Source organism: Caloenas nicobarica, chromosome 1 (genome assembly GCF_036013445.1).
Source record: "Caloenas nicobarica isolate bCalNic1 chromosome 1, bCalNic1.hap1, whole genome shotgun sequence".
NCBI lineage: Eukaryota > Metazoa > Chordata > Aves > Columbiformes > Columbidae > Caloenas > Caloenas nicobarica.
Window position 1 is genome coordinate 120,383,942 of NC_088245.1, and position 71,339 is coordinate 120,455,280.

At 41.0% G+C, this 71,339-nt stretch overlaps 3 protein-coding genes across 3 annotated transcripts in view; 1 reads left to right on the forward strand and 2 right to left on the reverse strand.

The window, feature by feature from the left end:
• Positions 1 to 6,790: 6,790 nt before the first annotated feature.
• On the forward strand, positions 6,791 to 19,030 carry TMPRSS2 (transmembrane serine protease 2). The gene is made up of 13 exons (XM_065640670.1): positions 6,791 to 6,805; positions 7,663 to 7,858; positions 8,170 to 8,253; positions 9,891 to 10,010; positions 11,332 to 11,461; positions 12,297 to 12,407; positions 13,269 to 13,312; positions 14,011 to 14,185; positions 15,812 to 15,987; positions 17,078 to 17,173; positions 18,011 to 18,153; positions 18,690 to 18,842; positions 19,019 to 19,030. Exons 1-13 carry the CDS (start codon positions 6,791 to 6,793, stop codon positions 19,028 to 19,030), a joined length of 1,455 nt encoding a protein of 484 aa, XP_065496742.1.
• A 2,807-nt stretch (positions 19,031 to 21,837) lies between these two features.
• Positions 21,838 to 42,777, reverse strand: LOC135996991 (interferon-induced GTP-binding protein Mx-like). The gene is made up of 14 exons (XM_065649391.1): positions 42,701 to 42,777; positions 39,778 to 40,100; positions 38,066 to 38,258; positions 36,980 to 37,117; positions 35,640 to 35,794; positions 33,897 to 34,035; positions 33,186 to 33,384; positions 32,326 to 32,404; positions 31,245 to 31,367; positions 30,323 to 30,464; positions 27,692 to 27,850; positions 26,683 to 26,759; positions 24,980 to 25,222; positions 21,838 to 22,299 (listed from the first exon to the last, which is right to left on the reverse strand). The coding sequence occupies exons 2-14, from the start codon at positions 40,042 to 40,044 to the stop codon at positions 22,066 to 22,068; spliced, it is 2,148 nt and encodes a 715-aa protein (XP_065505463.1). The 5' UTR covers positions 40,045 to 40,100; positions 42,701 to 42,777; the 3' UTR covers positions 21,838 to 22,065.
• An 18,400-nt stretch (positions 42,778 to 61,177) lies between these two features.
• The window catches only part of FAM3B (FAM3 metabolism regulating signaling molecule B), an 11,188-nt gene continuing 1,026 nt past the window's right edge, over positions 61,178 to 71,339 (reverse strand). Inside the window, exons 2-8 of the mRNA XM_065658395.1 lie at positions 68,548 to 68,691; positions 67,664 to 67,787; positions 66,869 to 66,927; positions 64,554 to 64,604; positions 63,209 to 63,296; positions 62,365 to 62,497; positions 61,178 to 61,264 (exon numbers count right to left, since the gene is read on the reverse strand). Coding sequence (XP_065514467.1) covers positions 61,178 to 61,264; positions 62,365 to 62,497; positions 63,209 to 63,296; positions 64,554 to 64,604; positions 66,869 to 66,927; positions 67,664 to 67,787; positions 68,548 to 68,691 — 686 coding nt within the window. The remainder of the gene's footprint in view (positions 61,265 to 62,364; positions 62,498 to 63,208; positions 63,297 to 64,553; positions 64,605 to 66,868; positions 66,928 to 67,663; positions 67,788 to 68,547; positions 68,692 to 71,339) is intronic.

Genomic DNA, 71,339 nt, shown 5'->3' on the forward strand with positions numbered 1-71,339 from the left:
ATTTTTAGCTACGGGTATCCCAACTTATCAAGTAATTTTGGAAGAGTAACTCAGTTGATAAGAGTCTTCCTACAGGAGCCGTATCATTGAAACTGGCAGGCCAAAACTTTCAATGTTGAAATCAACCCCACCCCGCACCTCCCCTCAGGTGGCTTTACTGATGATCATAGCTTACCTGGACCTTGAATTTCACCTCAAGTTTCTATGTGGGTGCGTGTACGTGAATTTAAGGGTGGTTTTCCCATTGTGCCTTTGTCCTAAGTATCCCTGTTTGCCCTGAGTAAAGTGACACTAATTCTTTTAGCACTTTAGAAAGAGCCAAAGGAAGCAGCTTCACCTCTGAAAGATGATTTGTGTCAACTAAGGCAGTGTTAGGTGGGGGAGGAGATGGACTATCTGTGTGTGGCATAGGTCAATGAAACTGGGAAACAATTGCAGTTGTTGCTATTACCTAAGGGTATCAATGTAAATGCAAAGCCAAAAGACAGGTGGACTAAGTTAACAGATGACGTCAAAGTAGGACTTAGCATGTCTTTTTCCATTTTCCTTTCATTCTTAAACCTTTAAAATTATATACTGATACACAGGCGAGTCAGCCTAGAGCAAATCCGTCATGGTAGCCCAGCCTGGAAGTTGAAATAAGTTGAAATGATATTCTAGGATGTCAATGGAAAAACAAAACAGTGTTCTGTGATGCTGGTCAAAATATTTCTCTTGGAGTTGCCACTCCTGGACACATGGGGTCTTCTTCCTGTATGGACAATCTGTGTCAGTCAAGGGTCAGTCCACGCTGAGTAGTTCCAGTACTTCAGTGGTAGCTCAGCTGTGTCTGTGCTACTACATCAGTACTTCTCCCATGTCTTTGATGCATGGATCCCTAAACCTGTCTCTGGCAGTGTGGGCCCCATGGAGTGAATTCAAACCTCCTGCCAGCAGGCTTGCTTTTCTTTCTTATCTGCCATAGACCCTTTGGAAGTGGTTTACAGCTCCTCAAGACCTGTAGTTCACAGGTTGAAAGCAGCTGACATGGACAAATTTCTTAGTAGGTCTGATTTGTTAACATTGCTAGTTTTTATTTTTCTGCAGAGTGGGTACCTACTGGTACCATATTCATATGATACTCATTTGCAACTGAAATATGGTAAACAAATATTCTTGAGAGCTTTATTCGCTACCAGAACCAGCCAGAGACCCTCAGTGCTGTAGACAGAGACTTGAATTTTACTGCCAGAAGATGAGGTTACTTATTTCTGCCGCAGAAGGAGAAGGGCAGAGGCAGAACTGGGGATGTACTGAAGGGGAAGAAAGTATCCAAACAACCAGGCTGGCTGCACCCCCTAGCAACGCTGTGATCTGCATGTGTGGAGTGGTGGGTGCTGTAGGCAATAGCTGCCTCTGCAGTTGTTGCTTGACCAATAGGTCCATCTCCTACCTTGGCCCTTTCTATTTCAGAAATGTCTTTTTTTTTTTTTTTTTTTTTTTTGGTGTGTGTGTAGGGTCTTCTGCCAGTAATCATCCACTTAGCTGGGCAACATCTTTTCAGCTTCCTTTCCCATCCCACCTTTCCTAAGAAAGGAACGTGATGTATTTGTGATGGTCTTTTCATGGTAACATTTATTTTCAGATAAGATAGATAGATGATTATTTGTAGTATGAATACAGCATCCCACAACTGTTTAAAATGAGACTGCTGCGCTCAGAGCTTTTTAATGCTTTTTTTTCCTTTTGCATGTGGAAGTAGTATTAATCTTGGTTTGCCACTCCTGGGAATACTGTTCTGGACTTTGAGTTGCTGGTAGTGCTTACCCAGAGGCACTAGTTTTTTTACCCCTGTTGATAAGTAGTTCTACAGTTTAATGATATTTTAGGAGCTAATCTAGAATAGCTTCAAAGTGATTTCTTAGGAGATCTAAGAATGCCGAGGCTCTATTTGTGGCAACGTTTTACGTAAAATTCACATGGTCTTATATAGTCCTCTGTAATATGTGTAACGTTACTGCGTAGGCGTGCTGAGTAGAGCTTACTCATATCCAGAAGGTTAGCCAAAAGGCCAGGATGTTGGAAGAACCTGAATGTGATGACTTTGAGGCATTCAATTGCTTGTCGATTTGTCTTTGACCCTTTCCAGAGGATACATTTTATCCTGTGGAGTAAATTACATTCACTTTTTTAATCATTGCAATAAAAATATTCAGCACTACTTCCTGAAGAAATACCAAAGAAATCTTGTTAACGAAATGAGAAAAAAAATTATTTTGTTACCTTCCTTTTTCATACATAGCAGTATTATTTTTAAACATTTCTATACTTCATTTACAAGTCATGATAATTTTTAGTGTTGCTTGTTCAACAGGAATCTTGACCGTGTTTCTTTTCTCTTGTCCAGGTAGCAGAGGCAGAAATTGCCCAGTGTGTGGAAAAGACCATGTAAGTGAACCTGGAATTGCCTCTTTGCTTGTTCTCTCTCTTCTTATTTTTTTATTGCCCCTCCTCCCTTTCTTCCTCACCTTGATGTCATGGTTATATTGTGTTTAAGATTATGCTATCGAAACTTCTAGGTGGTCATAAAACTGTTGGTAATAAAAAAGAAAAACAAGCATACTTCCTTTCTAGCATCATCAACAAAAGCCATAATTTGTTGGCTCGCTCTTTTCTACAGTTGATCTTTGCACTGGAATGACTCCTTTGCTATCTTAAATGAGTTTTGCCAGTTAGTTCATTTGCACGCGCTGTGTTTCTTGATCTAGATAAAGGGAACTGCTAATTTTTTGGATGTGACACTGTGTTATTCAGTGTTCATGTAGAGTGTTTGGATGCTTTCATGCTTCCTCCTTTTAGAAGCTGAACTGGACTTCATGCATTCGGCTTTTAACTGTTCTGTCCTCTCCCTTCTTCCTTGTTTGCAGGTGGTTGCTTTTACGTAGGTCTGACTGTGAAGAACTAGTTTGGTTTTTTTCGGTGGTTGCTTTTTCAATTGTTGATACGTATCATAAAGCTTAGCAAGCAGCTGATGATGTTTCTATTTCAGGAAATAATGCAAAATATGTATTGAACTGGATGTATTGAGCTAGATGGTAAATGCAGGAAGTATACTATTGCAAATATAACTCTGGCTTCATTGGCCAAGTTGAACTCACAATGTTTTATTAGGATATCTGAAGGTAATTGTTCCATTCAATTGACTTAGGTGTCTAGGCATGGAAACAACACATAGTGATTTCTGTATAAAAGCTAATGGAAACTAATATAGTTAGTGGTGCTTGTGGAAATCTAGGCCTCTAAGACATAGTACTGCTCTTAATGAATAGCTACATCACAGTGTGTCATAAGGACGTACCATTATTATTTCCTGCACGGAGCATAAGGGTAAAAGCCAGCACGTCGGTTTTTATTACCAAAATCATGGTTAGATCTTTAGACTTTTTTTTGTCTTTCGTTATTTCGGTTGTCTTTTGGAGCATGTTGGCTTCTGACTAGTGAAGAACACACACAGTATAAAGGAGCCATGACTTGATGCTGCTGTAAGGAGGTAAAAGCAGAGGCTCACCTTTACCCACCAGTACTGAGGTGAAGGGATTAGGAAGATGTGGTGATGAAGGCCACTTACAGCTGAGCAGCACAACTCTGTGCTCAGTGCTTCTCCTGTCCAAGGCGGAGAGTGGCTGTCACTCTGGTAGGGGGAAGGACAAGCCTTTGGCAGACTAATAGTCTTGGAAGTCCTTCTTCAATTAAGTAGTATGTTATTAAATGAAGGAGAGACCAACCCTGTTGCAACTTTTGCTTAAATGTAAAGAACTGATTTGCAGAAATTGATAGAAAAACTAAAAAAGCTATTGGATTAAATTTTTCTTGGATGCATGTAATATTTTCAGGTTTTTTATTGCTGTTTGTTTAATTCTAACAACTTCTATTGAAAAAAAAAGTATTTAAAAAATCTTAATGACCCACAACAGAACATTAATTGTAACACTCCTAAGCCATGTGTGAGAAGAAGCTAAAATATTTCAAGTAATAGCTGTGAGGCAGTACCTCACACTGAATTCATCAGTATATTATATCAGTGACAGCTATATATTTTATACTCTTACTACTGCTTGTCATTAGAAACAGCACTGTTATTTCTTTATGTTCAGAGTTGTGAAACAAAAGCATACTCGATTTTGAACTTTCCATGTTGCTGGCGGTCCAAATGCTGGTTCTGCTCCACATTGGAGTAAATGGAAGGTTTTGAAATTCAAGGACTTGAGGGCATATAAGTGATGGGTGTCTTTCATTACTTTATACTTTTACCAAAGCTAGAAGGTGTTAGCAAGCCGACCTACAAGGCTTTGTCTCCCTGGGCCTTGTCTCTTGTTCCTTCAAGCCTGCTGCGGGGGTGAGCTCCATCCTTGTTTCTTTGCCTGGGGATCTCTGTACACTTTAATTCCACCAGCTCACTTTAAAGGACTCTTGAGGTTTGTTTTGTCAGACATACCCAATAAAATGTTGTTATAGCTCAGCAGACATCAGGAGAAATGACTGGCAGCAAGAAGGAAGGATAGTTGTATGCTCCCACTACACTTCTCTGCACCAGAGTGGGTTTATGATACTCTTATGTGGGAACTATTTAAATCTGTCTGATGTGTGAGGTGACTTAGAGGCCAAAGTGTTGGACTGAGATAAGAGAGACCAGTCTCTTCTAGCTCTGTAGCTGTTGGGATGGAGAGTGTTTGACAGGTCAGTTTGTTTCTCCATGACCCAGCTTCCTTATCTATGAAGTTGTTGCAGTATCCTTGATGTGTTTGTAAAATATTTTGAAGTGTGTCAGTGATGCATTTAAGAAAACTAGATTTTATCATTATTGGATGTTACCCATCAATTTTTGCCTTAAAGGTTTGCAAACTAATGCGAGTCCAGTGGCTTTGGTTTATTCTGCTTTTAATACACTGGCAAATGTGTATATGTAAAACCATGGAAATCTGTATATACCTGTAACTTCCTTGTATTTCGTGGTGTGATAATGGAAAAACTATTATTAATCAGAAGCTGGATGGAAAAATATACTAAAAATAACTAAATTGGGAGAGGGCATTGGAAGCCAGTTGAGGAACACAGATTTGTTTTTTTTTTTTCCTCTGTTCATTTAAAACAAACCAACCAGAAAAATAGTGAGAAAGACTGTCGCATGCCAGTTTGCCAAGTGCTTTCAAATTGTAACGTAAAAAATATTTGGATTTTTCTTTGTTTGTAGTACTTGTTGGCTTACCTCAGAATCACCTGATGTATTCTTCCGTCTGCTATCACCAAACTTCCTAATCCTTTTTTTCCCCCTCCTTTTCAGAGAACAAGGAACAAAAATACCTTCCTGCAATTTGTTACTTGTCCCCCAAGTCTGGGCAAAGCTGCGTTTCCGTGCTCTGCTATGAAGAGCTGAGTAAGAATGGATGCGACATAAAGCAGAAGTCCTGAAGCCTTAGTCACCAATCTGATGGACTTATTGTAAGTAGGAGAAAGACTTGTTTTTCCCCTGTCTGCCATTCAAATAAGAGTTTAAGAGAGTGTTATTATTTACCTTTTCTTTTTTTTTTTTTTGTTAGCGCTAATAGGCAAACACCAGAATCAGCCTTTCTAAACTGTCACGAAGTATTGGCACGCTCGAGGTGCTAAGGTGCTGTTGAAATCTGCTTCAAAAGCATTTGTAGTTCAGTTTTCAGTGAGGTGACACCTAGGTACGGGTTCTAGAAGATAACCTTATACTTTGGACTGAATTATGCTGTGTCTTAATGCAACTGCTCTTCGTAGTCATGGCTTTCAACAGGGATCGTGCCAGTGTGTCTGTGTGCAGGATACTGCTCTGGGAGCTGGAGAAAGGTATTTCTCAGTGCCTGACTGAAGCACGTCTGGGCTTTTTTCATATGGAGTAATGTTATGAGAGGACTCAATACATTAAATTATTTCTTAAAATGATTGCTTGTGGAGGTCTATAACTGCCTATGTTAGAACTGTGGCAGCAAACATTTAGCATTTCCTGTGTCTTTGCTAATCTGTGGTTTTACTTAATGTTAATGTTTAACTTTAAAATAAACTGCTATATGGTTGAAACGTTGAATGTAGCTCCTTTCTTCTGCTCTATTTGAAAAACTTTCATATTGATGTGGTGTATTTCCCCGTTGTGCTTCTCTCCCTGTTTTTGGTGTGGTGGCTACAACATACAACCAAGAAAACAATTGTTTGCAACACAGAAGAGTGAAAAAGATGTGGCTTGTGGGGCTAATAGTCATGATGTTATCAAATGAGTTAGTTGAATGTGTATTTCCTGATGCTTTGTTTGTGTTCTCGTTTCTGTGTCATAAACCTTGAGTGATACATGAGTAAGTGTTGAGAGAGGCAGGAGGACCTGAACTTGGTACTGACACCATGTGGGCTGTTGCCAGGATATTCTTTAACTCTCATTCTGTCAGCGGGAGTGAGCACTAACTTAACCTTCTTGGTTTGTGTGGTGCTCGTGTTAATGAATAGTTGCCACTGTATAATCCTCAATGTTGTATTGAGAGGCTATTGAGATCTGATTTCATGCTGCACCTTAATTTGTATCCTCTCTTGAAATACTTCCGTATTCCTCCAGATTTGGTGTTTTTCCAAAGGAAAAACTGACAAGAGAGGTGGACAAAGATTCTAGTTGTGATTGTTTTCCGGTTTTGTGGTTTTTGTGGTGTTTTTTTGTTTTTTTCTCATTTATTTATTTTTAAATATAGGTTCACACTTTACTTCCAAACACTTGAATTATTTTGGTACTGCTGACACAGGAAAGATGACCTCTACTGTAGTAAGTAAACAAAATATTCAAAATATTCCTCTCTGATTTTTTTTTAATGGGTTTTTATTTCTTTACCATTAATAGCCTATTATAAGTGATGCACTGGTTAACAAGTCTTTTAAAATGTGGATATTAGTATTTGTTGTGTTTTCTGCAAAAAGGGAAAAACATCCTGTGAGTCAGGTGTAAGAGGCTTGAATTAACTAGCATGTCAGGTGCTCGGGTATTCCTGGGAGAGATTTGTGCTTTTAAAGCTTGTTGTGGAGGAATAGATTGGAATGGCTTCTAACTAGTTGTTAAAACTCTTCCAGGATAAATATTCCGTGACCTGCTGTAGGCCAGTGAGTTTCAGAAATAGCTTATGCATACCTGGTGTTGCCAGAGGACAAAACAGAGCAGTAGAGCATTTATCCTAGACCTGGACAACCGGGCACACAAAGGCTGTTACTTTTCAGCATTTCTTTTGCTGATGGTACTGCCTAAAACAATCCTTGCTGCTTATTTCTACCCTGTCAGATGTTCCAGTGCAATGGTTTGTGTGGCCAGCTGGAGGACTGGGCTCAAAAGTCCTTAGGCTGAGTTACTTTGGATCAGGAAACTGATCTATTTATACGCCTTCCAGCCTCAATCTCTGTTATTATTCAAAGTGCAAGGTATTATTAGTCACGTACTGTAAATCTCTTTCTCTGCGCAAATTGGAGTCACTAGCATGTGTATGCATGCGTGGTGAATTTCTGCACTGGCAGAATTACTCAGTAGGGTTCTGAATGTAAGTGGCATCTGAAACTTATTTTGTCCTAATCGAGGTCTTGTCTCTTGTTTTTCATTTTTTTCCCTGTTTCCTTCCCCTCAACATTATCATTTAGGGTCTGCCGCCATACTATGAAAATGGTGGCTTTCAGCCAGAAAACGTCTATTCTGCTGGGCAGCCAGTAGGTGCTTACCCATATCCACAGAACTTCTCAACAAATGCTCCGTCAGTGCCAAGCTACATCCCAAGGGTTGCTACCTACCAGTCGACTAGGCCAGTAGCACATGCATCCAGAAGAACATGTGCACCAAGTAAGTTTTGTCAGGACGTCTTCCAATTTTAGACTTAAGGTCTTCCAGAGTAAGATAAAAAACAAAAGAGATCTTTCAACTCCTGTGTTGAAGGAGCCACCTCCCTGTGGATGAAGAAGTAATAGCTGGCTGGGATGCCAGTGTAACTGGACAGGGACCTGGGTAATTTGGAGGAAGGGTGGTAGAATGGAGAAAAGTCTGTCTGGCAAAAAATGTCTGAGTTTGATGTCAAGGAAACAGATAGTACTGGTGGCTGGAAGTTGCCTTATTTGTGAACCTATTTTATCTTTTTCTCCTTGCTTTCATTTCAGGTGCAAAGAAAACCATAGTCATTATATTATCAATTTTACTAGTCATTTGTTGTGCAGTTGCTGCTTTCTTCATCTGGTATTTTGGTAAGGTTTTTTTTTCAGTTCTGAAAGAAAAGATGTATCAAACTTTTAAAGTTAGAAATATACATTCTTATCTTCCATTTTATGCTGAATTAAGGAACAGGAAATTCTTTGTTGCCTGCCTCCAGAGAGATGAGCTAATATTACTTCCTAATGACTCAATCTTGTTTGTTTGTGATCCCTTCCCTTCCCTTCCCTTCCCTTCCCTTCCCTTCCCTTCCCTTCCCTTCCCTTCCCTTCCCTTCCCTTCCCTTCCCTTCCCTTCCCTTCCCTTCCCTTCCCTTCCCTTCCCTTCCCTTCCCTTCCCTTCCCTTCCCTTCCCTTCCCTTCCCTTCCCTTCCCTTCCCTTCCCTTCCCTTCCCTTCCCTTCCCTTCCCTTCCCTTCCCTTCCCTTCCCTTCCCTTCCCTTCCCTTCCCTTCCCTTCCCTTCCCTTCCCTTCCCTTCCCTTCCCTTCCCTTCCCTTCCCTTCCCTTCCCTTCCCGTTTTTGACATTGGGTGGTGTCATCAACTTTTTGACTCTTCTGTAGTGGCTTATTCAGGTAGCTTCTCTGGAAAGCTCCAGTCTATCTGGCAAAAGCTGGTACAGGGCCATAGCTCTCAGTAAAGACTAGTCTGACCTCTTGCAAGTGTTTTTGCATTGGGGGATAGCTGGCACGCGACTGTGTGTGGACAACACATTCTGCACTGCATTTCATTAGGGAAGTCACTGCTGTGCTTCCTCTCTGAAACAGAGCTCTGTTCTGAATTTGAACTTCACTTAATTTCAGGTGAAGGAAGGAGACTGAATTAAATCTGTGTACCTTAACTGCAAGAGTGTAAATGATCAAGATATGTTTTCTTTTGGTAAAATGGGATCTTTCTTGGAGCAGAAGTAATTCATGTCCATTTATTTGTTTCTCTGAAGCTTTTGCTCTGAAAGTGTGTTAAAGTTGTGTGAGTCCAACTTGTCTCACCACTGTAAGCTGTATCAGAGATGATATCTTTGCCTTCAAAGTCATCCCCAATGGGGGTGAGTGAGCTCTGAAGCTGGGCTAGAGTAATTCTCCTCAGCTCAGGTGAAGTTTGTTTTAATTTTCCTTTCAATGAAAGCCACTTTTCGAAGGAAATTAAAAACCAATCTGCTATATTTTTAGGAGCCTCTCCATTCTGTTCTGTGCAGGAAAGGAAAGGAAGAGAGGAGTTCATCTAAAACAGTTAGGATGATGCTTTGTGTTCTTAGGGTATTTTTTTTTTGCTCTGATTTATACAGGATGAATGTAATCTTGTTTTAAGTGGCAGAGAAAGCAAAAGGTTGTAATTGGAGTAATCACTTTCTTCCTCCTTTTCTGTTTATAAGTGTTATGCTTTGTCAGTGCAAAGCTGACTGATTTTAGACAACTTAATGGTGCTTGCTTATTCAGAGGAGGCCGTGGGCAAAATCCAAACAGCTGCATCGGTGACTTAGTCTGACAAGCGATGTAAAGGATAGAGCAATACATCTTCTGTTGTGTTGGGCTAGGTCTCCCACTTCTGAGTTTAAGAGCACTTTCTGATCTTTTGCTCTACCAAACTGGCATATTCCTTAAGATAAGGGTTGGCAATAGTCACCTGAGGCTAAGCTGATGTTCAGCCTAACAGCTGTGTTGCTCTCTCCCTGCAGTAGAGAATCGTTGTCTCGGCTCCTTGATAGAGTGTGGATCTTCAGGGGTGTGCCTGGAGCCCTCGCGCTGGTGTGATGGAGTGGACCACTGCCCCAACGGGGAGGATGAAAACCGGTGTGGTGAGTGCTGGCAGTCAAGACAGGGGACCTTCAGCCAACTGCAAGGGTTTTTGAGCAAATTTCCTTGTCCAAAGCTTGCATGAGTTACAGTAGGGCCATTTTAGATCAAGTTATATCGCTAAAGTGGTTTAAGATGTTTGAGTGCTTTGAAGCCTATATCTAGATATTGTCTGTTTCCAGTCCAATTAAAAAGCTAAAAGAAAATCACTGATTTAGGGGTTTCAGCTGGCGTAACTTTAAATCAGTTTTTAAAATATTGCCTTTTGATTTGAATAGAGTTTGTGCAAAACTGATGTAACATTGTCTGTGGAATGAACAGTCATAATTGATTTCTTAGGAGAACTTCAGGTGATAACAAAGATCTGGTGGTCTCTAATCAGGCTTGTGATTGTCCACATATTTTGCATTCCCTGGTCTCCCAATACTTATTTTGAACTATTTCATAACTTCTTTGTGTAAGAAAGCCTGATCTGATCAGTGTTTCTAACTGAGAAGTAGCCCAGGGAAGGTTTAGTGCAGAGCTGAAGGTGAAAGGTGGAAATATAATCTATTTGTCCATTCCAAAGATGTGGCATCCTGCTTCTAGCACCTGTATTGTGCCAGTGCCACTATGGAAAACTCCTGCTGGGCTCTTATTCTCTATTTGGGAACTTTTATTTCGCACATGCCTCATACAGTGTTAGCATTTACTGATGAATGCTTTAAAGGTGTTCCACTCCATTTGGTTGAATAATGCAGTTTTTGAGAAGCTTGTTCAATCTGTTCTTTTGCTTGAGCTATTTTATATTAAATTCTTCTGCAGATAAATACATAATGAGGCATAGAATGTCAGAGGTAATTGCTCCTTGTTACATTCTTGCTCTACAAACACTTGTCTGAAGAAATTTGGTGTATTAAGATATAGTATGTCAATATAGTAGAATAGATTATATTTTATTTATACACAATATATGATAAGAAATACATGGTTGTGTAGATAAAAGATAAGAAAAGATTGGCTGTTGTAATCTTTCTCAGTGGTAGGAGGAGAAAGAATTTTGAGCATAACAGCTGAAAAGACGAACACTATCTTGCATTTTAAAGTGGTAGTTCTTTTAAATTGCCTTACACAAAAGAATTAAGTCATTGTGATATTTCTGTCTGCTTGATATCTACTCAGAATTTAAATTGAAGGCAGCATTAAATTAACACCAGTTTGTACATACAAGCAAAGTTGTGGGTAATAATACCTTTAAGTAGAAAATGGGCAGTAATATAGCTTGTGGTGTTCTCAGTTTCTTTTTTTTTTTTTTTTTTTTTTCTCTTCTTCCTTTTCTGGCAGTTAGACTTTTTGGACCAAACTTTATCCTGGAAGTTTATTCACCTGTCAGCAAATGCTGGTATCCTGTTTGTCAAGATGACTGGAATGACGATTATGGGAAGACTGCATGTAAAGACATGGGCTACAGCGTGTAAGTCTAACCTTCATCAGCCTTTGCATATGCATAGAAAGGTTAAAATTTCCCTCTTGCCATTTTTAAGAATGTGTATCTGAAACAAAAAGCATTTAGTGATCTAGTTCATGTGGACCCTGGTGGGTCCGATTTTAACAAACATAGCTGTTACAGAATCAAAATGAAGCATTGCTCCGAGTAACAGCATCTGGCATGCATGCAGTGGTTACTTGGTGGGGTCACTTATATCTAAATACATTCACTCACAACCATCTTCCATAGCTTGCCTCAGTTAGTAGCAGATCATTATAATTGCTCAATAACATCCAGTCTGGCTTAACCTGTCATCACCAGTATTGCATAGAAAGCCGCCGTCTTCTGAGGACACAAGGAACGCCAGCTCGTGTGGAAGATCACCATAAGCATTCATGGCCCAGAGTGCTGCCCACGTTCTCCCCACGTAATGCTGTAGCCTAAATTCTTCTGCAGTTGAAATACTTGGTGTTGCCTCTCTTTGATACAGTTGGCAAATTCTGTCTTCTGTTGTGCCTGGACCTGTACCATCAAAGCCATCCCTTTGTCATGCGGTGTTCCATGAGGCTGAGGATTCCTTCCTTGTATGCATATTAGATAAAAATATTATTTTAATCTAGTAACTGTTTGATGGGAAACAGAACTTGACAAAAGTTTAGAGAATCTGAGTCTCTGGTATTGTACTACAACACTGGCATTTAATTAAAAAAAAAAAAATCATATTTTTAGTGTTCATGTCAGAAGCGTTAGCTTGGCACAGTTTGTTGCCTGTTTGAAAACTGAAACTACCAGATTTCATAATGGACTTTGTGTTTTGCAGAGATACATACTACTACAGTCAAGGAGTAGCAGCTGAAGCCAGCTTTAAAAGCTACATGAAGCTGAACACAAGTGCTGGGAACATAGACCTGTACAAAAAGCTGTATAGCAGGTATCTTTTTTTAATACGAACTTATTTCCTTTTATCAGCAGTCTTTTTAGCTGTTGTAAGAGGTGTAGCATAATGTAAGCACATCTTTCAATGGGGATTGTTAGAGGGAAAGAGACTTTGTTTTTAATCTGATTGCAGCAACTGCACTCCCTTCTACTTACAAGCACAGCTTTCATTTTTCCATTCTTCCTCTCCTCTTTTAGAAGAGATGGCCCATCCTGTTCCCTCCCTGCTGTCTACAAGGTTGCCATGTGAAAGATACTTTTCTAAGGCTCTTTAACCATCAACAGGAGTTTCTGTATGGTGACAGTAGCTACCAGCTGTAACATAGAGGCTGGTACAGCTTTTTTTTTCAGTCATGTGAACACATACCATGCCAAATGGATCTTTCACTTTGGAAAGTATCATTTTTATACTCACTAAACAGCTCTGAAGTGTCTAGTTTCTAAACCTGCAGACCGCTGTGCCTGCAAAGTTCCTGTGGTTCCCTTGTTTAGGTTCTTCTACAACTACTTCATAAATCAGCTCAACTTTTTTCTCATGCTGTTCTTCATCTTGCTCCTCAATAGGCTTACAAACCTTTTGTACTGGTGACTGCAGCCTTCCACATGACAGTTTTGGTGAATGCGAGAAATGGTGGAGGCCAGATGGTTGCTGGTAGGGTAGCTGGAGAGAGTGAAGAAAGGAGGGAACCCTCAGCAGGAAGATGAGGGTGAAGGCAGGGCACGTAGCTGGAAAGGGTAGGCAGCAGCTGGAGGATGAACTTTACCCACCATTTGCTTCATTGTGTGCTTAAAATACCGTGGGTTTTTTTGTTGTTGTTGTTTTTAATTTTATTTTTTATTATTATTTCTATTGCAGTGATTATTGTGCATCAGGAAATGTGGTTTCTCTGCGCTGCATAGGTAAGTGACTGTGTTTCTCGAACTGCTTTTCATGCTTTGAAATGCTCTGGCTGGGAAGTCCCTTTGAGTCTACATAAATAACTGCTGTCTTTTGATGGGTGGATGATTTAACTGTGGTTGCCAAGTTTCAAGTGATGCAGTTTAAAGAGCAGGGTGTGAGAGGAGACCGGGGGATGTTAGATCCCCAGTTGCTTTTGTCTTTGCTGCCACCGGTTCCTTTAAATGACTTCCCTGTGGTGAAGTTCTGTAGCTCTTGCCTGGCAGCCATGGTGGGATGTCTGTGGTGCATCTGCTCTCTGGGTAGGCAGTATGTTCCTGATGGTGATGGTTGTCACGAGGCGACATCTGTTTCATTGCTCAGCATCAAGGCACGTGTCTGTGTGGCTCACCAGAGGTGCCTGCATACCACACTCAAAGGTGTAATGAACCACTGGTTTATGGTTCATGGTGAACCAAGGGCAGTGGCTACCAAATACTCATCTTGACGTTTGCGTTGTGAAGGCGGTCTGGGCTATGGGAGACTCGGGATTTCAGTGTCCGGGGCAGGGGCCTGAGCTGCAGCCTATTGACCGGCAGCAGAGCAGAGGTCGGACATGGCCTGTGCTCCCCTCTGCCAGCAAACCCTGAGCTGCAGACACCATCTTCCAGACCAGCTCTCTCTTTAACTAAGACCTGCATGTGTGTGACTGACCCCTTAGAGTGCGGCCTGACCACTCAAAGCGTGAACGTGATGAGCAGGATCGTGGGTGGCAGCGGGGCGACGCTGGGGCAGTGGCCGTGGCAGGTCAGCCTCCATGTGCAGGGCACCCACATCTGCGGGGGCTCCATCATCACCCAGCAGTGGATCGTGACGGCGGCACACTGCGTGGAAGGGTGAGTCTCTGCCCACGTGGCCACTGTGACAACCAGCTCACTCGTTCATCTCCCAAATGGCCATTTTTCTTGCTCCAGGCTGAAATGCACAGATTTACTTAAGTCTCCTGACTTTCTGCTTTGAAACCCCCTTGAATGCAGGTGCTAGGTACGATATTTTGGCTATGTAACAGTGTGGTTTTCAGGTATTAAGGGAAGACTTGTTCCAGAGAAGGTCAGCTGCAGGTTGTCTGTCTGCTTTCTACAGAAAGAAAAATCTTATTTTCTTATCTTATATATTAAAGGCGGAAATTAAGTTGGATAGTGGTGTTGGGCACAGATACTCATCCGACTTAAGAGGCAAATTCAAAACACCAAACTTATGCCAGACAATACAATGTTATCATGAAGATGGTGAATTACACTTTGAGGAAAAACAAACAAAAGGAAAAAAAAATCCCAATCCATCAAATATTGCACAACTGTAGAAACGATAACTTTGAGGATGCCTGTACCATTTATTTCTCACATCTTCATGCCACAGGGTAATAAAGCCAAAGTCAGTATTAAATGTAGATTTATACCTGTCCAAGGAACACTTTATGTAGGCATCAATAAGAAAAAGAACTGGCGCTTTCTCCATTTTTAACATATGAAAATAGAAGCTTAAAGGAGTGTTGAGGGTGTCGTGGTACCTTGTGTACAGTGGAAGAATATGTTTAAAAGGTGGCTACTTCTGCTGGAGGGAAAACCCACTAAGCAATAACATTTTAACGGTTGGTTGGCTGAATCATGGTTTGAGGCTAAGCTGAGGAAAAGTAACTTTGTCCTTAACCTTGGGAAAGGAATTCAAGTGTTTATTTTTATGTGATGATCTTATCCTTCATTTTCTGATTTGAGCTCTGTAGTATGCAAAAGCTTTAGGAATGGCAACCAAGCTGTAGCTGGCACAAAAATTGTTTTAAGTCTTGATTTTATTTTATTATATTTTTTTTTTTCCTGGAGGAGGAGCAACTTGTGAGCACTACTGCATTGGCAGTTCTCATGGAGGGAGTTTTAACACTTGTGGGAAGTTTTCTGTTGAGCATTTGTAAACTGCTGGAGCACAAGAGGCTACTTAAAATACATCTAGCGAATGTGCTTAACATATAAAAAAACCCCCCCGAAAACTAAACAAAAAAACCTGTAGCATTTTCAAGATAGTGAAATTCCTTCACTAGATTATGTTTTTGCTGATTCTGATTTCTCCTGCCCTTGCATGCTTTGGATAGTACATGCGAGTGATACCACTGGCATGTGAGACCTCAGAAATAACTGCTTGATCCCTCAGCCATGGAAATCAATAGACTTCAGTGTTGCAGTCTCAGACTATAATTTGCTGTGCTGAGTGACTAAGGGTCAGGTAACAGTGATACCTAACCCATTTCAAATATTTTTTGGATATATTTATGAAATTAGAGTCAAGCTTTCTCAAAGTTAGTTGTCTTGCAATTTGTTTGCCTTGTTCTTCAGAGATGGTAGTCAAATGTATGTGCATTCTTGGTTGCACATGCATTTGCTGCCATTTCTGGAGACAATTTTTTGCTGGTCATAATCCGTGACTCGTTAGCAGAGAAGCAGACCTTCTAACCTGTCTTTTTTCTGTAGACAATTTTCTGACCCATACAACTGGAGGGTTTATGCTGGGATTCTGAACCAGAATGAGATGCTCTTACGATATGGGTACAGAGTGCAACAGATCATTTCCCATCCGGATTATGATACAGATTCTAAAGACAATGACGTTGCCCTTATGAAGTTAGAGACACCACTGAGTTTTACTGGTATGTATTCTGCTCTTCTTAAGACAAAAGTCTGATAGCTATAAGCACATATTTTGAAACTTCTGAAGTTCATAAAGAAATCTTTGTAAATATTTACAGGAAGAACACAAACTGCGGGTAGAGCCACCCTAGAGGCAGAGACAGGGTGGAGGTGGAGAGAGAGGGCACAAGTTCTAATTTTCTAATTAGGCTTTATTTAAATCTAGAACATGGGAAGGGAGTGTGGGTTCATCTCCATCATGGGCTTTTACTCCAGAATGCTGTACAGTGCTTAAGTATCACCGTTCCTGTATGTGTAGAGTGAGGATGTAGTGGTGGAGCGTCTGACTAAACCCCAAACCAAGTAGTGTCAAATGACAATTAGGGAAAAAAACCTCACAAAAAACAAACCAACCAACCAAAAAGAAACCCAACCCAAAAACCCAAACCCAAATGTTGCAAGAAGTTCCTTTCTTAAAAGTAGATGTAGGTTGTTTGTAAGCAGGTGGTAAAAACAGACAAAGCATTATTTACACTTGAAGTGCTTTATGCGTACAGGTGCTGTCTGTACAGCTCCTTTATATTTCTGTACAGCTCCTTTATATTTCTGTACATCAGCTTAAAGCTACTAGAAGTAATCTGGAGGGGCTCTTCTGCTGCTGAGAGTAGCAAGGTTGTCTGGCTTTCTGCTTCACACTTCTTATATACAGGCATGGAATCCTGCTTGCATTGTGATTATTTTCAACAGTGTTTTTTGCAAAAAGAGTGCAGAGAGGAAGTTGGAAGTCTTTCTTCTTCTTTGTCCTCTTCTACTGATCAGAAGAGCTGGTGTTAATCATTCTGGGTAGCCTGATGACTTGAGCTAGAACCCTTAACTGTGCTTGTTCCTCACTTTGAGGTCAAGATTAGGTAGCCATCTGGGAAAGGGCAGCTGCTGAGCTTTCTGCTGCTGCCTGCATTGCATAGTATTGCCTATCTGCAAGGAAAGTAAAGTGCAGCAAAAGTGCTTGTATGTATGCAAGTGGTGGTCATGCTGAGATATTTCATATGCATTTTTTTGCATTATGTCTGGACATCTGGGATTACAGGTGTTACTGCGTTTGTTTTGTAGATACTGTACGGCCAGTTTGTCTGCCTAATCCAGGAATGATGTTTGAACCCAATCAGCAGTGCTGGATATCTGGGTGGGGAGCAGAGTACCAAGGAGGTAAGAGTGGCTTTGGAATATTTTGGTCTTCTGCATAAAAAACCAGTTCTCTTCATTCTGCAAATAACAGTTACATGAGCTGATTGGGCAGTTTGAGCCAGGTCTGTTGATATGTTATTTTTTCACTCATTTTACAGCCCCTAATATTTACACAAGGCATTCTGTCCCAAAGCAACTTGTAATGTGTTGCATTCAGCAGGCTGCAAAGGAGCCTCAAATGAGTGCCAGGGGCCAGAAATATCCACACAGCAAACAATTTTGTGCCCCTGCTAGCTTGGCCAATTCAGCGCCCATATACCCTCTCCTATAACAAGGGTTATATGCTAAGCCAGTCCTCCATGGACATGCAAAAGGATGTTAGATGTAGCTGGACACAGAGTATGGGAATTGCTGGTGGCTTGTGCTGGACTGTGAAACTGTGGGGAGCTCCTCTTCCCCTCTTGCAGACTCCATGCGCTTTTAATAGCCCTGTAGATAACACAGTTGATTTGGGGCTGGAGCAGGCAGATGGGTGCCATGTTCTCTTGCTTTAGAGTACACGAACAGCAAAGCTGGGTAATTCACTGAGCCCCCAGAAGGGAGTTTTAATGTCACAGTTATCTCTGAGCAATGGACCATACATCTTCAGTGTCCATTCTGATGTTTCTAGTAAGTTCATTTTGTTTTGAACAGTGTTAGCTGCTGGGATTTGTAATAGCAATGTACAGGATCTTTCCAAAAAATGGACCCAATTTCAAAGCAGTAGTGATTTCAAATTGGGTCTATCTTTTTGAAACACCCTGTAATATGATACTTGTTCTAATTTTATCTTTGTGTGTTTTTGCATTTCAATTTCAGGTAAAACATCAAATAACTTGAATTATGTTATGGTGCCTCTAATAGAACATTCTACGTGTAACTCTGGCTATATCTATAATGGCATGATTTTGCCTACAATGATCTGTGCTGGATTTCTACAAGGAGGAGTTGATTCATGTCAGGTAATTGTTCCTATATTAATACCTAATAATGATCTGATTAATTTTTGGTCTCACTAGTTGGAGTTTATTTAGTCATTTATTATTTACAAACAGATCTTATGCCAATAAAAAAAAAAAAGTAGCATTTTGGTTGGACTTCTCCCTTTAGAAGGGATTGCTTTTGTTCCATCTTCTGAATGGCTGCCAGAGTTCTTGCTAAATACCTAAAAAAGGTGAGGCAGTCATTTTTAATGCTTCAAGGATGTTTTGTTTTCTGGTACTTGAAAGTGAATGAATGCTCTTCATAATCACAGAGACACCCTAGCATTATGCTTGTGAACAAGAAAGTCAATAAATTCTATCTCATTTAGTGCTTTGGGCAAACAATTTTCATCCTTTTTGCAATTAATACTGTAATTGCTATTGCATATTATTTTAGTGACCGCCTTAAAATAGTGGTTAGCCTTTTTTGAAACCTAATCTGTATTCCTGAAGCAAAATGGATTGTGTCTTTCCTGGTGGCCGGGTCACTAACAATATGCTTGTGTTTTGTGCAGGGTGACAGTGGAGGTCCTCTAGTAACTAACAAAAACTCCATATGGTGGCTGGTTGGAGATACCAGCTGGGGAACTGGCTGTGCTAGTCCCAATAGACCTGGAGTGTATGGGAACATGACTGTGTTTACAGATTGGATTTATAAAAATATGCAGGTAAAACATTTGGGTGGCTTTAATAATTTTAAATGTCTCAAATCCTGAAACTTTTTTTAATTTATAAAAATACATACATGTGATTTGTCTGGTAATTAAGCTATTCTGTTGAGAAGCATCCAAGTAATTGATAAGCAGAACTTGAACCTTTGCTTTTTGTTTTGTTTTTTAAACAGGCAAACAGATGACAACGCTGTCTGCCCTTCTTGCTGATTGATGTTTCTGAGAACATGAATAAATGAAGCCATGGGTGCCTGGGATATTTATTCACTTTGCAAATGATTTTTTTTTTTCTCTTTGAAGTTTCTTTTTAAAGATAACATGAAGGATTGCACACTTGGTTCTGTACTGGCTACAGTGACTGACCTTAATCAGAGAAGGATAATGACAATGAGCACCTTTCTTCTTGATGTGGTGCCTGGCAGAAAGTTGTTCTGTCAAGTCTCTGCTGAAATGTCTCTCTTTAGTTGAGTAACTTTCACTTGATAATCAGGTACAGACTTATAATGACATTTTTAATCACAATTTAATTTAAGATTTTTGTAGCAGGATGCTGAGACGGTTTAGTAGTGTTTTAAATGCTAAGTAATGTGAACATTGAATCTCTGAGCTGCTGGTTGGCAATTTAAAAAGAAATGAATGTTTTGTGGTATATATGAAGGGAAGTTTTAATGCACTACGATAGAGGCACAGGAAAAAAATACTGTATATTCAGGTAGTTAAAAATCCTCAGGATCTGGACGCAGCAGTCATCCAAGTCAGATTGTTCAAAGTTAGACCAGTCTGACTATCTCAGTAATTAAAAGTACTGTTCTGCCTTAATCTGCTCTGAATCCAAAAAAGGGCAAAACTGGCCATCACTCTCACTGTAGGCTATGGAGAGGGATACTCTGGAGCTGTAGCAGGAGTGGGTGAGTTCTGATGGTGAAGTCCTTGGCTGCGCACATCGAGGTGGACTCTTGAACTCTCCCTGCTGTGAAAGGCAAAGGGCAAAGTTTTTCGCTGGGGCTGTGTTGCAAGCGATAGACCTCTGAGTGCAGATGCGTGTACAGAGGTTGTGGATGTTTTATACAAAGAAACACAAATCTACATTTCTGCCTAACCAGATGAACTACCTCATTTATTAAATTTGGCTTTTAACTCCTTAGAGCTCTCCTTTATGTATCTGCATGTATGTTTTTAGCAAAATGTGATTAATATCAGAGTGCCACCTCAACTAGGATTTTGAAGATAATTTATAATCATAGTACAGAGGATCAAAAAGCCATACCAAGTCACTTTTGTTAAGAAGGATAAATCTTTTAAATGAAATGACTACTAGTCTTGGTTTTTTTTGGTACTGAAAGCAATTATCTTGCATGTAAACACTGCAGCAAATAAATGTTTTTTTTTTTTTACAAATAGTCTTCCTTGGTGGTGGTTTATATCTGTTTACTTGGATTTTTTTGGAAGCAGTTGCTGGATTCAGTGCCTGAAGTGCTTTGAAAATTTGATTTAAAAAAACCCCAACCAGCCAACAAAACAACAAAAATACCCCAACCAAACCAACCAATCAAAACACCAAAAAACCCTCAAACGAATGAGAAAAATCCCAAAGCAAAATAACACAAGAGGGTTATCCATGAGATTGTTTTAATTCCAATAACTCAGGTCCTTGAACAAACCCTGGTAGAGACAGCTAGGTGTCTAGGAATGTTGGATGTCTTTAGTGGCTGGGTCTGATGAAATCACTCTGACTTGTGAAATTGAATTAAATAAGGAAGTTTAGCCTAAAGGCAGTGGGTCAAGGGAGTTGCACCCTATTTTGTTATTTACACCTCATGCGTCCTGAAGCGATGTGTACCTGCTTCTCTTCTTTAGGTGTGAGACAGAGGGCGTTTTCAACAGCACATGAGCATCAAGGGTGCCTTGGGGGATACCATCAAGTAGTCAACAAGTTTAAAATACTTTCAAAATAGAAATTAAATAAGTTGTTATCAGGCTCTTTTTTTTGGCTTCTGGCCTGCAGCACTGCAAGTCAATAGTAGCAAAACAGTATACTGAAATGTGGAAAACTGGCTGTAGTGCTAAACAGGGTTAAGAAAGCTGTATGCTGCACGAGGGTGAACACTGTGCCACAGAAGTCTGCTGTCTGCTGCTGTAGTTTTACGTCAGAGGGGCAAACACTTTCTGTCATTTCTAGCCTGAAGAAAAGGCTTCTCTTGTAAGTGTCCTGGACGTTACTCCATGACACTGGTGCAGGCATTTTTTTTTTTTTTTTAAACTGAATGCAGACATCACTTTTGCTACACAAAGCACAGCTTTGTTAAAATAAATCATCCATATGGAAGATATCATAGAATCATAGAATGTCCTGAGTTGGAAGGGACCCACAAGGGTTCAATGTCGTGAATACAGTGTGCAGGATTTTATTTTGCAGTGTCTTCCATGAAACAAAAGATGTTTTGGAAAGTTTCTCCTTGCCCTGGTGAACAGAAGGAGAAAGGCAGCAAGCCACCTGCTGAGACACCCTCCTTAATGTTCAACATCCTGGCTGATTTAATCCCTTTTGGACATTCAAATCCTGCCATCTAGTGAATAGTCCATCAGTCCCAACATTTCAGGGGGTGCTCCAGGCATCCAAAAGAAAGAACCTCTTTCTCTGCTTTCTGTGCAAATCAGAGAACTGAAAAAGGAGAATCAGCCCCTATGGCATCCTGTGGAGTTGACTTTCTTTTCCCTTTAGGCTGGAACTGTTTCACGCCTGCTCTGTGCACCCTCTGCCTACTGGGATGGGACTTAACTGTGGTGACACCTTGCACAGTCATTGTTCAGGCAATGGCCAGAAGGACAACAAAAAAGGCAAAAACACAAAGGGAGGTGAGGGATTGTTAGGGCTATGGAGTAAACTTCATCTAGGAAAATTAGATAATTTGATTTCTACAGTTTGTGGGTTATACAGCTGGAAACCTTCATCCTCATTTAAAAAAACATCAAGAAATCACAAACCACAATCATCAGATAACATGGGATAACATTTATTTAATCACAACTCCCCTGGTGGATCATTTTACATAAGGGCAGGTGTTTATATGCAAGTGATTATGGAAAATGAAGCAGAATGGAACACTACAAATGAGTATTAAAGGTCTATGCTGACACTACATCTTTAGGGCATTTTATGGAGTTCTTCATTAATGCTAGAAAACAAGAGCAGAAGAATACTTCTGAAAAATGAAGAACTCTACAGCGCGGTGAAGTCTCTCAGGTATTGGCAGGCTTTAGTGAGACGATTAATTCGTTGACTGAGGTAGCTCCTACGTTTAGCAGCTTCACTGTCTTCCTGAAGGAGATGACTTAACTTGTCTTTTTCTTGCAAAAGATGCAACATTGCAGTCTGTAAGTTATCCCCGAAGTCATGAAGGGCAGAAGACAGGATGATCAGAGGTATCTGATTGGCGAGGCGTTTGCTTGCTCCCTACAAGAAGGGGAAAAAAAGGCAGAATAATTGTTTCCTGAAAGTAACTACAAAAGGAAGGGGATGCAGGTATCCTGTTAAAAAGTGACAGCGTATTTTTAAAATGTTATTGAGTTACTGTTCGAGAAGCGAGTACTTCCAGGAAATAAAAGATATTTGCCATTAGTCTATTTTGTGCCTAAAGATCTAAAAATTATGAGTTACGGGAATGTCAGCTATTGCATTTTTTTCCTCTGTGAACTAAACCCAAGGCAGGCTGTTCTTTGCTTAGCTCTGCCAGCTATCATTGGTAAGAGCTATATGAGGACATACCTGACGGATAGTACTTGTGAACAATTTCTGGCATCAAACCTGTCTTCTCTGAACACTACCAATATACTATGGTACAGGAAACCAAACAGTGATTTTTCCCAAAGGTGGTAAATTCCTGTATTTAGATGGTATTCTAACAACATGGTTGTCCTTTAAAGTGTAAGACAGCTTTGGAGTAAGCTTTAGCCTTAAAGGGAAAATGTCTTCAGCAACAGTGAGACTAGACTGTGTCTACATTACATCTATTGATATCTCAATGAGAAAATTTTCTCCTTAATGTGACAAACTATCTGGTCTTAGCTATCTGTGCAAACTGAAAGAGATGGACCTAGAAGAGCTTGGGATGCCCTTTCCCCAGAGACATCTGCAGGACTTGGGCGCTCAGCTCATGCTCTTGGGCAATGAGAGGTTCAAAACCTGTCCAACACTGGGAGAGAGCTCCCTCCAGGCCTTCTGGTGCCAGGTAAGCACTTATGCCTGAGAAACTGGCTGCAATTCAGAGGTGCTATCTTCCTTTCTTTTTGTGGCACCTGCCTTGAAAATAGAAGTGGGAAGACCAGCTAGAGGCACTTTCGATTTGTAGGTCCCACAGGGTTTAGGCAGTCAATTTCCAGAAAAATCTAAGGTGTTTCTGGCTTTAGATACTTCTGGAGCTCAGTGGCTGAAAATCTCTCACGAACAAGGATGGAGCTGAGCTCAAGATGAAAATACATAAGACTAGATGTTTAGTTTTTCTTTCTCTTTTGTAGAGATCTAGGTAATAGCAAGGAATTCAGCTGAGTAAGCTAAAGCACTTACTGAGCCTGCTTGTTCTCTAGGCGGTGCTGACCCTGGCTGGAGGAAGCCTAGATGCTTTAAATATGGGTGTTTTTCTGGAGCCAACTCTACCCGGAATCTTGACAGGTCCACCATAGGTGAGATAGGTTAATGCGTGCCATTTTTAAAGGCCATGGACATTCATGAGCTTCCATCTCATCCAAAGTGCATTTTGCCATGCAAAAGTCCCACGGAGATACGATGCCCTGGCATTTCTTATTGCTGAAAATAGCGCTTAGGGAATTTACAAAAAATGTGTAACTAGCATCTAAGACATTTGTGTTATGGCAGAGTACAGCACGGCAGGAGGGAAGAGCTTATGCGGTTCTGCCTTTGTCTCCTGCTCTCTGATTTCTCCTCACTGGACTGAGCAGCCTGAACATTTAAGTGCAGGAATCTGTCGAAACCTTGCTATCGAAATTCAAGGTGAACTGCTATCTACCTCACTGCATTAGTAATACTAAACTTGTTGCTTTCTGAGGGAGTTCCACGAAACAAAGATCAAAAGCAAATCCTGATACTGTGTGGTCTCTTTGCTGTCTGTCTTTGACATAAGTCTTTGTTAAAACATCCCATTTGTCTTCAGAGACTTAAATTGTATGGAGCTATCTGCAGTACAGCATACATGCTCTGATCTCTACAGATAGCTGCATCAATTTTAGCTTAACGTTTTACTTATCGCTCCTCCTGCCACATTAGTTTAGGATCTGACTGCAAACCACTGACTGACACCACTTTCTGCTGCCAGTGGGAGTCTGCAGGGGGTCTTGAGGCTGACCTGAGCAGTCAGATGCTGTACCAAATGCAGAAGTGCTTTACACAATGTTGTTAAGCTTGTGGAAACTAGTGTCATTTGAAAACTGTGAAATAAACTTGCAGTGGGGGAAAGCAATCCTGGGACTGCTACTTCTTTTGCTGGAGAGGGGGACTTGCCATCAACTGAATACCAATAATTTCTAATTACAGGACTGAGGACTCTTCCCCATCCTATCCTCTCCTCCATGTTGGTAAGTGACTGTCCTTTCCTCATCCCAACACTTGTTCCTGTAGGAAAGCCAGCAAGAGAGCATTGTAGTGGCATGTGGCCTCACAGGCAGCAGGGAGTCACCCCTTCTCCATGAAAGGCTGGAGGAGGGTGAGAAGAGGACTCGCTTGCCAATGGCATATTCCCTGGGCAAGGGGCAGCCGCATTAGGGAGCCATGCCAGCTGGCGAGTAGCTGACAAGTAGTTCAGGAGCTAGTTGTCATTTGGACAGCCTGCAGGCTTTTCTAACGACCAGATCCCACAGTGTGCAACTGCTTCTCCGCAGGGACTGTGCTCACAACAGCCCATCAGACCAGTTATGTCCTGGCATTTTCATCACTGGTCAGAAGCTCCGATCAGTTTGTATAGAAGCTGCGTGTATACCTGAACAAGACATACCCTTTGGCTACTCTTCCCTGCATAGCAGTAGTATTGTATGAAAGACTCATATTGACTACAGCAAGATGTGGATGAGGAGTATATGCTATAGCATTCAGGGTGCAGAAGTATTGTAGTCTGTAAACTTACATGAAAATAGGCCTTCGTGTGAGCAACCATTTCCTGGACGAAGGCGGGCTCTTGATTTGAAACAGGTCCAACCTGGAACTCTTTCCCATTGCCAACTTTGGCACTGTTTTCTGCCTTAACAGAGTTTAAATCCTGAATGTAAATGTCATCCTGGCAGAATACAATTCTCTCCATTTTAAACTGGGCCCGGATGCGTCTTTCAGCCTCTGCTGCTTGTTTCTCTCTAATGTTTTCAATTCTGGTCTAGGAAAGAAAAGAACAACAAAGTCTCAGGCATTTCCTTCCTTTGCGAAGGTGCTTGTGCTTAGCGGTGTCCCCAGGGAATGACAAGATGGGAACAATGTTCAACAGTCCTTGCGGCAGCCTAGTGTAATCCCACATGGGCTCTTGGAAACATGGAATAATGCTTTAGATTCTGGCTGCTCTGTTGTGAAAGAGCAGGAAAATGTGCTGGTTTTGTCCCTTCCTTAAACATGAGTGGGATCCATCAAAACCTGGTGTTTGGATCGGAAAAAGTAGCAATGGCCAGGCATGAGTTCAGCCTGCAGCCTGTACGCGTTTTTTGCATGCATTTTGCTTGTGTCTCCCTCTCGCAGTAGACAGTGGCAGCAGGCACGGATGTGAACTCCATTGCCCTTCCTGTCCTTCTCACAAACTGCAGTCTCCTGTCTGTTGTCAGTAAACCAACCCTTGGTAACCCCTCCCTGTCTGGTGCTTTGATTGCAGTATTCTGATGCTTTCTGGCCTTTTTGATACTTCCACCTAAAAGTCTATGCGGGCAGCAAAGTACCCTCAGTCATCTTCAAATTCCCTTAAAATGCTTTCCTAGCATCCCTAAGAAAGCATCCCATCTTTTTTTCTCATCTTCAGTGTCTACTAAAACTTCCTCCCTCTTCATTCCTCTCACCGTATTATGCCTAAAACCCCTTTCTAAACACCTCTGTGTTTGACTAAACTAGCTTATTTCCTTGCTGTCTGGTTGGTGTGGGAGCTCAGTAAGGTTTGGCCATGCAAGCCAAGCGGCAAACCACCAATTTCACTCACATTTGCCTTTGAGTTTCCCTTTTAAGCAGTACTCTGTGAGTGGACTCTGCTTTATGGCTGTCCAGCATTGCTTCTCATCTCTTCCTCATAACTCTTTCTGAGAAAAGGGCTTCAATGACATCCATATAATTTAATTCCAACCCAAAACATGTAAGCCCCCAAACTGTGAACAGTCATCTTCTCTCTCATGGTTGAGTGATTTTTGGCTTGTTTGCTGTTCCCAGTTATCAAAGATGAGATTGCTGCATTGCCTGACACCCTGGCTTGCCTTTCAAAGAGGGAAAAGCACTGAGGCTACCCACATGCTTACATTGGAGGACTTAAGTTTGAAATTAATTATAAACTCTTCAAAGCAGCCATACCAGGTTTTCTTTGCATTGTGTGGTATGTACCAAGAATGTGACCAGAATGAATGAGGAATGTGTGTTTTAGATCTAGTCAAAGTTGTACCGACAGGCACAATGCACTTTCATTAGTGCCATTATAAACATGCCATTGTTTTCAAACTCTTCCTTATTTTATAAAAAATGCAGGCCTGCAAGAAATTTCATGCTTGCATAAGGGTAATACAATGGGATAGGTACTGTAAGCATGGCTGTATTTGCAAGTGCCATTCCATCTTGCTCTTGTCTTATCTCAGGTTATAGGCAGTCTCTCACCTTAGCAGCTCTGTTTAGATTGTGAAAAGTAGCAAAATGCATTTTAGTGAGCTCCACAAATCTCTCTTCAACCAGGCCTGAGGGAAGAACAGATAGACAAAACAGAGTCAGTAAGCAAGTGAAGTTTTTAAGCTATTGTTAATATAAGACTTGGGAAAACTACTCATTTTCTGTATTCATCCAGAAATAGCTGAGCAGCTGTACTGATGCACTATGCCTTTATTACCAACACGATGTAGGAATTTAGACTTCTAGATCCCAGAGCATGAGCATTAAAGACCTCCTGTAACCACTTACCACCTGAGAGACTGAATATCTCTGATATTTCTTTGATAAAGCAAGTTCTGTGCTTACAGTTCTGTTTGACCAGATGCGTCATCGCTTGGCCATGTAAGCACATCTGTATCTCCCCCTCTGAGTGGCCTGCCCAGGAAGAGGAGCTAGCACATATAATACAGAGCACTGGGTCTGGCACAGATACCATAGCTGCCTTCCAAGGCAAACACAGGAGGGATAGGACTGTGACATACTTTTTTTCCTTGGGTGCTTTTTACTGGATGAATTGTGTACCCCTTTCCACAGCCCCAGCAGCTGCTGTGTAATACATACAACATCATGCAAAGAATTGGCAAAGAACCTGGTTTCCCAGTTCAGGTTTGTGAATACCCCTCCCTGGGCTTGGGAATACCAAGCTGCTTGGCTGATACCAGGTACTTCTAGGATGCTCTTTCTTTACTGTGCTATTTATTACAGTTACTATCTAACTCCCTTCCATGAGCAACTGGGAAAAGTATTAACAAAGTCTGGAAACCATGTATAGAGACTGGATGCTCTAGAGAAGAAGCAAGCCCTCGGGCTGAATCAGATTCACTTCCCCACTCTGAAGTACCCTGGCTGAAGCTCTTGCTCCAGCAGTAAAAACATCAGCTTAACCCAGAAAAAAAAAAAATAGTTGCCAGGCACACCAGTGTATCCCACGTGAAAGCTTCATGTGGTCTGCGAGACATACCCATCACGTTGTTCAGTATCGTAATGGCCGGCTCCTCCAGTTCTATGATTTGCTCTTTTATAATGTCCTCAAATGTCCTGAAACTGGTAAAACCTGAGAGCTCCCGTCCACGATACTGGTCTTCATATTTCCATGCTTTACTTGGTACACTTTTTCTAACTGTAACATTAAAATGACATTGCTTTACTACTAAATCGCTCAATTTACAATTTTCAGATTTAATAGAGAAGTCTATTTCTCCTCTTTGAAATGCCCTTGAGAAGAACAACTACTGAGATGATCTTTCAAGCAATATTGTTACTACAGAACAGAGCTATCACACATTACTGTTCAGTGAGTGAGCCATCTCACACGCTGAATCAAGCATCTGACAGAAAGCAATCTAGAAATGATGATAGGGCTCAAAAATATCCCTTCAAATCGCTACCCTCAGAGAAGTGGCCACTACCAGTCACTTCTGAATTAAAAAAACCTCAGAATTAAATAAAAAACCCCAAACTCACTAAATAGTCTTATTTCAGGGAATCTACTATTGTCTAGCAATTTTTATTTAAGATATCACGATCAATATTTCGTTGTTAACATTATACAAATTTGCCATCTTAAATGAGATATAGCCCTTGGAATTAGTTTACACATTCAGGCAAAGATGTGTTTCTCAGCGCTTTGGAAAGTTTTGATATTGATCTGTTTTGGGGTCAAATTTGTGAATCATGGATCAAGTGAACATGTAGAAGCCAAAGTCAAGCCATGAACACATTCAATTCAAACATTCAGATGTATAAGTTCATGACGGGATAATAACAAAAAAAAAAAAAAAGAGACAAGAAAGAAGTAAATGTTGAGTATCTGGTTGAGAGTCTCAATATGTACCTGTACAGTCAAGGTAGTGAAAAGCTGTAGCATGGCCACAAGAATTTTTATCAGCTTTACAACAGAAAGTTCAAGGCTTCAAGTATCCAAAGTATCTGCTATTTTTACTACTTTAGTTCATCATAAGAAAGCTGAAGTTAAAGAGAATCATCTGTACCTTCAGAAATCCTAGCAGTGGCTAATAACAATGCTTTTCATTGAAGGAGGACTTGCTAAGGCTGCTTCTAGTTTTCAAGCTATGTGAGTGAATTTACTCTGCAGCCATGTGGTGCTACTCTGATCCTATTGTGAAGCTGGACATATTAGTTTAAATCAATGAGGATAATATGAAAGTGCCCAGAGGACTCTCTACTGTGGTTCAGCTGCCACATGATGCCCTGCATGTCTTCTGCCACTCAGTTGCTCATTGTCCTCTGAAGAAGCTGCATCCTTCTGCTAGTGCTTTTTGCCATTTTTACATCTATTTCTTTGCACCTTCATTGTCTTACCCTTTTATTCCCCTCCATTAAATCATGTTGATTGGTACCTCATGGATGTGACATAAGAGACACTGATATATGCCAATGTCTATCTGTCTGTTTTTCTTCACATACATGTATATATATACATATATACACATATATTTGTATCTGGTTGATAGCACCTTTGCAGCCTATTTGTACCTATCATTTTAGAGTCACTCATGATGTTGGCATAGGTGTGTATCAAGGACTAAAAGAACTTGTTTCAAGAGCTACTCCTTGACTGGCAGCTGATGCTATTTCATCTCTAAGAGCAAATGATGGGGTCTGTGAGAGATGTGAAAAAGATGCTGCAAAAGATGTTGAGCTTATAGCAGAGCTTCGTGTGCATGTGTCACCCTGCGACTCAGTTTAGAACTGAGTTCAGTTAAGCAATTAGCAAGGTGGGTGATGCAAAGAAAGGGGTACTCTTTACAAGGCTGCTGTTATTTCGAGCTCAGAATTGCTTTCTCCACACCTTCAACCAGAGCTAATGTAGGACAAAAAAAGGCAAAAGATGCATAGATTAAATTCTTAGGGACATGGTTTAGAAGTGGACTTGACAGTGCTAGCTTAACGGTTGGACTCGATGGTCTTAAAGGTCTTTTCCAACCAAAACAATTCTATAATTCTATGAAAATTCCAAAACATTCCTAATAATAATAACAAAAATAGTAACATAATTGTTGTAAATGAAAATATACAGGGTGTTTCAAAAAGATGGACTCAATTTGAAATCACTATGTCTCTGCAACCACAAACTGCCCATGAATGAAACTCTTACCACTTGAAAGGGTGGGGCATAGAGTTTCAAATGATTACTAAATGAGAACTCATTAAACCATTTGTAAGTTTTAATGTAATTGTAACATGTTGCCATAGTGAAATATACTGCTTTGAAACTGGGTCAATCTTTTTGAAACACCATGTATTATTATTATCAGTTTTGTTGCTGTTATTTAGAAGAATGGTTCAGAGAATCACCAGCTGATCCTCTGCCAGCGTTCACAGTCTTGCTTTTGTTGCTTTTGTGGGAGGAGAGACATCCACTGATCTTTCCATAGTAACAGCATTTAACACAATCTGAGTCTTTGTCCCCAAGGACCAAAGCATAACTTGCCTAGCACTACAGCAGATGAATACTCTTAGATTTTGATTTTCACTTTCTTGAAACAACCTGTTGATGATGCCGTATCTTAATCAAAAGCAAGGAAATGGGATCTTGGGTCAGCTGCAAGTGATGGTTTTCTATGCTTACCCTTTGCAGTACACTCCAGGATAAACACTTCCCATGTTTGAAACTCTCTGCGGATTTTCGTATACAGCCTGATTTCATTTCCAAACAACTGTTCCTCTCCACGGATTGTCTGAGAGATGTCTTGATTAAATATCTTGATTAACTGTGATGAATTAAAGAACAAACAGCAATGTGTTAAAGTTTCATTTTGTCAGACTAACTTATATATGTTAAGTAAATCTACAGTCATTTGATGTTAAAGAAGGGATGCGGTTCATTTAAAACATCCCTTCCTTGCAACTTTTATGCTCTTAGCTCCTGATTTTTTTTTTGTTTGGTTTGGTTTGTTTTTTTTCCAAAGCCAGCACAACTAGGGAAGGATGAACTTGACACTCTATTTTTGGTTTGTTTTCCTGTGGACTGTAAGAACCATTTACTAAATTCTAATTGACCAGAGTTGTATGGAGTCTTTAAGGGCTGATGAGCCTTCATGAGCACCTCTGCTGGCCTGCTGAAAGCTTACTGTGAGGGATGAGCTCCCCAAGAGGAGACACTTAGATGGACTTCAAACTGTATTTTGAATGCGCATGGTATTATGAGTGCTGTGAACAAGGGAAAACCTTCAAAATGCTGGGCAGGCACGAGTGTAAGTTTTCCCTTTCTGAGGTGCTTGATTTTGACCAATCAACCAACCAGCTGAGTTGTCGTTCAGTTCTCTTGTCACATAATCACAGGAAAAAAAGTTGCCAGGAGGGGCCATGAGCTCCTGTAGTCCATTATTTTTCCAGGTATGATGTATCCCTGCCAGAGGTTTGTCTGTGTTACTCTCAAAACGCTTCAGTGACAAAAGTCACAAGATGGTTCACGCTGTCAACTTTAGGTGAGCAACTCCCACATTTACCTCCTCGCTCTGCTCCATGACCAAACCAATATTGATACTTACCTCTGTGAGGAAAATCAGCTTCTCAGACTCTGTTGTGGGTGTTCCTCTTGTATACTTTTGTAGATCGTGGAACGTTTTTTGGAGCACCTCACGTATTTGATTCTCTAGTGTTGGCAAAGTTTTCTGGGGAGGTAGACAGTAGAGAAGGACACTTAGGTAGGTTGAATACATCTGGTTTTGGAGGAAACAAAATCCCTCTAAGAATGACCTATGCTTGCACATGGTCTCTGCAGCTTTTAGGAGTCCAAGAGCTTGCTGTCTTTGCATCCCATGTGTGATAGTGGGATAGCATGGAAGTGCAAATTTGGCCTTAATTGAGAAAAGGCATGGGGTTAGGATCTCCCTGAGGTATCAGGCTGGACCTCACTGCAAGGCAGGCAGAGTAGCTGCAGTCTAGGGCATCATTTCACCTATCGCGAGCCAAAAACTATGTCCTGACGAGTTGCGCCAGGAAGGTGGTGATGCAGGGAAGGTAGCGACCCGTCCAGTCCTGATAAATACCTGACTGAACATCACTGTTTAGTTGCTTATTTTAAGTAAGGTTACATAAATGCATATTTTTTTTCTCCTTCAGAACTGAATTGAGAGGTTCCCTGTACTTAATGGAAAAAGATACATTACTTACAAGTACATGTATATATATTTTTTTTAACCTACATTAGTATAGTAATATAGTAAAACAATTGCATCTTTAAATTTTGGAGACCTTTTCAGTTAAATATAAATTATTGTGTTTTAGTAAGCTCACAGCAGTAACTTGTCACCCAGCTAATCAATGCTCTTCACAAACAAAAAAGAAATATCATGGCTGCCATTGAAAAGGCAGAGGTTATGAGTCACAAGTAGATTAAATAATTTGCCTATTTCCAATCTTCAGTTTAAAGGCAAATCTGAGGACAGAGCATGGGTTTCCATACCTCTCAGCTCAATTTGTTCTCAGATTCCTGGACTGAAGGATAATTAAGTAGTACCTATGCATATAAAGAAAAAAAAATATTTTGCAATCCGAGGCTGAAGGCCTGAACTTATTTTTACACAGTAACTGAGAGAAACTGCTCAGTATGGAACCTCTGGTACTTACAATAATATGTCTCACAAGTTCATTTGTGAGTTTCTCTGCCAGGTGAGGGATAGTAGCCCTTTCTTCTTCCAGAAGAACACTGTGAAAAATTGGAAAAGGTGACTTTTGGATAGAGTGTGTGTGCAGGCCAAGGAGTCAGCACTGATGTTCCAGTCTAGTTTCTTCTTTTTAAATTTTTTTATTTTTTTTCCACATTTCTGCTACACAAATTGAGTAATGAAAGCGCCCTCTAGCGAATAATAGCACAGATCCAGCAGGAGCCCAGGACCCTCTGGGCACCACAGCTTTTATGCAAGAGTTGTTTGATAGCTACTGCTACTGGTTAGGCAAAAGGAGGCAAAGAAGAATCTGAAAATAGCAATTTCTAACAGCAGATTAATGTACTGCTGTATTGTTTCTGCATGTGGGAAGTACACTGATTCAAAACCCTTTTCACCTGCTGTTCTCCGTATTATGACTGATTTGCTGGTCAGCCATCATCTGGGAAATCTGTGGCCTCAGCACAGGCAGCATCTTTCACCATGTTTTCCAGTAAACAGAAATACTTCAGTGCTTGACTTGAAGTGCTCATATGCTTACCTTGACTTCTTTGAGACTATTCTGAACTTCTGAAGTTCACTGCACTTCTCCAAGGGTGAAGGAGAAGTATATATCAAACTTGCATCCAAAATACATTTTAAAAGATTATTTGACATGTAAAATTCTTCTGGCTTACTGAAATGCAACAGTACACGGGAAATGAGAAATAGCGAGTATAATTACTACCTGTTTGTAACCCTAATTTAAATCTCGGTAAGTCAACAGGAAGCTTTGAAATGACTTTAATATGTTTTCAGTTAGGTCCTTTCTGCAAGAAGTACCTGAAATGTTTGTGACTCTCAAAGAATTTTCTCTCCTGCTGGATTGCAGCGGCCAATGTCAGTTTGTTGTGGATGTCCTGCTGCCCACGACACTTCACAATCATATAACCTTTTTTGAGGGGGATGACCAGGTTTCGTATTATGTTAACAATAGCCTCTTCTGTTCCTTTGTCCACCAGGTCAGGCTTCGTTAAGATCCCTGTGAAGTTACTCAGAGAGAAAGTTCGTCAAAGATACAAGTTAAAGGTGGGAGAGGTGCAGCAGGACACCCCGCTGCCAGAGTGGGAACCTGCTGTACTGTGTTTTTTATAAAGCAACTTCATTTTGTTTTCTTTCACCTAGATAGCTCTCAGCCCCTGGGCCTTGCACTGTAAAACACACTCTACAGCTGGCCTCCAACCGTGTCTTTGGCCTTGCAAACTCTTTTTAACAGGCAGCAGCAAAGTTTTCCCATTACTAACTCTGATATTTTCAGTTTCCAGTTACTTGTAACATGAATGCCAGCAAGACTCAAAATTGAGGGATTCTTAGAGCTGCTGGTCATCTCCGGCTTGTAAGCAGTTTATTTAGGCTGTTTTTTTTTTTTTTTTTTTTTTTTTATCTACTTCTAGTAGCTAATTTCACAGATCTGGTGTGGCATACAGAACATCAGACCTTCATGGAAAAGAAGATCTGCACTTCTTTTCAACTTGTGGTTTAAAATTGCCTCACCTAGTGTCCTTTCTCCACTGGGGTCCACCTCTTGAGCCATTTTCAGTGCTTCTGTTGTTGCAATATCCACATTACATGGCACCACTACCAAATTGAGTGTCTCTTTGCAGCCAATAATTTTTTTAAGTAGCCTTTTGATCTGCAGTAGAATACAGTAGTAACAAAATTCAGTGAAACCAGATTCTTGCATGTAGGATATGACCATTGTTTGATTACATATACTGAGGATAGTGTTACATGATAAAGGATGGCATGGAAATGCAGAAGAATGCAGCCTCATTTCCTATGTCAAGATTAATCCAAACATCTTGCATGAAGGAGACTAGACTGTTTTCTATGCCTGTCCTGAAAGCTATGTGAAGTTTAACCTCTCATGCATATAATTTTTCATTATGGAAATATTAAAGGTATTTCATAAATAATCACATGTAAGAAAAACAAGTTCTGATGTCTAGGTACACACAGAAAAAAACAAGCTAGATTATGCTGATAAATCTAAAACTGGATCTCTGAAAGGAGAACAAATGTCTCTGGCTTACGTTTCAGTGGAATATTTTGGAAAAAAAAAAAATCACACATAATGTCTGGTTGGAGTTGCTTCTACATCTCGATGCCAAACTAGAAGAGTTTCTCACAGTTTGTGTGGTATGGAAAAAGGTTCACACAGCTCTATTGTGCTTATACCGAAACAAGGGGTTTTTTTTCTCCTGAGTTTTAGTGAAGGCACCTCTCTTTTCTACCATCCATTTATCCATCCGTCCATCCATCCATCCCAATTTCTGTCATGCTACAATGCTATAGCCTCCATCTCTGAAGCATGCAGACAGCTGGGGATGATGGAAATGTGTGGATCATGTAATGCCTGCTGCTTTCTTCTGAATACAATAGAAAGATTACTATCTAATTGTGAAATGATATTACTCTTCTCTCAGTGAGTAAAGCCCAGACAATCTAATCTTGTCTGATTTTTTGACATGCTTGGTTTAGTTTATTCTACTCTTATTCCAAGTTCCTATTTAAAGGTATTTTAGGATAAACAATACACTCAGTTCCTGCACATCACCCTCACAGCTGGCCTTGTCCAACTAGGGTTTTATTTGCATTCCCTAACATTTCTTCTAAAAGCAGCCAGAAGAAGAGTAGAAAGCCCCTTCACTTTAATACATATTTTGTTTACTTCAAAAAGGGTCTGCTGGGACCCCTTAAGGGATGAGAAAATTCAGGAAGGATCTGATTCTGATGTGCCCTGTAAGTAAGGGATGACAGAGCACTGACCCTGTATGAGAGCCAATTTGCCACCTTGCTCCAAAAGAGCCACAAGAACTCAGATGTATTCACCTTTGCCAAATATATCCACAGAGTTGGTAAGATACAACTCATTTTGGGATGTATCTAGCTTCCAGACTGCAGTCTAGCTGAGGGACAGGGGGGCAGCACTGTGTTCAGGGTCCACATGGCTGGGTTATTCCATGCTGCCATGGCTAGGTTGTGCCAGGCACCTGAGGTGGCTCCTTCATGGCTAGCATGGGCAGCTCCCTCATGGGCAGCTCCCTCCTGCATGACAGGACAGACAGGATCCTGGACCTCGCTGTTCCTATCAGCAATTCCTGGCCTGAAAAACAGGCCTGTTTTTTAGTGTACCTTCACCAGAACTACTCCAGTGTCCTGTAGCAAAGACTTGCATATGAGGTAGGTTACAGAAGTGACCTTGTGCATAAGTCAGCATACGAGACTGAGTTTTACCTGTTCCCCAATGTCTTTTGGCTGATCCCCCACAGCCACTCTGGCAATTCCAGGAAGATCAATTAATGTCAGATCTGGGACATCTGGGGACCGAACTTCCAGGGAAATTAGTTCTCCACTAATGGCACCTTTAGTACCAGCCACGACATTCTGGGCTGTAAGGAGAAAAGAGCAAGGCGATGAATACAAATTTCAGAAAATGCATCAAAATGAAGCTGAACACAAAGACATCATAAAGTATCTGCTATCACCTAAGGTTCTTTTAGGCTTGGCTTTTTTCAAATCTAGCAAAAATCTAAGGAAATTTTTATGCAATACATGGATATGTAGAGTCCTTTTGGAATGTGAACTTACAGAGCATATACTTATGGACTCTCATTTATGCAGACAAAATACATGTGAATAAACCACAATGAAAGTGATCAGATGAGATACTGGGCAGTTGCAGAAAAGCTTCTTCAACGTCAGGACACATTTTAAGCATTAATTGACTGCCTTGAAAGACAAATTAGGTGTTATTCTATATTCTTCACACTTTGATAGTGAGGTTGAGAGATCAAGTGATTCATCCCAGGTCTTATAACACAATAATTTTAGAACCGTGGACAGCACAAAGGAGCAAATAAACCCTGTAGTCATTCTCATGAGAGATTTTCAGCTCTATAATTAGCTTAATCCATTCATTCCACTTGCCTTGCCAGTTTTGGAAGGATATATTGAAAATATACAACTAATATATTGAAAACCTAATGAAAAAACAATAGGACAAATAACTCTGTTTTAGAGCTGTGCTAGTCAAGGAAATAAGGACCATGCAACTTTCAAATTTATGGTGAGTGCTTACTACTCTTTGGGTGAGAAAAATGTTTTCTCACACTGCATGAAATACCATAACAGTAAAGCTGTGACATGGGAAGGGTAATGCTTGAGGCTGTGGTGCCTCTAGCTGACAGAAGGCCCATATGCTTGCCATGCTGCCTTCTCACAATTTTTGCCAAATAATAGGATTTCCAGCCACTGGCAGAAACTATTTATAGTTTTGCAAGTTTATAACTTGACAGAAAACCTCCTGAAACCAGGCAGATGGCATCTGGATGAGGACATGGCCCAAGCATTTATTGGACATCATGAATCCCCTTCACCACTAAAGCAGTAAGTAGTACAGCTCTCTTGAGAGAGCTATATTATGTTAACCCATCTTCTGCTCTGAATTCAGCTTTCAGTGTTACTTGTGTCTACAATTCCTGTATTAGTCTGTGGACTGCCGCTCAGCCCAAGGGGAGAAAGCATTCGGAGGAGACCGAGCAAGCCAAATCAGTGGGGAATACATTACAACTCACCTTCTCTTATTGCTTTCTCCACCTCAGAGGCATAATGGATCTCCATGCTGATGTTACGGTAAGAAATTTTCCCTTTCCATGCCTGGTCAGCAGGTATTCTTTTCAGTTTAAGTTCCAAGGGACATCGAGTAACAATACCTGCAGCAGTTCCAAAGACAGAGGTAACTCCCTCAGCAGTTGTTACGCATGATAGACAACCATGGACTGTGTGGCCCACACAGGGTTGCCTAATAGTTCACATAGAGACACAGAAATGTTCCAAGAGACAAAGGGCTCTCATCTGACTTCCCACTCAGACTAGGACTGTCACCGGCACTAGGTGAGGTCAGCCATGGTCCTGTCCAGCCACATCTTGTCTTGCAGATCCCCAAGGATGGAGATTAGCACCACCCTGGACGTCCTGTTTCAGTGCTGCACCTACATCCTGTGAAAGCCTTTTCCTCAAGTCCAGCCTGGAAGACTCGATGGTATTGCCAATTCATACAGAATTTGAGAACCTATATGTGTGTGTATACGCTCACACACACATACAGAGCTGGAAAGTGAATTTTCTTGAGCTGCAAAGTCTTCCAACAGTCTTGTATGACTTAAAACACATCCAAGGCATATGTTTGTAAATAAAGATATTTGTAATTTTTTTTTGCCAAAAAAAAAGTATCTGTAAGATAACCTTGTTAAAAAAATCCAAACCAACCCCAAAAGCACACTTCAAAATTAGTCTTCCATTTGAAACTGATACTCTTCTGTACCAGTCTTTGCTGGGAAATGCACAGACTCAGCTGATGCCTCCTTTCAGTCTGTCCACAGTTTGGGGCAAGTAGGTTACACTATGTTCTTCTTACTCCTATTCTCTTGACCACCCAGAACATGTATCATGTTGGAATTACCCTGCAATGCCCCACCTACACATCTATTTCTTCTATTGGAAATCAGAGCTGAAAAGGCCTCTGGAGTCTCACAATTTAGATATAGTCTAAGTCATGGGGTTACCCACTCCTAGACCAAAAAAAAAGAAAGAGAAAAAAAAAGACCTTCCACCTCATCAAAATGAAATGCAAGTAAAAACCTGAGAAGGTGAATTCTTACCATTTCCCCTAGGAAGAGCAATACCAGACAGGGCTTCTAGGACAGAGCTTTTCCCAGAGCTCTGGTCTCCGATCACTGCGATTGCAGGCAAAGCCAGATCTTTTTCTATTCCAAGAGCTCTCAAGCTGTCGACGAGATCAATACAGGGTCGAATCCTTTCCTCATATTGATTGTACAAGGTATGCTCTGCTGCCTGTTAGAGTTAAACTTACAATGAATTTTCCATAATTTTAAAATAAGTTGTTTCCACAAATAAACTTTCAGGCATCTTTTCCATCTCATCGTTCTCTAGTAACCCTTATGTACTGTCATCAAACTGTACTTCATATCAATGTGCATCCTTGCGCCTCTGTGTTACAAATCGGTGTCTGTAAACATGACAAAGTCGGTTCAAGTTGGCTCAATGGCCAACCTTAGTAAAAATACCAAACTTTGTAAGCTATCCTGAAAAGGTAAGGCTAAAAGGAGACCTCATTGCTAAGTATGCTTTTTTATAATTGCTATTTTCTTCCCCTTATCTACAGATGTACTGAACTATGTGTATGCAAATGATGACTAGTCCCAGCAATAAGATAATTTAGTACAGAATAGCTTATTAAATCTTTGTTTTGAAGTTTGAAGATTTATTTTGTGCACAGACACCCAAAACGTTCTGCTGTAGGAACCTTAACAGGTGGCTAAAATCTTTTAGGTCATCATGGTTCTTCTATCTTTGCCTCACTTTAGGCTAGGGTAATGGATGCATATGAGTGATTTGTTTTAAATGACTGATTGTTGTAATTTTTTGGTTTTGATACACGTGCCAGATATTAACACAAGCTCTTCATTTTCAGGAAAATAATCTGAATATTTTCCAGCCCTTTACAAAACTGCTCCACATGCTGTTAAATATGCCCAACTAAAATGTATAAAGATTGGCCTGATCTCTTATCCCAGTTTCTCTGTCCATATTCCAGTCAGACTGCTGCATTTAGAAATGCAATTTTGAGAACATCAATATTTTACAGACCCTAATGAGCCAGGCACATCCATATCTGGTATTTTGAAAAGAAAAAATGAAGTTTCCCGCCATAACCTTTGTCTAAGAAAGCCACCTCTGAAAATATGTATATCAAACAGATGTAATCAAACAGATCAAGTTTTTCTTTCAAGATGAAAAAGACAGCACGCATTACTGGAGGCAGGTATTAAGAAAACTTACTGGTAACCCCTCCCCACTGTTTTCATTATAATGTTTATTAGTTTGTAAATCTTAACCATTCTCAAGGAACTCCATTAACTATGACACAGACTTAAAATCAACCTGTTTTTGTTGTTAAATATTCAACACAGGATATTATTAACCTTTCTTCATATTTCTGTTGAAGGTAGTGGAGCCTCAGGTACAAAATATCCCAGATTTTAGGGTTTCCATTTAAAATTTGCTAATTGTTACCAACAAAACAGATACATGATGCACATCAAGTTGGCTGCTAGGCTGCTGCCATTCTCCCTTTTATACCTGCATTTTTTATGCCTGTAGATTAATTGCATGTATTTGTCTTCCTAGTTACACAAATGACTGTTTGCCCCTGATCCCAAAAGCACTCCTCTGCTTAGACCTAACAAGCGCAGATTGCCCAAAGAGACAAGGGAATTAATTTTGCGGCATAAAGTGAAACGCAGGAGTAAGACTGAGGAGGACTTATATTCTCTTCTAGTACCTGCCTTACCTCATCCTGTTTTCTGTAATCCTGTTCATTCCAGTCCACATGGAGATACGTACGCTTTCCCAAAACGTCGGATGCCAGAAGACTGTCATCATCTTCTGCATCTGATGGGAGAGGTACTGCAAAAGCTTCAGAAGATGGTTGTGAGGAAGGTGATGCAAAAACTTCTTTCTTTGGGACAACTTCGGCTCTTCCAAAAAGTTGTTTGGACTTCTGACTCTTGTTATCCATGGCCTGCTTATTTTTTGGCCTATGACATGGGTTGTCCATAAGTGCTTCACTAAATAGTGATCACTGTCTGGTCCGACCACTCTTTCGCACAGCTTCTGAAATCAAACACAGGGCACTGAATGACGCCAGGTTGCAACAGTGATCATAGCAGAGAAAATCAAACACCACTTTTATTTACTGATTCAAACCCTCAGTAGATATCAAGTGCCACAGCTCTTTTCAAATCACAAAAATTGCTTTCCAGAGGACAGACTTGAAACACTTCTCCTTACTTCTCTTATGCTTTTTTTTCCCCCTGTGTTTTCAAAAAAAGAAGTTGCCACAAAGTAAGGAACAATTATTTTTTTTTTTTGAGGGGAGGGGAAAGAAAAGTTACACCAGTTTTTGTGAAAAGCCAATTTTCCTCCATCCAATATTTGGCAGAAAGGTGTTTTAAGAAGCTCAGTCAGTGGTGGCGGCTGCTGGGCAGGGTTGGAGAGAGTGTATGAAGGCTTATCTTCAGCCACCTGGGGTCAGGGCTACTGGGCTGTGTGTCTGCACAGGGAGGGGACACATGGGTGGGTCACCGGCCATGACAGTTGGACACACCAACCCGTAGTCTGCCATGCGGCCAACTCGCCTCTCTTGTGGTAGAAACACTTGTCAGAGGCAAATCTTACACCCATCTTAGAAGCTCAGTATCTCAATCACCCCCTCTGTAGCTTAAGACTTTCTCCAAAAAGCGGACTATGATTGACATGATGTTAGAGAAGGGAGAATGTGGCAGTTGCACTTTCCCCGCCTCACACCCTGAGAACTGGTGTGGCCGTTGCACATCCCCCTCTCAGAACTGGGGCCTTCAATGGGGCAGCTGATGGCTCTTTGTGGAGACCCAGAGTCAGTGGGCAGGGTCATTAGCAGAGGAGGGGCCAAGAGCACCCACAGTCCAGAGAAGCTGAGAAGCTTCTGGAATGCCCACAGTCGGGGGAGGGGTGTAGAGAAGCCGAGAAGCTTCTGGAATGCCCACAGCCAGATCTGAGCAGACTATAAATGGGGTTCCCGCTGGAGATGCCCTTTGTGTGGTCTCCTCGGAGCTGCAGGTCTGCCGTGCTGCCGGCGTCCCTCCCCTTAGACGGAGAAGCCGTCTGAGGTAACCTCCCGGGATGGGGAGCGCCTCACCTCTGTGTGTGGGTGAGTGATAAATTACTGAATATATGCTTTAATAAGTCCTCGCCTGGTAGGTGAGTGTAACTTCCTCGTCTGGGACAGACGAGTGTAAATTCTTTGCCTGGCAGGCAAGCGTAAGTCCTGGCCGCAGTAGGCTAGTGTTTCTCTCTTATGGGCGAAACAGGGCAGAGAGGGCTCTGGTTTGTCTTCTTGTGACTGCGTGTATGCATGCTGTGGATCCTCATTATTCTTATTTTGCTGCACCCCAAATAATCTCCTAACCTAATATCCGAACCTGTATCTTACGTTATCTGAGTGCTAACTAATTGTATAAACCCCGTTTCTATTCGGTTTATTGGCGGTACTTTTCTGGCCAGAATAAAGTTTGTTTTGGACTTTGTTGTCCGCCTAAACTTATTTTGGGGTGCCTCCGTGACAGAGAACTAGGAGAATTTTTATTTTCTTGTCCAGCTTTTCTTTATGTAAAAGTTTTGTTGAGATATTTTCTATGGGTGACCAAAGAAACTGGAGGTTTTGATTTGGTGTTTTCCAGGGAAAGTGATTTCCAGAGAGAATGATTTAAACAAACCAAACCAAACCCAAATGGTATTTTTTCAAAACTAGATTTTTTAACCTCCTCCTCCCAAAACCACCATCTGTTTAACTCAAATACTAGGGAAAATGGAATAGGAGAAACTCATTTTTGCTTTAAATAACTTCCTATTCTTTTTTTTTGTTGAATTAAGTTTACAGGTTTTCTAATTTAAATAGATGTCAAAACAGGATGATCAGATGCAACATAAGTTATCCTTTCAATGTGTAAAACAAGTTTAGAACAAAACAGATTAATTCCATGCTTGCTATTCAGCCTTTCTTTTAAATAAAGCAAGACAATTTTTAATACATACTATACAACCACATCTGCACGGAGCACCAACTTCCTGATAGTTCTGAAGAGGAATTGCCTCATTTTCCTCGAACGATCCTGGCTTTGCATCTCGTGGGGTAATAAAAAAATCCACTGTCGAACCTCAAGTGCAAAGTTGCAGTGCTGAACCCACACAGCTCTTGCATTTATTCACTCTATGTCCAGGCAGGGGAGTGCACAGACTTCTGCCTGACATATCCTTCAGGATATTTGAGTAAGTTACACGGTCTCTGGGTTGTATGTTTATTAATGCCAGCTGTCTTCTCAGAAAAAAATGAAGCAACACGAAGCTTATGATGCTACACATGAATACCACTGGCTGGACAGTGTTGCTGAACACTGCCCTCACACAGTACATATTTTAACAAAGGTATTCCAATTTAATGCTTGTCAGTCGTCTCCCTTTAAAGAGGAAATAATACTAATATCTTTCTCCCCATGCCCCCACCTCCCCCTGCCTCCTCCCCAGAAAACAACAAATCCTACTCCTGGCAACCTTGTTTAACCACCCTTACCTTAGGCACTTATGCAGCCTTCTCACATGCAGCTATTAACAGCAATGAATATAACAGTCAAAAATTGCATGATTATTTTTATAATAAGGAAAAGATGAAGTTCTACCTGCGTAGTGTCCCGTAGCAAGGAGAAGCAGTAACTGTTTTTCAACTTCTTCTGGTGCTTTTTTATTTACAGGCTCCACCTACACGCTGTGACAAGAATCAGGAGAAACGAAACCAGTTTGATATGAAACAACAGGGCTCTATTCATGATAGCTCCGGAGTGCATTGCTTTTTCCTTTCGTTTCCCCACACACCGGCCAGATTTCCTCCCATTGTTTAGCGGAGGGCAGAAACGAAACTCCTCATGCGCACAGCTGGCCGCTTCCTAGTTTGGCTGTACTGCACAGCAGGGTGACAGGGGCTAATGGCAGAGGTGCTTGGAAACATTGCCGATGAGCAACAAGCCCCTCGTCCTCCCCCCAAAAAGTCAGCTCAAAAAGTCACCTCACATGTGGAGTGAAAACACCAGGGTCAAGCGGAGACCCAGCAAGCTGCTGTGCCCTTCCCCCATGGGGTCCGCCTACTAGGGATGCTGGCCCCGTGCCATCCAGGGGTCCCTTTCAGCCTCCTTATCCCTTCATGCAAAAAGCGAGCGGGTGAGGGCCCCTTGCACAGGAGAGGGAGTATTTTTTCCACCTCGTGGCAAGACTTTCCAGCCCAGCCAGGGTGGTGAGCTGTGCCGCTGCACACCCAGGCTGCGTCTTTGCTGTTGGAAGCTGCAGAGCGTGGCTGAGGTTGCTGAACTTGGGTGACAAGCAGAGTGACAGGCAGCGTGATTTGTGTGTTATGCACTACTTCAGGATAGCAGAGGTCTTGAGCTGTTTCTCAGGTCCTTGTGTTGTTTTCTCAATGCTACTGGGACAAGACACTCCCTCTTCCGCTGTCTTTGCTCTCCTGCCCTCATTTTTTGTCTTTGTATAGGCTCTAAGCTGTTAAGAAAAATCAGCTTGCTTTGTCCAGTTGGGCTTTGCAAGTCTGATGCAGGATCAGCCCTTATTTCTCACTCCCTCTGGTTTTGACTTCTGCCTGCATCAGCTGTTCTCAGTTTCTTGTGGTTTTGGTGGGTTTCAAACTGCCTAACTCTAGTCCATGTGTCTGACTGAACAGCAGTCACACTGTTCATTAGACCCAGCCCTTCTTCCAACTTTCCCATCTAGCCATGGCTCAGAGGGTTTGTTTCTGAGCTCTGGCTGGGGGCACATGGCAGGGAGGGACACAGAGCCAGCGCTGCATGGGCAGCACCGTGGCTCGGCATGGGCTATGGCAGGGGACCCCATCTACAAGCTCTCCTGGCCTCCTCCACCATCCCTCTTGTCTTCAAGCATATAGGAGAAGCACAAATAACTGCATGGGAATGATCTTCTAAGTCTCACTACTGATTAGCTTATGAATTTTTGGCGATGCCTTTGTTATGTTGTTGATTCGGTTACTGGGTTTTGTTTAATCGCAGGACTGTGTTTCAAAGAAAAATAGGAGCTCTGGGCAATATGACCTTGCTGTGAAGGGAGAAATCTGGGTTCTCCTCTCTCCAAATATCAAGATCTCAGTTCTAGTTTCTCCTGAATCAGCAAAATCTTTACCCTGTTACTGGGAAATGTTTTAGTGTAATGCATTGAAAACAGTTTTCATGTTTATGTAATGATTTATAACAGCATATTTCACTGACAATATGGTTCTACAGATTAGGATAACACAATAAAGGATGTTTAAAACTAGATTAAGAAGAATTTCATTCAAATCTCAGGAGTTTAGAGCATGTTTGGAAATAATTTTAACAGACAGAAAAATGGAACATGATGTAAAAGATGAAAGACCAGGCATTTGTCAAAGCAAATGTGGATAATATTTTGCAAAGGAATATCAAAATGTAGTGTAAATGCACTAGTTGGCAGGATCATTATGTGACATAAACCATTAGGCAAAATCCTTAATCATAACTTACTCAGGTAGGAAGGTACTGCCAGATACCATCTAGTCCAGCCTTTTAACTCAAAGCAGTCCAGACTGTGTTGTCTCAGGCTTTATCCCATTGAGTCTTCAAAGCCCCCAAGGATGGAGAATCCACAGCCTCACTGTTAAATTCATTCAAATAATTAAATATCCTTAGAGGTTTTTTTTTTTCTTTCTTCCTCATATACAGCCAGATATATCACTCTTTTTTCAGTTTATGCCCCGTCTCTCATTCCCCCACCGTGCATCTCTGCAAAGAGCCCAGTGCCATCTTCTCAGACATAGGTGCTGGGGGGCTGCTACAAGCCCACCCCCACAGCCACCCCTTCCCTGGGCTGTACAAGCCCAGTGGCCACTGCTCCTGCCCTGACCTCCCTCAAACTTGATGTTCTGCCCATGTCTTTCCCATACTGGGGCTCCTAAACATGAGGCTGTGTCCAGATGAGGTCTAACAGGTGCTGAGCAGAGGGGGACAACAACATGCCCCAGTCTCCTGCCTGCTCCTGCCCTCATGGTGCAGGGTGCTGCTAACATTTGTTGCTGCCAGGACATGCCTCTGTCTCACGTTTAGCCTAATGTCTGCCATGATGTCCAGGGTCTTTTCCAGCAGAGGTGTTCTCCAGCTAGTCAGCCCCCAGTTCATGGCACTGCAGGGATTTAGTCCATCCCAGGAGCAGGATTTTGCATCTGTCCTTACTGAGTGGACAAGGACCCTCAAAAAAACCAAAACCCAAATAAATTAACATCCTCAGACAACTATTGAGAGAAACACTGCCAAAAAACCAGTGCCAAAATCCCTACAAAAGCAACCCCTGCCTAAATAAATAAATAAAAAATCCACAAAAAAGCCAGAACAAAAAGGCAGAAGTAAAGAAACAAATCACACAAAAAACCCACCAACGCCTAACTAGGAAAAAGAGCACACACCCACAAAAAACATACACAACAAAATATCCTGCCAAAATAAATGCAAAACAAGGAGAAGATATGAAAAAATAAGAGGAAAGAGGAAAAAATGAAGAAAAATATCCAGACTGGTGTAAAACGAAAAGGAAAATCAAACCCTTAAACTGCTTAAAAATTGCTTGACTTGGGAAGTTAAACACAAATTGGCAAATGAAGGGTGCTCATTTCAATTCTCTTCTGCTGCCTCTTGAGCTCTGGCCACGCACAGGCTGGGTGGAGCAAGTAGTGATGATGATTTTATATGAAGAAGGAAAGCTTGACTTGGGTGTGATCTCAGAGTAAGACACAGCTAGTAGGAAAGTGAGCACTTTCATCTCACAAACCCATGCAGTAGCTCCTTTAAAAGTGGGGCGCTGCCTGTAGTTCAGCTGCTGCAAGAGCATAGTTCTGCTAGTTCTGGTAGCTGCAGATGAGTTGGCTGTGTACCGATAGCAAGGGAGGCTTTAGCACAGCACAGGTGTGTGCTATCAAGGGAGAAGGGTCTGCTTTTGGCGTTTAGTGTCCAACGCATCCCTAGTTCAAGCAGTGTCAGCCTAGAGTAGAAAAATCCATCATTCCCCACTGAGAGGCGTGACCAATGACTGGATGATGTACATTCAAAACCTTTGGAATTAATATCAAGTATACGGAAACTTATTTTAGGTTATGTAAAGTCCTTCAAAGAGGGGTCCGTTTCCTCTATTTGTATAAGGTGGTGCAGTGAAGAATTGAGACTGTGTTATCTAGAGTATGAAACCTATTTGTTCAAAGGATATTGAAACCTGTTAATGATCATGGTATGATGATGGTATCTAAACACTTGCCAGGAGAGAACAAATCCTGATATCTGGATATTTACAAGTGGTGATATTTTTCCCTAGCCTTTTTTCTACTTTTCTAGCTTCTGACAGTGAGAAAGGAATAGAAGAGCATTGTCTGTTACTGATAAGGCAAATAAAGTCAGTTCTTCACAGCTGTTTAGTGGTTTAGTGTTACAGCTGGAGGAGTGTGGAATCTGAAGTGTAAAATGTTGCATGTATTATATATGATTGCCCATGAACTGTTTAGGTGGAACTAGTTTTGCACGTGCCTGCTCTACTTCTGTTCATTTAATCTTGTTACATTAAAAATTACTGAGATGAGGTCCCCAATTCATGTAAATTAGGACTTTCAACAGGAAACTAAATGGTAGCAGAGGATCTGGAGGAATAGCATTGGGAAATTTTTATTGTACCCCTTGAGATGAATTAAACACACATTTGTGTTTAAATACAAAAAGATTTGATGAACAATGTATTGGGCAGACTCCTACCACCAAAAGTGGTTCTTCGAGGACTATATGAAGAAGTGGCACGGGTCAATTCCTTATATACACTTGCACTTGTATCCATCATGTGAGCATTGGCATGGGGCACCTCAGCCCCATGGTCCATCGCCCAGCACCAGCTCTGCTGCTCAAAGGTGTCCCCTGAGCTTTCCCATTGCACCATTGCTACAAGACATTTCTTATCACCTAGGGAAACTTCACTCCCTTAGAGGGAGTAGTCCTGCCTCTGGCATCCCTGCTTCCAGCAAAGATAACCCCTTCTTTCCCTCCATGCCAGATCATTTCTTGGTCACAAACGACCACTGCTGAGCAGCTACAATTTGAGTTTCCCTTCCCATGGCATACTAGGAAAGCATTTTATTAATCAATGCTGTCTCTTCCCTGTGAAATATTGACGCGAGGGTTCGAACGGACTTCACGACACGACCAATATGATCACCATGAGCCAAATTTATTATTAGTTACACAGAAGTATTTATACCTTCTTAACACAATTATGTACTATGTCTGTGTTACAACTTACAGGATTACATATTACATCTATGTTTCAACTTGAACAATGATTGTCTATTACGCAGACAATGACTTTCTATTACATAGAGAAAGACGAGCATTGGTCAGTTATTATCTACCACAAGAAAGCAGAATCTTATCCTTTTGGCAAAAGCAAGCGGTAACGGTCTTACCCATTCGGCAGAAGCAAATGGTTCAGGATGCAACTTGCAGTTACACAGTTGCGGTTATACAGAACTGGGTGCTTTCCTCGCTGCACCTGCATGTGGGAGTTTTCTCTCCTCCTGCTGTTTCTACATGCCTAACTTACAATACACAATGACTATCTTTGAAACACTGGGTTGTTCACATTCATTTGACCAAAGTCCTGTAAAAACTCATCAACGAGATATGACTGTATGTCAAGCTATTTGAGCTTCGCCACAGTGAAACAAGGCGACAAACACCAAGCAAGGACTGGGAAAGGAGAATACTTTTACCACATCATGGGAATAAACACAGGGGCAACAGCACAGGGAAATCTGAAGGACCAGTTTCATGTCTGAATTGCATCACTTGTGTCTTACAAATGTTCAAGTACTTTATAAACAGCCTTTTTTATACAGAACGACATGATCCCTGACATATATATATATATGTATATTTATATATATATGTTTCGCGGAGGTTTTGTGGCTAAATTACATATATGTGAAACAATATCATACCTTGTAAATCTCTAAATGCAAATTCCTCTGTGGGAAATCCCTGGGATATTACACATTAGTTTCAGCAGCATTAGAAAATGGCCATTGTAGTGATATATGCACAAACAAGGACTCTCTTCTGCTCTGCTGAGCAGGGTGAGGAAGCCTCCCTTAGTTTTCCTGCATCCCTAATGGAGCTAGAGCGAGCCCTGACAGCTAAGGGACGTGTTGCATCCCTGCTGAGTTGCCCTGCAAGAAGAACAGTGGGAAATTGTATCATAGAAAACCCTCAAGTCCTTTTTTTTTAGTAGAGTGTTACAGAAGTGTTAAGAGAACAATGACAAAAAAACCCACTCCCTTTTTAGTCCATGGAGTTGTTAGCCAAGAGAGGACAGGAGCAGGGTGCACAGTGTGCTGCTGGGCTGGGCTCCCATCTCAGGCGAGTGTTACACTGTGGTCGAGAATGGGAGACCTGTGGGCAGCAGCAGGGGACTTTTCCTTCACTGCTTAGTTGCAGTACCCCAGGTGTTTGGGGAAATGCAGCCTCCTAGAACAAGGTTCTTCTGTATCAGAGTCCTGCCAGCTGTCAGCTCCTCCTCCAGAGATGGTTCTCAGTAGCATCGATTGGAGCTGTACGTGGACGTGGGTTTTGTGACAGGGAAGTACATCAGGACCTGAACGTTATGTGCTCCTGGCCCATTTCTCTGAAATGACATAAAACAGGACCCCAGAGAAAAGAGATGAAAAAGCCCTCACAGTTTGTTCATGTGAACCATCAGAGGTGGGACTGTCAGTAAAGCAGAAGACATCACTCTAAAGCAATTGCTGGGTACATGGAGAGGTGCTCTCAGGCCAGGGCTGTAGTCACTGAAGCAATCAGGGCTATGTGGAGCCCTGGTAAATTTTGAGCTCCAGACACTTTTCGTGTCTCTAAAAATCATCAGTAGTTTACTTGTGTGGAAAGCGTTTTGAGCCTACAGGACTTTTCAGCTGATGAAATCACCCTGCATGCCTGACTGAGCCTTTGCAACCCTCTTGTGATGACTAAAGAACAGTACAGCTTGTGTTCTTAATATAAAAAGCTATCTCAGGGAGTAACTAACAAAAACCACGCAGGAGGAACCCCTCATTTAGCATAGGTATGAACCTCTGCAAGAGGGGTTCTTCTTCTGCAACAGAGAGCCTTTCAACATGCTTGAAAGATCCGTAGATTAGCCATAATTTTAGATCAAATGCATACCATGCCCAGAGAAGTGGTCCTCAGAAAAAAACCTGCAGTCTAACCATTTTCTACCCCAGCTGGAGGCATCTGCTGCTTCCACACTTCTGAGCCATCACCTCTTTGCACTGCACATTGAATACCTTGATCTTCTGCTATACAATATACTTGAGTGTCCCTGAGAGAAAATGCCAACACCAGTGATGCTGTAAGGGTACAGAATCACAAATATTGTATTGGGCTGTAACAGCTGTTTGCCAAACCACTCCTGCTCAGCTGACACTGTGTACTGCGGTGGTAGGCCCACACATAAGGAAACTAGCTACCGAAAGCAGCAGTTAAGCTCCTGTTTTTATCAATAGTAGAGTGGTTTGGGGTTTTTTTGTTGGTTTTGTTTGTTTGTTTGTTTTTCATTTTTGTTGTTGTTTTGTTTTGTTTTAATATGAGAAAGTAGAAATTACCTTGGGTGGTAAATCAGAGGAAAAGACCTGGCTCTGCAGCGAGCTCATCAACAGCTTGAGAGCCCTCAGAGCTGAAGAGGGCCTGGCTTTGCCAACAATTGCACGGACCAGAGGTGCTTGTTGCGTGAAATCTCAATGCTAAAAGCATTGTCTGCATTGCTTTTGCTAGAGACTGCAGGAAGTGTCCACCTTATCAGCTTTCCACCCGAAGTCTCTTTCAATACCAAGGCATGCAGAGGCAGCACTGTTTTGTCCAAGGGTGCATTTTTCTTCAGCTTCATGATTTTTGACTTGTTTTTGAAGCAAACCTCAGGATCATCCCCAGCTACAACATTTTGCTTCACGTCACAGAGGAGACTCAAAGCATCAAAACTGGATTGCTTTTGGATGAGAGCAAGCCAGCAGGTGTGCACCTAGTGCACCTCAGTCACTCTCAGGTGTACAGTCCCTCAGAGCAAATAAAATATCACCTGCAGCCGCCTCCTCCTCCACCAGGAGCTGTGTATGGGGTGGCCATGGGGACCTTGGCAGGCAGTATTTTGCCCCACAGATCTGTCTCCGTTCATCCATGCTGAGGGAGCCAGACATGGCCTGAGCGAGCTGGAGAACAGGGGCAGTAACTGAGGGACAGGCGAACCTGAGTGGGTGTCTCAGCTGTGCCAGCTTTGGCCCCCAGCCCTGTCTGTCAAACTGAGCTACCAGTTTGTAAAACAGATCTAACTATAATGTACTTGCACATGCACATATATGATGGTAAAGAGCACTGTGTATTTTAAGTGAAGGAGATTAAAAGTCTGATCAGAAAATCCTCCATGTCAGGAGAAAGCACCACAATGAATGGTAACTTTCTTGATCTTTGATACTGGGCAATTGCAGAGCAATTATGTGTGGTGTCTTTGCTTATAAAAGACAGATGCATGAGGAGTCACATGGCAGTGGCCATCAAAGGGGTGGCAAATATTATTTTTTCATTCTTTCTGTGGAAAAGTTTTTTGTTTTGCTTTGAACACATCAGTTACAGTGGCAAAGTGAACAAGAGGTTATTTTCTGCTCTGATTTTTTTTCTAGCTTGTGTGAGTAAATAGTCCTGTAGATACACTGGGTATTTGGTCTGCTGTCTCTAGAGCAGGATTTAATGGCTGCTAGTGGAAAGTGTATTTAGCCAAGCCTGAATAGCACCCAAAATCATGCTCCCAGCCTCCCAGATGCCAGGGGCTGTGAGATCAGCTGTGGGAGACCAGCTACAAGATGCTGAACCCAGAGAGAGATTAAAAGGGCTCCCAGCTGGGATGCTGGTGTATTTATAAGAGTAAAAGTTAAGGTGTTCTGGTCTTCAGAGAGCTCTTCTGTGCATGGGGGTTGTCCCTGCAGTGGCACTGAACAGAGCTGCAATTTGTTTCATGGAGGAGAGCGGAGACCGAGCAAATGAGGGTTGCAAGGTTGGCGCCAAGAAAGACTGCTGTGTGCTGTCATCTCTGAGTGGAGGGAAACAACTTAATTATGTAGACAGGGCTCTTATTCTGGGAACAAGGAGACTTTTATTAGGATTGCGTGAAAGGATTTTCTTCTGAACGCTGGCTTGGGTTTTGTTGCCCTGGAAGGCTCTTTGTTTAGGGTTTGCCATGCACTTTTTCTTTCTCAGCTCCATTTAACCTCTCAAACCTTTCTCATTTCCTTTCCTTCCCTCACTGTCAAAAGAAGGAGCAGGAGAGATTTGCTTTCTTGCTTATAGTATCCCAGGAATGCTGCTATCGTCAGTTGAAAGCCTCTGATCACTGAGAGGGTCCCGAATTTGCGTGCACGTGTGCAACAGAGCGAGTGGGGAGCCTGGGTCCACTGACAGAGAGTCACAGTTTATGCCAAAGCCGAGCTCTGGGCAAACATGGGCCAAACCACAAAGACCTGCCCATTTCAGCAGCAGTCTGCTCTCTCTTCCTCCTACCACTTCTCTGTCTCCTGCTCAATGGAGTTCATTTTCCTCAACATTGCTTCCACATTGCTGCTGGGAAAAACCCTAAGGGCAATTATCTTATTCTTCCATTCAAACATGGGATAGATCAATGAGGTTCAGTTGTATGCAAGATCCTGCAATCCCATTTGCTGTTCCTTGATGATTCACACATTGGAAAAGATTGGAAGTCGCCTGGCATTGCTGGCTATCCTTGCAGAACAAAAGAACTTTGTCAAAGAGGATTACAGACCATGCCTCCATACTATGTATTTGGGAGAGGAGTGAGGAAGGGTCTAGACTGCTATAGATAAGAAACTGGAAAGGATGGCATCTGGGCTGCCAAAATTATCCTCAGGGCCTTGTTGTCATTATTTTCTCCAGGGAAGCGGAGGATTGTGAGGGGGATGAGGAGTGAAGGGGTTCCCAAACAGCATCTCAGTGTCATTTGCCAAGTAATGCCTCTAAATAAAGCAGTGGGTAATGTCCCCCTGTGGACACGGAGAAGATGTGTACTCAGGTCATGCATATACACCCATGATCCTGAGTAATAACTTATACAGACAGAGATGCCCTGTATAAAACAGAGTGCTTCTGAATCTGTAGAAAAAAAAAATCAGTTTATGTGGCTCCAGCTTTGAAGGGAGGGAAATACTTATAGGGCCATTTTATACGTCCTCATGTTCTGCTCCTACAGCTTACCTGGAGAACAGACAAGATTTTGTCATAGACAAGAGGCAAAGTTCACTCAAGAAGCAGGGGCAAGAATACCTCCGTTGAGAAGTAGAAAGAGAGACATGATAAAGGGATCTGCGGAGTTGCTCTTGCAGCTCTTAGCTGGTGGTAGAAGAGGCAAAAATTTCCACTCCTACTCGGTCACCAGAGAGAAAGTGCACTGCAAGCAGGAGCTGGAGCACTCTTGCATTCAAAGTCTTGTTTATGGGTAAAGGACCTTTATATATATGTATATCTATCTCTTGGAAATATATTATTTATTCATATTTATATATAAATCTTGGAAATGGAATGGAAATCTCAACAGCCTAACTCACAAATCATTATTACGTGATCTAATTATTACACAGAAACAGAGAATAATAATACAAGTAGTGTGCTTATATACAGAAAAAGTCACAATAATAGCAATAATACAGTGAAAATTGTTACACATACTTCTTCGCTTACTCTTCCACTGCTCCTCTGGGTCCTAAGGACAGTGTTTTCATGCTGATGGTGTTGGCAGTGGGATATTACAGTGAGTTGTCAGCACCTGGAGTCCTTCACAGGGAGGAATGCAGTGTTCATGTCAGTGGTTTCCTCCTTTCCCTTTCCCTTTCCCTCAGCACTTTTTGTTAAAACTTCAACTCTTTGTGAGTAACCTGGAAAAAAAATAATCACAGCACAGTGAAACATGTGGAGAGCTGTAAAAAAAATCAGGAAAGCTGCAGGTGTAAAATAAAATGCCTTTAGTAAATAGCACAATTGAAATCTCAGAGAATCTAGATAAATCTTACCTTTTATATCACTGCCACTTCCTGAGCAGATGATAATTAGGGCTAATGCTTGTACCAGCTGGGGCAACAGTGCTTTTGTATACTTAAATGCTTTTTCAGGTGGAGTAATATTAGGGCTGGTGTATTTCCAATTTTTCCTTTTTTAAAAATGACAAAGCATGATTTTTCTCGTAAAAAGAAAACAAGAGGAAAGGACTAAAATTATGATAAATGAACAATTCAAACCAGATGAGATTATTTAGTGCTAGAACAATTATTACCAAGAACTAGTAAAATAAATGAGGGAAAAATCTGTTATTTTTTGTGTTCTTAAAGAACCATGCTTCCCCAGGACTGATTTCCAATAAACTGTGGAGCTAATTGCATGGTATTACAGTAAGTGCTATTGCTGGGAGGTTTGCTGTGCTGGAATGCCAGAAAGTCACTAGCAGATGAAGAAGTTCAGGGTCTGCCTTGAAACCAACTTTGGCAGCAGTTGAGCTGGAGCAGCGTGAGGTGTGGCATCGCCAGAATGAGTCTGCTGAGCTCCACATTGCTACGGCTAGTTCCTGTGACCTACCCAAATCAGCCAGCTTAGAGCTGAAACTAAATGGATAGTGTTGTTTATCTTGGTTAAATATGCTTTTGTATCTCCACCAATGAGTTGAAAAGTTTCTGAGTGGAAATTAATTTTTGAATTGTAGAAACCCTTTTCCTATATGTCCCTTTCCTTTTACTTGGAAATTATTGATTGTGCTTCTAGATTTCCTTATCAAGGAAATTACTGAGGCCCCAGCAGAGCATGAAATAATTTACTGCGGAAGGGACTTATCCTTAGGGCTGAAGGTTTCTTCTGGAGAGACCAAATCCATTCGAGCCACCTTGTGCCTGCCATGGGCAGGAATACCTCATATCACACAGAAATCTCCTTCATGAATGTGAAGGAGGTGAGGATGGAGAAGGAGTGGTCTTTCTCTTTCATTTTTGTTGCAATAGGGATTTTCAACAATCAGCAGTCAAAACACTGCTGATTTGGGACTGTTGAGCTCCTATTCATCTGCTGCAAGGAATGCCTGCTTAGCTGGTGAATGAAAATGTGGCAATTAGAGATTCCAGCAATTAACTAAAGATCAGAGATGTAGACAGCTGAGATGGGCACAAGCCTCACAGAAAGCAGAACCTTGCTCCTGGGCTCCAATTCTATCTTGCAAGTTATCAGAAGGAAAATCAGAAACTAGTTGTACATGCTGTTTTCTTTTCTGGCTGCAAAATTGAGAGATACACAAAGTCTAATTCTTCCACTCCTAGTTCTTGCAAGCAATAAAATATTATCAGGTAGCAGAATGCTATTCAGTGAATCACGATGGGCACAAAACTGGAATTCATAATCAGATGTGACCTCAAAGCACTAATAACCCTTTGGAAAGTCTTAATTCAAGACCTCATTCCTCTTTTCCAAGTCCAGCTTGTCACAGACCTCCTGGTCTAGGAGAGAAGGTAGAAGTTCAGTCTCATCCCTGAGAGCTCTGGTAGGGAATGCCCAAGAGATAGAAAGTAGCTATATAAAGCATAACCACATAAGATTTATATGAGAAGTACAAGGTTGAAATACATATGGCTTTTGGCTGAAATACAGTTATTAAAAAAGTATTTTTTTATTTTTAATGAGAACTGCAATAGAGATGGGGCCAGCCTAAAGCATCTATCTATGTGCTCTTGTCTATGGAAGAGGGAAAAAGTTATATTAGGGATGCTAGTGAAAAATTTGTATTTGAAGGGGGAGAACCTACATTTTTTTTATGCTGCTGAAAATCTTCCCTGGAAAACAAAACAAAACAAACAACAACAAAACAACAAAAATACCCCAAACAAACAAACAAGAGGCCAGCAGAGAACTAAAGTAAAAACTTCAGAGTCCCAGGAAATGAGGAACTGCTGTCACTCAAACATTATTAAACCCACCCTCTTAATCCCCTGAATTCTAGTCAGCATTTCACTTGCATCTAAGAAGAGATCAGAGATATGACACTCATGTATTACTTCCCACCAGGCATTATGTGTCAGTAAAAGCATCGGCTTCGCTTTGCTCTTCTGAGTGGACTGCAGTCAGTGGGAGTTTTGCTTTCAACACAGCCTGCCTGCGAAAGAGCATCTTTCACTGAAGAACTTTTCCTTTCTTGTATTTTTCTTTCAAATACAGTGGAAACTTCCCACTTTGAGGTAGATAACATTACACAAAGAACCTAAAGAAACAGTTACCACTGAGAAACTGAAAATGCTACCTATTATTTGATCAATATTTCCTACTGCAGCCATCAAATTGGACTGCCAGGGATGCAGGGATTTTTAAGGGACATGTCAAGACCCTGAAATGCTTTTCATTCTTTTAAACGGAGAGATAAAAAAGGACCTCCTTCGTTCTTTGTGAGACTGGTTGTCACATTCACACCGGAGGAAAAAGTGGGAAGGATAGCTACTTTTCTACTTGCTTCTGTCTAAAACATCTACCTAAATGGTCAGGGGATGACAAGGGACCTACTTGAAAACTCCTCGTGAGGAATACCAACCAGCAGGCTGGATATTTGACATGAGAACCCGCTGCTGGCACAGCACGGGAGAGGAAAGTCTGACATGTCAGAGGCCAAGCTGGTGGCTTCCCTCCCAGCTGCCAGCAAAAGGCAGGGTCACCTCCACCAGTGTCCAGGTACTTCTGAAAACAGATGCAGAGGCTCTGGAAAGTCACTGCTGCCACCTGCTGTGACATTTTGCTTTTAAATACACAAACACGAGCCGTGAGTAATGCTACTGCCTGAAGCGCAAGTTTTCCTGTTGGATTTGCCTGTGTGGGTTTAGGGGAAGATGAGTTCCTCTGCAGGTTTTAACCTCATTTCATGGTGGTGATCCCACATGCTATACTAATCTTCACAAGGCATGGTGAAGACCGCAACACTTACCTGGCTCAGGAGAGCTCATCAGACCACTTCCAAACCACTGTGTGTGGCTTGTAGCGTCATCTGGCATCAACAGCATTGATCTCCACTGCTGAAGTTTGCCAAGACAGAGAAGGTAAGGAAAGAGATTTGCAGAAGGGATCCTATGCTCTATGGCCTCACCCCCAAATAAAATTCAATGTTTAACTTCCTGGTCTTTTGATTATTTTTAAATCCAAAGCTATTTCACGTTTGCCCAGATAAATTTTTCAGAATTACTGTTCCATGAAAAAGCTTTGAACTCCTCCTTAGAAGGCAGTTCATTTAAAAGTGCTCAAGTTGTGTGTGCAACGTCGAAATCCCACTTTGAAACCAACTTTCTGTAAGATTGCTACTAAAATGGAAAGCGACTGAAGAAGTGGCACCTTTTTGCTCAGGTGACCACTTTTCTGTGATTTCTTGACATCAGAGCACTTGAGGCTCCCCTGCCTACCATATTTAAACACTGTGTCATGAGCAAAGAAAAACAAAGCTGGTGATAGCTACTCAGCACTGCAGATTATTAACACCTTTGTCTAGACTCAACTGCACCTCTGAAAAAATGAAAGTACCATGGAGTTAAAGAATATTTTCCAGGAACTTGGGCTGTGAAAGGTTCTTGGTGGTTTGATCTGTGATTCAGATTATGGGTATGCACATTTTACTGCTGACCACCAGTAAAGAACGGAGTACTTGCACAGAGTATTGAGCACAGAGTAAATGTAAAGAATGGAGTACTTCCAGAGAATGCAATACTTGAAGTCCTTGCATGCTTCACAATAACCGCTAAACAGAAATTGATGTAAAATTTAACTGGAATAGATGTAAGATTAATTGTAGCCTGGAGTAGAAGGCGATGACTGACAGACTGCACAGAATTTGAGGACTGTCTCAGAGCTTGGCACTCTGAGGACTGCTAACCCTTAGTATTGTAATTATGTTATTTTTATAATTCAGGCATGTAGCAGAGAGTGATTGCAATGTAAAGGAATAAATGTTCTGTCAGTAACATGAACACTACCTGAATAAATTATTGGTGACAGGAAGCTGTACACTTAAGAAAATGAATCTACACAAACCATATGTCTTGGCATTGATCTGGATGACAGTAATGCTAAAATACAATTGATTAGGTCACTTGGCCTCAAGTTGCTCCAGGGGAGGTTTAGACTGGATATTAGGAAAAAAATTCTTCACGGAAAGGGTTGTCAGGCATTGGAACAGGCTGCCCAGGGAAGTGGTGGAGTCGCTATCCCTGGAGGTGTTTAAAAGGTGTTTAGACGAGGTTCTTATGGACATAGTTTAGTGCTAGAATTAGGTTAGGTTATGGCTGGACTCGATGATCCTGAGGATCTCTTCCATCTGAAATGATTCTATGATTCTATGATTTATCTGAAGCACAGGAGAGGCTTGATTTCGCTATAACATCTCTCTATATATATTGTTATAACAATGTTTTGCTATATAACATCTATAACACTATAACAACAATGCTATAGCATCCCTAGGAAGCACACACCAGGCACCTGGAACCCACTGCTTCAAACCTACCAAGGAATAAGCACTCAAGTATCTTTGGAAAAGCTTTGTCCTGCCACGGACTCACAGGGAAGACAGATGCCTATGACAGGTCTCTTGTTAAAACACGCATGTAAGGAACAGCAGCAGACACAGAGAAGTTTTCTTAGCTGAGAAGTAGCCTGCAACTGCTAGCAAACTTTCCATCCAAATACCTAGATTTCAAGAACGAGGCCAAGTTCAGCATGTTACAACAGTTCACATGCAGTTACTATTAAGTGTGTAAAATACTTGTGCCCCTGATCTACACAACTTGTAGGACGAACAAGCAAAAAGAACAAAAGAAGAATGACTTAGATGTGGAAAATTATTGAAACAACTATTTAAGTACTCCATTCGTAACCACCTCATCTGTAGCAAGGTGATAAGGGGCAACCATTTTAAGTCTGCCAAAGTCAAATTGAGTCAAACTAATTTAACTGCTTTCTTTGGCAGCGTCCCTGGCCTATGGAGCAGTTTGCAAACTGGTAGCAGGAAACTGGTAGCTTCAGGGACTGTTTGGGGACGTGATACCAGAAAACTACTGGGAACGCAGCAGTGACCACAATTTGGTAGTGGCAGATGCGGCAAGGGTAGAGAGTTGGGACACTGCTGAGAGGGCATCAACCAGTCAACGTGGAGAGGAAGAACAGACTGAATCTCTGGCTGTTGGCAGCCATCCTCTCAGGTCGCCACTTCTGATTTTTCTCTTGCCTAAAGTCAAGAGTGGGACACTCCAAAGTAACTCCACAGAGTGCTGTGACCTGTTTGAAGCACAGCATTTTGAGAAAGTTGCTGCTAAATTAATGTCTTAGTGTTGAGAAAAATGTAAAGAAAGATTAAAACATACCAGGTAGGTTGAGCCTAGGGATGACAGAGTTGATGAGGACAGTCTTCAGATACATAATAGACTGGCATAAAAAGAATGGTGATCAGTTATACTCTGTAATGTCCTTGGTCCTTTTAGGTTAATTCAATATGTTTGGGGAATCACAGAATCACAGAATCACAGAATGTTAGGGATTGGAAGGGACCTCGAAAGATCATCTAGTCCAGTCCCCCTGCCGGAGCAGGAACACCTAGGTGAGGTTACACAGGAAGGGCATCCAGGCGGGTTTGAATGTCTCCAGAGAAGGAGAATCCACAACCTCCCTGGGCAGCCTGTTCCAGTGTTCTGTCACCCTCACTGAGAAGAAGTTTCTTCTCAAATTTAAGCGGAACCTCTTGTATTCCAGCTTGAACCCATTACCCCTTGTCTTACTGTCGGTTGTCACCAAGAAGAGCCTGGCTCCATCCTCGTGACACCCACCCTTTATATATTTATAAACATTGATGAGGTCACCCCTCAGTCTCCTCTTCTCCAAGCTAAAGAGACCCAGCTCCCTCAGCCTTTCCTCATAAGGGAGATGCTCCACTCCCTTAATCATCTTTGTGGCCCTGCGCTGGACTCTCTCCAGCAGTTCCCTGTCCTTCTTGAACTGAGGGGCCCAGAACTGGACACAATATTCCAGATGAGGTCTCACCAGGGCAGAGTAGAGGGGAAGGAGAACCTCTCTCGACCTACTAACCACTCCCCTTCTAATACACCCCAGGATGCCATTGGCCTTCTTGGCCACAAGGGCACAGTGCTGGCTCATGGTCATCCTGCTGTCCACCAGGACCCCCAGGTCCCTTTCCCCTACACTGCTCTCTAATAGGTCATTCCCCAACCTGTACTGGAACCTGGGGTTGTTCCTGCCCAGATGCAAGACTCTACTCTTGTCCTTGTTATATTGAATTAGATTTTTCCCCACCCAACTCTCTAGCCTGTCCAGATCTCGCTGGATGGCAGCACAGCCTTCTGGCGTGTCAGCCACTCCTCCCAGCTTGGTGTCATCAGCAAACTTGCTGATAGTACACTCAATTCCCTCATCCAAGTCATTGATGAATATATTGAACAGTATTGGTCCCAGAACTGACCCTTGAGGCACTCCACTAGATACAGGCCTCCAACCAGACTCCGCCCCATTGACCATGACTCTCTGGCTTCTTTCCTTCAGCCAGTTTGCAGTCCACCTCACTACCCGATCATCCAGTCCACACTTCCTCAGTTTTGCCGTGAGGATGCTGTGGGAGACGGTGTCAAATGCTTTGCTGAAGTCAAGGTAGACCACATCCACTGCTCTGCCATCGTCAATCCACCTTGTTACGTCTTCGTAAAAGGCTATGAGGTTGGTCAAGCACGACTTCCCCTTGGTGAAGCCATGTTGACTGTCCCTGATGACCCTCTTATCCTTGATATGCCTTAAGATGGCACCAAGGATAAGGTGTTCCATCACTTTCCCAGGCATGGAGGTGAGGCTGACCGGTCTATAGTTGCCCGGGTCCTCCTTCTTGCCCTTTTTGAAGACCGGAGTGACATTTGCTTTCCTCCAGTCCTCAGGCACCTCTCCCGTTTCCCAAGACTTGGCAAAGATGATGGAGAGTGGTCCAGCAATGACTTCAGCCAGCTCCCTCAGCACCCGCGGGTGCATCCCATCTGGACCCATGGATTTATGGATGTCCAGATTGCTTAACTGGTCCCTAACCCAGTCCTCATCAACTGAGGCAAACTCCTCCATTGCCCTGCCTTCCTCTGGGAATAAATAGAATAACAGTGACATGCTACAAGAATGCTGTGGAATCTGCCATATGGGAGGCTTTTGAACAACAGGGGGAACAAACGCCAGTTAAGAAAGCTCCAAATAGAGTCAATGTGCTTCAGAAAATGGGAGACTGAATAAATGGCTTCTACAGTTTCCTTACAGTCATGTTTGATTCTACAGTTAGCATTAACAACACTTAAGCTTGCACGAAGTCATGACATTTTTGAAGGAAATTAAAGGAAGAAAAAATAATTAAAATAAACGATGTAGATTTTGCAGCTTAAATTTAGCAAAATAATTCCAATAACTTGATCTTTATGTGTTAACATTGTTATTGTATACTGTCAACATCACTATAACCAGCTCAACAAATGTAGCTGCTATTTTCATACTTTTTCTGAAGAGAATTGGGTACTAATAAATTAACATAAAAATAATTTGCTTTACTGCTAGGGATTTTATATTACAATTTAGACTCAGTTCTATTTGTATATTAGTCTTCAATGGGAACAAAAAGAAAACAGACTCTCAACCCAAATAAACAAGCAAAACCAAAACACTAAAATTACTAATGACAATGTACAATCATTTTCAAAAATGCTGGTATTTTATGAATTCCTGAACACTGTAATTCCAAACCAGAGTATTTTATTTCCACTTGTCATCAAAATACCGATTTGTTTCCAGATTGGAGTAAAACCTCACAGAGGAAAGGAAGGTTAAAAACTGTACATAAGGCTTCTTTTACCATTAGTGTTCAGATGCTTATTGGGTTCTGGAGGCAATGTGCTATAGTAATAGATATAAAAATATAAAGACATCTTTATTAATGAGGTATGCATTTGTTCAGATCAGGTTTCTTGGGATACAGCCTTCTATTTGGATTTCAGCTGGCCAGCCACCATATCTGTTGTTCTTGTCAGAGTGATTTATCTGTAAAAAAAAAAAAATCAATGTTTGGTTCACCATTAACAAACTAGTTTGTCAAACCTCATACAACAGAAGGAGGTAATGGGGTAGGACTGAGAAGCTAAGTAGCACATTACATATCTTGCTTGACGTAACAGGTGCAGATTCCACCAGTTTCTCTCTCGATCAGAGTGCTTTATTTATTTCTAGATGGCTGTCATAATATACACTAAATTGAAAACCTTGTTTCCTGCAGAAACTCTGTAATGTGAAGATTGTAATAATATTCTGGGAAAAAAATAACTATGAAAGTTTCACATGCCTTTGGAGGGAATCAGTATCATCAAGGGAACTGACCTCTGTATTGGGTTTTCTCATTTCTGTCTGCCCCTCTGTCATACAGATGAGCACTGCTGGGTTTATAGAAAGCGAATACAACAAGGTCACAGATACAAACAGAAATCTGATTTTAAAATGGTATCTTTAGTCCTCCTGAAGTCTGAAGGCAAGTTACTCAGGAAAGTTTTGTGATGCAAGCATTGCTATATGTGTATGGCTAATCTGAGACAGTCCCGTTTTCATATAAAAGTCTCTATTTTTATGAAGGCCTTGGATTTTTTCCTTAAGTCTCTGTACAGCATGTCAGGTTGGACACTTAAAAACTGAGACTCTAGAATTGATGGTCACCTCTGAAATCTGTCTACAGATGATTTAGTGCTGATGTGGTAGAAGCCAGTACTGTATGTGGTCCAGATCCAAAGCAAAGGAAGATGACAGATTGGAGTCATAGAATAGTTGGGTTGGAAGGGACCTTCAAAGGCCACCTAGTCCAACCCCCCTGCCATGAGCACGGACATCTGCAACTAGATCAGGTCACTCAGAGCCCCGTCCAGCCTGGCCTGGAATGTCTCCAGGGATGGGGCATCTACCACCTCTCTGGGCAACCTGGGCCAGTGTTTCACTGCCCTCACTGTGAAAACTTTTTTCTTTCTTAAAGAACTTGTTTTGTATGACTGAGGCTTACTGAACAGACTACAGTTATTATAACTAACCCACGAAATCTGCACCTGAAGGTTATACCTGATATACAGACAAATAAAAATTGAAAATAAAATTAACCTGACCTTTTCTTTTTGGATATAATCTGGCAGCTTGAAGCCTTTGGCAGCTATAAAAGCCCAGCTGGACCTGAACTTCATATTCTGTATTTCTTTACTTCCCAGCTCTTCTACTAATTTTTTGGCATCATTTTTCAACCTAGGAAAATTTAGTGAAAAAAGAGTTAAAAATTCACGATGTGAAAAATGATGAAAAAAGGCACAGCTGATTCATGCCTTACATTAGGATGTCAGCAGAAGCAACAATGAGAAGTTTAAAAAATCCTGAGAGCTGTCTTAGTAGCATGCCATTAAACTTGCAGAGCGAAATTATTTTTCTTCCTCCTCTCTACACTCCTGATGTTAATACAACCTGTTCGTAACAGCATAGCAAAAAGAAAAATATATCTTAAATACTATTTGATGTTTCAACCCCTCTTAAATAAGGACAAGAACATCAAATATTTATCAATCAAATGATTGTTTCCCTTTTAATTACCATACCATGAATTCAAATAAAAGACCCCTAAGATTTGAAAGCACTTGAAGAATCAGGTTAAGATGTAAGAAGGAGTGCAGACTAGGTGCATTAAAACTGGAGGTGTGGGTACCTTCTTAACAGAAGTTGTGACCCAGAGGTAACAGCATTGCCCTTTATGAGGACAACTGGTGCTTTTAAACTATCTATCCATCTGTGGAATCATCAACATACGTGATATGGGCAAGCACTGAATGGACATGGAATCAAAACCTTTTAGGCAGGAAATGAGAGAACAATCCTGAACAATCATTTCTTTCTGCCATGATGCAATAATGATTTTCAAGCTATTCATTGCTCTGTTCCTCAGCCTGTCATGAATAACTTGCTTACCGGGTGCTTCCATCATCATGAGTCACCATCAGAAGGAGGGACCCTTCTGGTGCATTTTTAATGAAAGTCATCATCTCTCCCGAGTGGTCTGTTGAATCAATTACACAACCGATTATTCACTACATGATATCACATTGCATCTACTTTCAACTCGTTTTCACTTTTTGGCCTTGCCTATTCAAGATGAGACTTAATTAGGCAATTTTTCTGTTTACAGGCAGGGGGCCTAATCCTGAAAGACGCAGAAAGCTGCTGGCTCTCACAAAAGGCTAGGAGGGCATAGATTGATCTGCGTTTCCCAGTAGTAAACAAAGATACATCTGAACTTCTACAAAGGCCATTTACACCCAGGGTAAGTATATAGATGCTTTCTTATGTCTACTTCATGTAATATTATACATGCAAGAAAAACATGGAATAGTCCAGGAGAAGTCATTGGTATTTTGTGTGCTTCCTACTACCATGCCATCTGCAGAGCTGAGTTCCACACTCCACTGTACATCCTTTCATTAAGTGGCAGCCTATTTGCAGCACTAAGATATTTATTGGTTTTGCAATTGCTAGACATAGACAAGACACTTGTTTTCTCTACAAAAAAAAAGTAACAGGAGCCCTGGAAACATTACAAGATACATACTGTATTATAAAATTGTAGCTCCATGATTAGTCCCAATGTGATTTCTATTCATGCACATAAGGTCACAAGTATTCTCAAGTGGTCAGAGAATCGGCTTCCAGTGCCTTCTCTTTCTCCTTACTAATAGGTAAGGAAACCGTTATCATTCAGAGTTTGGAAAATGTGCTAAAAGCTATTCTTAAAGAAGATTATCCTTCTATCTACACAAAGGGATGTCAAGAGACAGACTAGCAAGTTTTGTATGACGATTTTACAATTAAAATTAAACAAAATATGCAAGGAAAAGGAATTTTGCAGACAGAAGTATCTGGATATGGTACCTGTTTAAGTGCTATTCCTACCAGACTGAAATAATGGAGAAAAAGGACAATTAAAAAATAACAATTTGACAATTTAAGAAAGAACGAAAGAAAGAACGAAAGAACGAAAGAACGAAAGAACGAAAGAACGAAAGAACGAAAGAGGCAGCAAGACAAAAAAAAGACAATTAGATATCTAAACCAACAGGAGAAATTCAGCTTTTCAGGTAAAATTTGTCATCATATCTGACCAGAGCATGTTTTATGAAGACAATGGCTGTTTATTTCTAGCTAATTCCCTTCGATAATACAATCACAGTCTTTTGAAAGAGCAGGATAATTATTTAAATGTAAGTCCTTTCTTAACACTGAAACACTAATAAAAGCTCTATCACATTCTTTTCCCTACCTCCTTCCCACATGTCAAAAAATCGTACCGATGTAACTTTTCCTGTTCGATCTGTAATGCAAAAAGTCATGTAAATGTAAGAAAAACTGTTAAATTCAATCAGCACATATAGCAGTTTCAGCTAAAGCTAGGCAGCTCTAATTTTGTGTATCATTGTGATTCTGAATGTATGTTTTTAAATTGGAAAGAATATGGAATGACGGAAGTTTAAGATTTGGGAAGAATATTTTGTTTTGTGCAGTCTCTGAATCATCAAATGTGACTAAAAAATTGTATTACATTTTATTTTAAAGAAGGAATTCATTTTACTGTGTAGTTCTATGTTTCACAACCCTAAATAGGAAAATTAGTTAAGCCTAAGGCTACTTGAATGGGCTTAACACTATTCTGCACAGTGTTTTAGATGTGCAAGCTTTCAAACCATTTGGATCTCAGTGGACAGAAGAAACTTAACACTCATCATTGCTGTACCAGAAATGAAGCATGCAAACAATTAGTCATTCCAAAACATTTTGGTCAATATGCATAATTAATTATGCTGCTGTTCAGATGGCTATCTTTGTTTAAACAAGACATATATTATACAATTGGAAGCAATTTTCAAATTTCTACATGCATGACAACTGAATTAATTGGTTTTCACTATCCAAGACCCATATCCCTGCTACATGAGGTCTTTTCCATTTAGAGGGCATCAGCTCATTTCCAGTGAGAAGATCCAGCAGTTCCCAATTAATTTCTGTCTTATCTTTGACCTGTATACAGTGAAATAATGAAGTCAAATTCTTCTGAACATAGGATTTTAAGTGGCAGATTTATCATGCTGATGAAGGGGAAAGGTAGCAAAAATCTGTCAGTGGTAAAACAGTGTTCTAGAACTGGGCTACTTCTGAGCGGTGATCACAAAAAAATGGAAAAGGCTGTAGTGAGGACCCCAGAAATCCACAAATTTCTTTCTCTCTATATATATATTTTTAGCTTGGGCTTAACAGTTCTGTCTTCCTTCTTACAGAAGGCCATGCACATTCAGAGAAGGAAGAGCTACCATTATGGAATAAAATACAAATGTGATGCCATAGGAAACTTATTGAGCACAGTCATTAGCTTGGCTGATCTTATTAGAGGACATGTAGGAAATATCTCTACAAATGGGTTCAAGATAATGGACAGATTTACCTGCAGATGGAGGTGAAGTGTAGCTAAAATGATTACATGTGTGATGAAAGAAATGGCTGTTTAAAAATGTGTAAAATGTAATATATCACTTCTTTTTCCTCACTAATATCAGATGCAAAGACAATAGTTACCTACCGCTATTTGCTATAATCCTGCTTAAGCATTCAGGATGATCATTTGCCCGCTTACTCTACACCTCTATGCTGAAAACTCATTTTTTAACTGTTTACCTATTATAACCAGCAAAGTTTTTATGATTCCTACTGGAAAAAAATAATGCAGTAGTTAACTGGGAAAAAAAAAGCAACAGATTCTTCTCTATGGAAATTTCTCCTAGTAACTACAATAAAATCATGCAAGTTTAGACAAGGTCACAATCTTGCTTAGCAATACTGGGACCAAAAAACTGGAACGTAAGTGTTTTGTGATCAAACCCAAATGACTGTGCATCTGAACTCTCTTTCTTCCACGCCCCTCGCCTCCCTCCCATTTAGACATTCATTTCTGTCAGGATCCATTATTGAATACACTGCACTTCACCACCATTCCCATTCATCTACATTAAAACGATGCCTCCGGATCTGGAATAAACTGCACCTTCTGCTTTCTAATAGCTCCTATTATAAGCAAAGACATATAATGACAGTTTAATATTAATCAAGCTTTGAGTCTCTCTTGCTGTCCAAGTCTGGAAAAGGCACATGTACCTTGGGGCATAACTGCAGTTCTCAGTTACTGTTTGACCCTTATCAGTGGAGCAGTAGGTAAGAATAGTTTTTATCAGGGACTGGACCTGAAAGTACAGTCTTACTGCTGGAGATCATGGATATTTTTGCTGTTACACAAGAAGCAGTTCTTTAACAGAATATATATATGCTGCTTCTATGTACACGTTTTCTGTTTTCATATATTGATTATGGAAATATTTCTTCTTTTTTAATCCAGAAGACTATTTCTCTAAAACATGGATTTGTTTTTCACACATTTAAGATGAATCAAGTTTGAGATTTTTTCCTGTCCTTCCATACTAGCTAGGAAAAAAAAACCCGAACAAACACCCTCCCCCCAACCCCAAGAACCTTTATAAATTATTGCAGTACAAACATATGTCTCTTGCTAACATTTTTTCTCTTACTTACAGTTAACAATGGCAATGTTTATACCTCTTCCAACATTACCCTTCTCTTCACTTACGAGCCTGGAATTGAAATAAATAGAGTATCAGCAGAATGCATCCATCCAGAAGCTCTGATCCAAAGTTATATTTACCAATGCTAAGTCACTTCCTGATGCCTGTGTTTTCTTCAGTTTTTTAATGCAAGACTTCATAGTAAACAAGAGCTACGGCTTAAAAATCTTGCACATGGTATCACTCAGTTTCATTCAATGATGTACAATGAGTCTTTCAAAATGAGCCAGATCAAGAGAGTACTTTGCACAAATGCAGCCAGAAAGATAAAGAAGGAAAAACCAAAACAAAACAAAAAACCAACACCAAAAAGCAAGATAAAATGTAATTTTGTGGTAGTATTCTATGTGGACTATATCTACACAAAAGATCACTGCAAGGTTTTGAAGTCACTCTACCCACCCAATTTGAAAAGCCATGAAAGAACCTGACTTTCAGAAGGTGTTGACCATTCAACATAGCATAAACTGGCAATCCTGAACCATGAAGATTAAAAATCATACTTGAAACTAACAGTTGAATGCAGCTTATGTAGAGGAACAAAGAAAATAACCTGAGATTAAGTAATTTTCTTTTAAAAAGGGGGTGAGAGGTAAGGGTTAAATACTGTCAGATATATTCTGAGTTTATCACCAGAATAGGAGCCCCTTGGTAGGAGCTTACTTGCTGCTAGTGAACCAAAATGAAACGCCCTTCTTCACACTACAAAGTACTTCCTTAGACTTAAAGTTAGACTGGTACTCACAGATCATCCTCAAAACAAATTTTTGCTAGCTTTGCTTTGCCACCACCGCTAAGAATCCGATAGGCGTAGCTCCCAGGGGAGCAGGGAGACCAGTGATCACACTTCTGCCTTTTGGGGACTGGGGCTACAACAACAAAGATGAGAAAATGTTTTCTTGGATGCTGCATGAAGCTCAAACATATATACACAGAACCCAATTCTGCCAGTTTTCCAGTATCATGGCAACATTATCATAGATTTGCCTGGGCTTTAAGTTGTTGACTTTCAAACAGCTACTGGGACCAAGAGCAAGCTTATCTAGGAAAAAATGGCCCATGTGGTGTGATCTGATTTGAGTCTAGAGTCATTATTTTGTACTAGTTCATATAAGAGGAAACAAGGGCTAGAGCGATGAAGTATTCCTACCAATAGCTTGAGGTTAATAGTTATCATTCTTATTAAGCCTTTTTCACACAATAACATAGTCACAGAATGAGAAAAATGTACACATTAAGCCACCCAGTCAGATTAGAGGAAAAAAATAATGAGGATTTAATCACGAAGTTTAGTTAGTGATTCAGCAGTTTACCATAACTGTAACATACATGTGATTGAACCAAAGCCCCATGTGTAGCTTTTGCTTACATGCCAGTGTTCTTACATTACTATTCAATTAATTATATTTGCATACTGGCAAACATAGGTTGACATTGTGTTTCTTCAAAGATAGTATCTAAGAAATTGTTCAGACTTGCATTAATTAATTAAATTTACACAGCCAACATCATTCTTACAATAGCACATACCAAATCATTTATTAGCTAACAAGCCATTTGTCATTTACCGCGTAAACACACAACATTAGATCTAGTATAAAGGAAAATGAAAAAAGTACAACTACATACCTCTCAACACTGGTTTCTTTCCAATGTCTTGAAGATTAGCAATAGAAAATGTTATTGTCTCTTTGGGTACAAGACCAGCGACTAAATATCCCAAGTACCAAGCAGCCAACGATGCCAAAAAGAGCCCTGCTAATTTCACAGGACCTGCCACAGTAAAAAACAACAACAAACAAACAAACAAAACCCAAAAACACAGAGACATGAAGATATTTTCATAGCAACACACAAAATCTTGTATTTTCTCTGACACTGCTACACAAAGTGGCTATTTTATTTCTGATATATTGTGTTAATTGCAGCCTTCAGAGATGAGGTGATAGAGTATTTGTTGCATTCCCGCCTCTGACAACCCCCTTTGTTTCTAAAACTTGATCTTCAAGCAGAAAACTCCCCACAAGACTCCCTTCAATCCACACCCATAAAACCTCAAAGAAACATGAAGCTCAGCTTAATCCTAGAAGGATTTTGACTTTGAAAAGTACCAGATACCGCACATGACTGTACAGACAATACACAGTTACTATTGATTTTCTATGACAGGCAGACACTACAGGAATGGTTTAAAATGCTAACCATACAGGGAACTCCCTCCATTCACCCTTTTGACATGCTGGGTAAAAATAACTGAAGCCCCAAATAATCTCATTCACACAATGAGCTCTGACTGCATTCAAACGTGACTAGAGTGGCTGTTTCACCTTCTCTCAGTTATATCACAGTTTCCATGGACTGTATTAAGGGTGCACCAACACACTACAAAAACAACAGGATCCACAATTTCCCTGACCATGAGTAAATAGAAAACAATTCCATATTGGCTATTTCATCTTCCTCCTCATCAGAAATGCTAACATGCACTCCTGATCTGCAAGAAATGCACCACCTCATTTATGATATCGAACAAGGAAGTATCACACTGCAATTGTGAAACATTGATTTGATGCCATGTGATAACTTCCTGATCTGCAAAGAAACATGTGCTTGAACAAGTTCAACCGATATGTTCACTTTGCCAACCTGCTAGAAAATATTGTGTATTATCTAGCCTAAATCTTCCTAGTAACAGTTTACACTCGAGAAGATATTACTTTCTTTCTTGAAACTGCCTTTACAAATGTAAAGATTTCTGCCCTACCCCTTTTCTAGAATAAGGCCAAATTGTCCACCTTTTCTCCTGAAGTCCTTTTTTGCAGATCCTACTGCTCTCCCGTGAATTCTGCCCAATTGGTCTGTCTTTTAGTGCAGAATAGACACACTAGTCCAGCACACACATTCTGGAGGCTCTAGTTCTGGCTATTCATGCCAGAAGAAGTTTGAATCTTTTTCTTAATAGTAGACTTTATTGCCTGAGGTTCTGTTTCTAATCCACCATAAAGACCAGGTCATTTTTCCTGTAAGGATTTTACCTCTCTAGTTAGTCCCTATCCTGTATTTCTGCATGTGGTTATTCCTGAATTCTACCTAGCATTAAAAACAAAAGGTGTAACGAAACACTGCAGAAAATGCAGATTGGTATAGCTAGCACTGAACAGTACTATCGCCTGACCTCTCCTTTTGTTTTAATCGCGATGGAAGTAGTAAGTGGCCCTCTCTGACACAATCATCTCTAACAACCAGAAGCACAGCTGTACTCCAGCCCTTGAACCTCAGTGAGGGAGAATGTGGATAATGATGAACATTGAAGGTTCTTCTGTAAATAATCCCAGTTTCTTATTTTCTGCATCAGCAAAAAGGAGGGGAAAAAAGAAAAAGCAAGTAAAACCTTTTAAGGTACTGATCTGAGCTATTAAAATGTTCTATGTCATATTTAGGAGTCATAAGTGTGTGCATTTGTGTGACTGTGAGGAAGATACTGTGAGAAATTTACTATATTTTCATCAAAGGATTAAGATTGAGAAAGTAATATAATAGAATCATAGAATACCAGTTTGGAAGAGACCACAAGGATCACCTAGTCCAACTCTTTCTGGCAAAAGCACAGTCTAGACAAGATGGCCCAGCACACTGTCCAACTGAATCTTCAAAGTGTCTAATGTTGGGGAATCTACCACTTCTCTGGGGAGATTATTCCAATGGCTGATTGTTTTTATTGTGAAAAAATTCCCTCTTATGTCCAAATATACATAACGAATCTTCAGAGATATAACAAATTCCCCAATTATTACCTTAGTCTAAGAGAAATCTGTCTCACTCTACCACTAGCAGTGATGCAAACCTGCACTAAAATAATACTCAAAATTACTCCAACACGTAATTCATTCAGTGAATGTGAACATGAACCCTGACAAAGTTCATGCACACAAAGAGGAAGATGCAGGAACCATGCAGAATGAAACTTATTTTTTGGGGGGTGGGGGTGGGGTGCACTGTAAAGATCTATGAGACCATCAGTCAGGTTTTATTGTGCTTTTTCTGTTGTTGACTTAGCAGGTGTATCTTCACAATGATTTTGCACTGGTTTTCATCAAAACTATGGAGCGACTGTTGCAAAATAGGCTCAACACCATAGCATTTTACCTAAGTAGAAGAGAAAGTCCAGAATATCTAGCTTCTATTATTATATTGTATTTTACTTAAACTGCAAGCTTCTTAAATGGTTCTAAAATATGCTTTTTAAAGATTAAAGAATACATTTACCAAGTTTCCCGCAAAGTTTGTACTTAGTTCTCAAAATTGTTAGAAAATATTTTTATTGCCAACCATCTTCTGGTTTTGCTTTCTTGGATTCAGAAGGCACTGGGGGACTGGATTGAACCTATCTGCTGGGTCCACCTGGAGCTCTTAGATTTAAT

Bases quoted from the DNA above. Each gene is read 5' to 3' on its own strand.
- TMPRSS2 (XM_065640670.1), top strand. The intron at 13,313-14,010 runs GTAAGTGACTGT...CTGACCCCTTAG, and splicing joins GGTTTCTCTGCGCTGCATAG to AGTGCGGCCTGACCACTCAA. The intron at 18,154-18,689 runs GTAATTGTTCCT...TGTTTTGTGCAG, and splicing joins GAGGAGTTGATTCATGTCAG to GGTGACAGTGGAGGTCCTCT.
- LOC135996991 (XM_065649391.1), bottom strand. From the start codon at position 40,044: ATGGACAACCCATGTCATAGGCCAAAAAATAAGCAGGCCATGGATAAC. The intron at 37,118-38,065 runs GTAAGAATTCAC...GAACTGCTGCAG, and splicing joins TGCTCTTCCTAGGGGAAATG to GTATTGTTACTCGATGTCCC. The intron at 27,851-30,322 runs GTAAGCATAGAA...TTAATGTTACAG, and splicing joins CCTGGAGTGTACTGCAAAGG to TTAGAAAAAGTGTACCAAGT.